General features: G+C 38.2%; 1 protein-coding gene and 1 non-coding gene across 2 annotated transcripts; one reads left to right on the top strand and one right to left on the bottom strand.

Moving 5' to 3' along the window:
• Positions 1–32,730: 32,730 nt before the first annotated feature.
• Positions 32,731–36,413, bottom strand: LOC122315389 (the record flags this gene model as incomplete). The annotated part of the gene is made up of 3 exons (XM_043131265.1): positions 35,987–36,413; positions 35,171–35,368; positions 32,731–33,350 (listed from the first exon to the last, which is right to left on the bottom strand). Coding segments are annotated over exons 1-3 (1,167 nt in total), but the record flags the coding sequence as incomplete, so codon positions are not given.
• A 535-nt stretch (positions 36,414–36,948) lies between these two features.
• On the top strand, positions 36,949–37,056 carry LOC122317632. The gene has a single exon (XR_006244557.1). It is a non-coding gene; the product is annotated as a small nucleolar RNA R71 (small nucleolar RNA).
• Positions 37,057–72,089: the final 35,033 nt, after the last annotated feature.

Here is a 72,089-nt window from a genome sequence, read left to right as displayed (position 1 = left end):
TATACAATTTTTCTTAACCAAAAATAATGACTATAGTCCTTAATAACATGATAAAAAATAAATCTTGGGGGATATAGTTCATCCCAACACTTAATCATGGCTAAAAGCCATAATCTTCATTAATCATCAATTAATCAAGCATAATTCTTCTAGCCTAAATCACAATGGCATGTTTCAAAATTCACCCAAAACATGTATTTTCATTATTATCCCAATCAAAAGGTTTTCTAAATGCTCATTTATCAAGCCTAGATGAAATAAATCAAAACTTCATGCCATAATCACAAATTTAATTAAAACCCATGCATGCTTTGATGATCAATTAAAAATAGAATTAAAACCTATCATGGCATATAATGTCAAAATCAAACCTTCAATGATCATTCTAAGACATTAATAAATCATATTAAAAAATTCTAAGACATGCCATAGCTAAAAGTTTCACTTAAAACAATTTAAACACTTAATCCATCCCTAATGAACCCAGTTTTGAATTAAGCATGCTAACCTTTCTTGAACTTAACCAAAATTCACTTCAACACTTAAAAGCAAGCCTTGACATGCAAACTAAGATCTAAGACTATAAAACTTACAATTTTCGTGGCTTTCTAAAGCTCCCTACACAAGAACTCTAAAAAATTCCCAAAAACACTCAAGAACGTACCTCTCAGATTCACTCTAGATTCTTTGACAAAAGAAGGCTCTTAATGCTCAAGAGGAGCTTAGAGACAATGTCTGGAGAAAATGAGGGAGTAAGGGGCCTTTTATAGGCTTCAAGAGGGGAGGAGGCATTGCCCTTAGTCCATGGTGGTTGTGTGAAGTGGGCAGTGGTGAGAGGATGTGAAGTTTCCATCTTGGTTGCATCACCTTGTGCAGGTGAATAGTGACCCAACTCAAATAATTTTCTTCATTTTCAGGTGCTTCCATGTAAGGACAGGGTGCTACCATGGTGCATCATTAAAAGAAAAATAAATGCAAATGGTTTATGACATCAAGCATAATAGCCATCGGGTTCAATGATGGAATCCTTGGACAATTTTGATCCTTTTCTTTGACTCGCCCTCTTGTCCTCTCTTCATGGCTATTTTATGTAGGTCATGAGTCACTGTTGGGAGGATTCTCTAGGTGGTGGAAGGTGGGAGATTGGCTACCAAGTGAGGATGAAGTGGTAGCTCAAAGGGAAGTGGTGAAGGGAAGGGTGTTGCTGAATGGTGGTGGCTTGATGCCATCAGTTTGGTGTAACTTTTGTGGAAACAAATTTGGTCAAATGGTCATAATGAATTTGAGAGTCTCTTGGGGATTGAATGGTGATGGAGGTGGCATGAGGGTGTGGGTTATTTGAGAGTAGAAAACAAACCAAAATGCAGGGCATTTGGTTTCCATCCAACTAGTGTTTAGGTGCATTTAGTTTTAGGTTTTAGGTTTGGTTTTTTAATCAATTTCATCCAAAGGCTTGGTTTGGATATAAAAGGATGATATGAGGGGTTAAATGAAAATAATTCCCTTGAGAAGAAGGCACAAAAAGTTTGGGTTAGGGGTTGTTTTTGTGTAATGCACATGAAAGTGCACGTGTGAGCCGATTGGTGGATTTTTGGAAATGATGTCATTACCCTTAATGACATGTGTGAAGATTTATCTAGGGTTCTAACATGATCTAAGAATGATGAAATTGAATAATAAAACAAGAAAATTTTAGATTAAAAAAGGCTGAAAAGATTAAGAAGGAAAATTAAGCTCACAACATGGTTTAAAGATCACTAATTATGGGTAAGTTTATGAATGTCCTTAACTCGTGTTAGAAGCATGATTATGGACACTTGGGAGTCTTAAGGGGTGTGGTGTACCAATTGGGCTTGAGGAAACCAATGGTATGCTGTATGTGGGCTTCAAATAAAAGTGTGAAAATACAAGACAAGGCTTTGGGCCTTGTTAGGCCTAGAAGGCCATGAGTGGGAGTTGCATGGTTCATGGGCTTTGGGTGTGAGTTTATGGAAGGCATTGGTTCCAAATATTAAGAGATCATGAGAGGCCTCAAGTGTAACACCTGGGTCCAGTGCGAAGTGCTTTCAAAAAATAAAAAATAAAAAATTTGGATTTTTATGTGCGAAAAGCCCATTTGAGTTTTCAAATATATATTTTTTCAAATAGACTACGGGCCTAAAATATCTCTTTTAGTAAATTAAGATTTCATTTGGCTTTGTTATTTAAGTAAAAAAATCTTTAATGGGCCGAGATAAGTTTTTCTAAACAAGTTGGATTTTTTTTTCTTGAGTTTGAGTCGAGGTCCAAAATTCAAGAGACAGCCCATTAATTTATTTGTTTATTTATTTATTTTCATCACTTTATTTTCATGTGTTTCTCAAGATCACGCACTACCCCATAGACTCCACTTCATGCACACTTCGATCACTTCTGTTTCCCTCTTCATACACGTCTCTATCCCTACGGTTTATTTATGGTTCCCTATAAGGCTTGATTTAAGGCTTCTAAGTTCTGACCCAAAACACTCTAAAGGTTCTAAGGGCCTTAAGTGAAGCACTAATGGGCTTACTTATTAAACCGTTCAATCTTAACCCTCAAGCTTATCCATTAATGACACTAAGTGCCATAATCTAATAGGTAAAACAAGTCTAACAAAAAATAATAAATAAAAAAAATTATAATAATAATTCTTATGCTAAAAAAATAAATATACATATATATATATATATATATAAAGCCCAAAATTATAAACTTATTCTAAGGGCAATTAAAGGTTAACCTAATGGGTAATTAGGTGGGGTGTTACATCCTCTCCCCCTTAAAACAAGATTTCATCCTTGAAATCGAGGTTATAGTAAAAGTAAGACATGCATCAATCAAAAGTTAAGTGTGACTCACCGACTATGCTATGGCTCAGGGCTCAAAGGGGGTATCTCAGCGTCATCTTTCGTCATCTCGTCCTAGGTGTGGTAATAGAACTCATTCTCCTCTAAGTCATAAAAAGTGTTAAATCTCTCCTCATGGAACCTCCACTATCTAATCTCTTCACTCCCAAGCTAGGAATCTCCCTCCTCATGGATACGAATGTGACTCAAAGAGGAGTTGGAAAAATCTAATGTGTTGAGGGGAGCGATGTCAGGATATAGTGGCTCATGCTCAACTTGACGCTACTCGGCTACCTAGCTCGACTCAAGCTAAACTGTGTAGCTGAGAGAGTCAATCTACTACGGTGTAGGCCATCTGGTCCTAGTCTCTCCCATCCACCGGACGGGTTCATAAGGCTAGCGTTCTTCATGTGGTGGGGCTATCCTTATAGGGATGTTACGTCTCCCGTCATGGTCAAGGATGTGAGTCCTATGGTACTCCAACCTTTCTGACGAAGTCCAAAATGTGTCAATCATACGATCTAGATGTCTCCTTTGTTGTTCGGCTCTTGGCCTCCAAAGTCGACTAGGGGTCATCTATGTTCTTTGTGTGACGCCCCCAGATTTCGCTTGGGATCAAACGGACATCTGCAACATCGGGACATACAACACAAGGTTACCTGCCCCCGTTTATGACATATAAGATGCAATATTCCTAATATACATCTAGCATTATGCAATATTCACAACGGACAAATTTTTTTTGAGCAATACTATACACCAAACTTATAATATCCCAAATAGTTAAATCGTAATCCAAGCATACTTAACAAAAATAAACATCCACGATTTCAGTACGAGTCTCAGAAGACTATAATCTCAAAAACAAGGGAGTCCATACTCCATATTTACTTCTCTAACCTAATTTGGATATTTCACACTGTGATTTTGAAAACATTGCATTTAGTACACTCATCGAGGTTCCTATTCACTCCAAAGAAATGCATAATAAACTTAGTACTGAAAAATCCTAAATATTCATATTAACCTAAAGTGAAAATTGTTTACCAAAATTCAACCTTGAAGTGCCCCTAAAAATAAATTCACAGTTTCAAACAGCCGTTTCGTCCGAAATTATGAAAATGGGTTATTGTGCTATAAAATTCTAAATATTCAATTGAGTCTAGTGGCATAAACTATAACATATTCTGACACTTCTAACTACCTTAAACAATTAAAATTGCATTTCTGGTACCATAGTGAGTGATAACACTGACTATGTTGACTGGCTAAAACCTATGCGATTAGTCGATTCGTGAAAAATTATGGAGTTTTCACAAGGTTCCTAAAGTCTATAGAAATTCCACCATTGAATTTCTAGCGGGATGTTAAATCCTCCCCTCCTAAAAAAAAGATTTCGTCCTTGAAATCGATGCAAGTACAAATATAAAACACACTCAAAAGAAGATGTTGCTTACCAAAACTACTGTCCATCATTGGACGTATTGTCACTAGTTGTATACGGTGGAGGTGCATCGATGTCCAACGGCATGGTGTGCTGGGGTAAGTAGTTGAACACGTCATCCTCTGAATCATATACCACGTTGTCGAAAAGACCTAGGTTAGGGCTACACGAATTCTTCATTGCCATTTTCTGGCTCTTGACCCTCTACTTGCAAATGTTCGTGGTGAGTTGATGACATAGATGATCCTGACGGTGCGGGCACAGTGTTGGCAGCTACGGCATGCTCTTTGCTACTCTACTGGACTCAGCTCCATCCCGTGCTGTCCTCACTTTGAAACTATCCCAGTCTAATCACATAGTCGAGTGAAGCAGTGGGTAACGTTCTTCATGAGGTAACGCCTTCCTGTTGTAGTCCACACTAATCTTATCTATAATGATTGTGATGACCCGTTTTTACATGTATTTTCACTGAAGGCGCTTTTTAATTTATTTAATATAATAGTTCTTTTATTTTAAATTATTGTATTTTAAATTGGTTTTAATTTATTTGATGTTGTGTTTAATTTATTTAGTCGTTTTACGGTTTTTAAAATCGTTTAAGTGGATCAGTTTTGGTTTTTGGAGTGAGGACTGGACCTCATTTCTTTTCCCTTATATTTCCTTTTTCTTTTCTCTTTTTCCTTTTTCTTTTTCCTTTTTCCTTCTTTTTCTTTCTTTTTCTTTCTTTTCTTCTTCTTTCTTCTCCTTTCTCTCCCGCGTACACCGAACAACCTCTTTTTCTCTTTCCCGTCGCCGCCCCTTTGACCGCCCAGTTCTCTGCCGTCCGGCCACCGTTTAGTGCACCACCACCACCATTCTATTCCCCTTCCACCAGAGATCATCCCCACCAATTTTCAGAGCCATCGGACCAGCCGTTAGCCACCGCGAGCCGCCGAAAGTCACTGCACCTGCTCTGTTTTTGTCCCTGTTGCTGGTTGCTTTTGCAGCCCAGAACCGCCGCTCGCCGGTGGTGTGGCCTACACCACCCACCCAGTTTTCTTCCCCTCTCACCGGTGAACATCCCCACCAAGTTTCACCTCCATCCGAGCTACCGTTAGCCATCACGAGCTCCTCCAAACCATATGGTTTTTCACCGATTCTGGCGCCGTCGCACCACCTCCGACCACCATCTCTTCACAGCTTCTTCCCCCACCTCTTGCCGACCTAACCCACCCATTTTCGGCGTCGATCCGTTGCCGGATCAGCTCCCACGAGCTCAACTCCGTTCAGCCCCTTTTTGGCCTTCGACCGCCGTTTCCACCACCACCCACGGCCAAAACTCATTTCCCTTAGCTTCATAAATATCTCAATGCCATTCCCTATCAATCCCAAGCCTTGGTTTGTCCCCATTCAAAAGTGGGTATTTTACAACCCACAGCCACAGTGAAATTTCACTGTTACGTTTCTTTTCCTCCGTCGTTTGCAACGCCGTGAGCTTTCTAAAAATACCTTAAGTGCTGTAAGTATTTTCCAAACTCTAATTTTAGATTTAAATATATTTTTCTCCTACAATAATATTTATCTGTTGGTTGGTTGATTCCAGATTGAGTCTGAGGAGTTCGGGGGTCGGATGGATTAAGGACGGAGTTGTTTGGTTGATGTTGTTATTTGTTTTAGATATTTGTGCCTTGATGTTTGCTTTGTATAGTGCACGCATGTTCATGTTTAAAAAGGGAAAATCGGGTTTTTCGTGTAGTTGCATGCATGTACATGTGTTTGAAAAATGAAAGCTGTGCTGGTAAGCGAGAAATGATTTATGGTATATGTGGACGGTTGGACTGACTGGTTTGAGTCAGAGGCACGCGTAGGGATGGTGGTAAGCAGGGACGGTGGTAGAATCCCGCCTGTGATTCCCACCTACGGTGCACGCGTAGGGATGGTGGTGAGCAGGGATGGTGGTAGAGTCCCGCCTGCGATTCCCGCCTACAGATGGACTTGTAGGAATGGTGGTAAGTAGGGACGGTGGTAGAGTCCCGCCTATGATTCCCGCCTACGGTGCATGCGTAGGGATGGTGGTGAGCAGGGATGGTGGTAGAGTCCCGCCTGCGATTCCCGCCTACAGTGCTCTGATGGTTTGGTTAATGGGTCATTTTCTGGAAAAATGGCGAGGTTTTGTATGAGGATATTGCGATCCATTTTCTGGGAAAATGGTGGTTTGGGCCATTATCTGGGATAATGGCGAGGCTTGGTTTTATACGATATGTTTTTGGGCCAAATGGGATTTTGGCGTGAGTGGAAAAAATGTGATTTTATGGGATGAGAGCATTTGCATTCTTTCATGCATATTGTGGAGTTTATTATGTTTTTATCTAGTGGTGTTTGGATTTTACTTACCTGCGGCACCGTTTTTGGTACCGTAGATTTTGGTGCAGAGATCGAGGATGAGGAGGAGGAGGCTGAGCCCGAGGATGCGGCTTCGTCGGGATGCTGATGTTATGTTTTGTATTTGGTTTAAAACTATATTTGTGATTTGTAATATTTATTTATGTATGTTTTGAATAGCTTTGTATTAAACAAGAAAAATTCTGGTACTTAGTTATTAACTTGCTTTTCGCTGCGTATTTTCTCGTGCACATTCGTCGCTTATACACACACTTGGCACACGTCGGTAGGGTGATGACCCGTGATGTCATCATCCGGACGTCTCGATTTCCCCGTGTTCATGCGTGGGGATTTGGGGGCGTCACAATGATCACAAAGGTTATTACCTAAACTTAACAAGTTCTAGACTAACCTTCTAGGATACTAAATCCTTGCTTAAGTGAAATTACTACTTTCCTTACTGCTCAAAGAGTTATTCACCACAGGTATTTATATATATATACCACTAAATTCTACCATTCCTTAACTCTCTCACTCTAAACAAAATTGTACTAAAACCCTTCCACAAAGTAGGTCAAGTCATACTGGCATACTCTCTAAATCTAAAACTTCAAGTATTTGCCCAATTCAATTTGGAAGAATTTAATCCATACACAACTGAATTCACTTTCTCTATTTCCTCAAGGAATCCTATTTGCTTAGGAATAGCTCACTCCTTCATAATCACAACGAATTATTCCTCCTCCTTGGTGGTACCGTGATAAATGATAAGCTATTAATCTAAATTCAAGACTTTCTCTCTTATGATTGGCATAGCTCTTTTATCCATCATGAGCTACCTCTTATTATGACTCTAACAAAAGGATATGTTCATACTATTCACGTAAGTCCTCAAGACCAAGATTTTACTCTCCATATTGGTCTCCAATGTAAGGGTAATCTATGCCTCCACAAACACTGTGCTTCACAAAAAAAGCATTTAATTGCCGCAAGATAAAACTACTATCATAAGTGAATCCTACTAAGGCCAACGCTTTCCTCAAACACTTTATTCTTCCAAATACAAATTCCATTGCATCCTCAAAATCAAAACAAACTCCAAACACACAGAATACAATTCCTCGACTTTTAATACCCTTCCTCATACTACTAAGAGGCATACAATATCTACATTGGTATGAACAATAATACTCATAATGAGAATTGTTACTCTTATCAACTGTGTAACAATTCGGCTTCTAAACTGAGCTCTTGTGCAAAACCACAATCACCAACAACAAGAACTCACTTAAATCCAACAGCGTACAAGTTACAAACCTCAATAACTTGTCATTACCCAAAATAACAATAATGCACTAATACCATCAATTGCAATCCAATCAAACTTAACTAAGTTTAACAATATAGAGGTCCTAGTAAAATACTAGTGATGACGCCAGCTCCTTCAGTTCCTAGGGAGTCAGTGTATGTTTCTCCCTGAGTGACAGCTTACAATCTAATGGGTAAGTGCATTTGCTACTGTTGCTGATGTCTAAAGATGTTAGTTAGCAGGCATACAACTTCAACTAATCCTCCATCCATCGGGGGATTTCGATTTTCCTGATTGATGTCTCTCTCAGGGTTCCAAGGTATCCTACCAAGAGTCATTTGTCACTTCTCGAAATACACGAGTGCACTTATAAAAACCACATACTATCTCTTATACTTCAAGAAATTCAAGCCTAATGAAGACTAAAATCACAAGTCTAGTATATGGTGCATTTCCTAAGGACATGTGGATATACAACCCAAAGATGTATTGCTCTGATACCACCCTGTGACTCCCCTAGATTTCGCTTGGGATTGAATGGACATCTGAAGGTTCGGGACACGCAACACAAGGTTACCTACCCTCGTTTATGACATATAAGATGCAATATTCCTAACATACATCTAGCATTATGCAATATTCGCAGTGGACAAATTTTTTTTTTAGCAATACTATGCACCAAACTTATAATATCCCAAATAGTTAAATCATAATCCAAGCATACTTAACAAAAATAAACATCCATGATTTCAGTACGAGTCTCAAAAGACTATAATCTCAAAAACAAGGGAGGCTAGACTCCATATTTACATTACCAAAATACACAATTGAGGAAGTTTGTCAAGTAACTTGACTAACGAGGCTAGAATACTATCCAAAAACTAATTATGGAAGTTGTAAGCTCCACGTCATGTCTGCGGCGTCTAGTCAACCTTCTTCAGTCTACCAACGTCCGCTCCCTTCTCTGATCCTGACACATCGCCTACCATTCGGGGAGAATGGTAGTTGGGACTACCACGCTGAGATTTGATTACAAATCTTAGAAGTTAACAGGAAACTCACACACAGGTTAATGATGTATGCATGGCAGTAAAAGTATGAATGCATAATTAAAGTCATAAGTAAGCATAGCATAACTTGACATATAGCATGGCATAACTGACATAAACTAAACCGAAATGTAAACTGAACTTCACTTGACATGACATGGGCTAGTAACATAACATGAACGTGAACTTGAAACATAACATGGACTTGAATCATAGCATGAACATGAACATACACAACATAAACATGAACTTGAATTTAACATAAACATAAGCATAACATGACATAAACGTGAACTTGAGACATAATGTAAACATGAACATAACATAACATGAACGTGAACTTGAACTTGAACATAACATGTACGTGAATATAACATGACATGAACATGAACTTGAAACGCAACGTGAACATGAACATAACATAACATGATATGAACATGAACTTGAAACTTAACGTGAACATGAACATAACATGTACGTGAACATAACATAACATAACATGAACTTGATCTGAAACTTAGTCTTATCTCATGGGGTCACCATGATTGCTTATTCTTATCTCACGAGGTCACCATGATTGCTTATTCTTAACTTCTTGACATAAACTTGGACTCTTGTTCAATTGAATAATTAATAACGTGATCGTATGGGTGCTACATGAGTCCCTTTGAGTCGTGTGTCCCTGCCAATTACCGCATCACAACACAGGTATTTACACTAGTGCTACACGAGTCCCTTTGAGTCGTGTGTCCCTGCCGATTACCGCATCACAACACAGGTATTTACACCAGTTATGAGTGTGTTAATATGTACTCCATAGTTATTGTGGCTCCACGTATTCTACGTGTCACAATTACTGTGTCTCACGTAGTGTATGCTCCATAGTTGTTATGGCCCCATGAATTGTTTGTGCCACACTTGCTGTGAACACACGTAAAATAAAATATGGCATCATCGGCATTAGTGCCTGGCACGCTCCGATGACCAGCTAATTAGGCCCCATTCACAACCTATTGACAGTACTTCGTCAACCTAGGGAATTTCACACCTACTTAGACACTCCAGCGTGAACAAAGGAGTTCCACTAGGATATTACCCCATCCTAGCACTTAGGGTCATGATTGACATGAATAACTCAACATAAACGTGATCTGAAACTTGACTTAACATAAACTTGATCTGACTTCTTTACTTAACATGACATACTTGTAATGGTGAATATTGCATGATATGATCTACATATAACATGTGGCATACTTATAACATATAGCAATATGTGATATAATAGATTGTGTAACAGATAAATATTTGTGACAGAATAAATCATGCATAACAAATAAACATGTAATGTCGTGGCATGGCATGGCATATATGATAACATACATACATAAATTGTAGTTTTCTTACCCATCATACATACACTGTAAACTAATAGTAAGTTAAAAGCTAACTTACCTCGATTGTCGCATTTTATGAAAATAAAGCACTAAACACGAGGAACTGTAAGAGGGTATTTTAAAAGTTAGAAATTTAATTACTAACAATTGGAAGTATGAAAACAAGCTAACTTAGAGTAAAATTATCATTTTACCCTCTACATGTGGAAAAATGACCATTTTACCCCTATCTTAAGGATTTCACATCCTAACTCCAAAAATTTTCAAAATTTACATTCTTAATGTAAATTTATCCTAAACTTAAATATCAGGTTAGAAAAATTTAAAACAGATCAAAACTATGGAAAACACACTATGGCCAAAACATCCATAGATCATTTCTCTTGATTTCTGTTGTAGTTCCTTCCAACTTCAAAACTCATGCTTAACCCAAAATTTTGCAACAAGGATCTTCCTATCCTAAGTTTAAAACAATACTTAAAACATCCATTTAGAAAAAGCTAATAATCAACCCCAAATGTTTTGTAAAAAGATCCAAACACTTGAGTCACAAGCTTTGACCCTAAATCAAAGCATCTCCAAGAATTTCAAAAAAAAACAAATCTTACTTCTAACATATTCATAACATTATCCTAAGATCAACCATGCTTTAAATTATCAAAATAAAGTCATCAAAGTCACAAAATAACACTTTGGAGTTTTTGGTTTTACAATTAGTCCAAAAATAGAAACTTTTTCCTCAACTAATTTTGATAAATCTCTTGATCAATGGCTTAAGAAAGTGAGATCTTTGAAATAAAGGATCACATGGTTTTAAAATGTGTCCTAAAGAATATCCAACCATCAAACTTAAAATCACATGGCTAAAACTCAATAAAACATGGATCTAACCCAAAAGCATCAAATCTTAGGCTTAACCGAAATTCTCTTGTATAGAAAAATCATATCTTTGAAAATAATGCGAAATATATTCAAAATAACATCATAACACGAAAATAAGAGACTTAGGATCATCATATAAAAATATCAAAGCCATTAGAGTAAGATCAAACTACAAAATGTTCAAACTTTCTCCAAATAAAAACTGTTTCTCCGAATAATATATATATATGGAAATTAGACTCAAAGAAGAACAACTATTATGAAGGAGTCATCATGTGAAAATACTTACAAATGGTCGAAAAGTTTCACGTAAAAAGACCCAGAAATCTGCCCGAAAGAGCTCTTTTGGGTTTCTCTCTAAGAACGGGGTGAAGAAGTGATGAAAGGGAAGGAAGTGTGTCTTGCATGACTCAAGGATTTTGCAGGGGGAAGATATGAAATTGAATGACCTTGATTGGAGGCGACTGTGTGACATAAAATGGAGAATAATGAGGGGCAATGTGATGACCCGCTTTTGAGTGTATTTTCGCTGAAATAATTGTTTTTATTTTAATTAATATATCAGTTATTTATTTTAATTTATTTGCGTTTTAAAATTGGTTTTTAATTTATTTGATGTTGTGTTTTATTTCTTTAAGTTGTTTTGTGGTTTTTAATCCCTTTTCGGCGGTTTGTTTTGTTTTCCCGGAGTGAGGATTGGACCTCATTTCTTTTTGCATCTTTTTTTTCCTTTTTCTCTTTTTCCTTTTTTCTTTTTCCCTTCTTTTCTTTTTCTTTTCTTTTTCTTTTTTTCTTCTTTTTCTTTTTTCCTTCCTGCTCCCGCGTCCGAACCCCCCCGATCGGCTCTCTCTCTCTCTCCTCCCTCTCCCTCACGCCGATACCTTCTCTCTACCGGCCCACCGCCGTCCGGCCACCACTCGGCTCGCCACCTGTCCCATTTTCTTCCCCTCCCTCCGGCGCACCACCCCTCCAAAGCCCACCCCCAACCGGCCAGCCGTTTGGCAGGAAAAGCTCTCCAAAGCCTCCACAGATTTTGCTCTGATCCGCCGCCGTCGCTCCACCTCCGGCCACCATTTCTTCACCACTTCATCACCGACTCCTTGCCGTCCTAACCCACCCATTTCCGGCCTCCAACGACCACCGGAACAGCTCCTACGAGCTTAGTTTCCGATTTGCACTTTCCGGCCATTTCCGGCAATTCCGCCGCCACCCACGGCCGTTCATCACTTCCAATAGCTTCACAACCATCCCTAGACCATTCCCTATCAGTTTCGTGTCCTAGTTTGTCCCCGTTCAAAAGTGGGTTTTTCAAACCCACGGCCGCAGTGAATTTTCACTGTGACGTTGCTTTTCCGCCGCCGTTTGCAACGCCGCTTGTTTTCTAAAATTACCGTATAGCGCTGTAAGTATTTTCCAAACCCTATTCTCAGATTTTAATATATATCACTCATTCAATTTATTTATTGTTGTTGGTTGTTGATTCCGGACTGAGTCCGAGGAGTTTCGGGGGTCAGATGGATGGAGGACGGAGTTGCCTGTTTAATTGTTTTATGTTGTTGGATTACTTTATTATGCATTGTTATGGCATTGCATGGTGCATGCACGTGTGTTTGTGGAATTGTGTGAAAAGCCTGTGTATTGGCGTGAGTGGTTTTACGGGTGTGTGTGTATCACGACCCCAAGCCGGGATGGGGTATTATCCCGATGGAGCTCCTCTGGTTACTCGGGAGCGGAATAAACTGAGTGATATCCCCTGAGTTGTCGCTAGACGACGGGAGCGGGGGATAGGGGTTGCTTGGCTACGAACGCGCCGGGCGCGGAACCGGGCATCGCCCTACGCACCGACTCCGTGGCCCTTCACTGGTGAGGGCTAGAGGATGCTTGGCTACGCACCCGCGGGGCGCGGAACTGGGCATCGCTTGTTAGGTGTCACACGCGTGGTGGTACTCTGCGGTGTGGCACTGGAGCCAGGGTGTGCGGATGACCCCTAGGGGAGGTCATGGTGCACGCGGTTAAAATTGGATAATGGTTTGAGAGGCCAAATGGGACTTTTGGCGTGTTAGTTAGAAAGGTTGTGTGTTTTTGGGCCAAATGGGTTTTTGGCGTGTGTGGAAAACTTGTGTTTTATGGGCTTTGTGCATTTGGCATGTTTCATGCATCTTGTAGTGTTTGGGTTTTACTTACCTGCGGTACCATTTTTGGTTCCGTAGCTTTTGATGCAGGAGATGAGGATGAGGAGGAGGAGGCTGAGCCCGAGGATGCGGCTCCGCCGGGTTGCTGATGTTATGCTTTTCTTTATGGTTTTAAAACTGTATTTGTGTTTTGTAATATTTTATTATGTATGCTTTAAACAGCTTGTATTATGTTAAGAAAAAAATTCTGGTACTTAGTTATGACTTTCGTTATCCGCTGCGTGTTCTTTCGTGCACATTTGTTGCCTTTGCACACACTTGGCACCCGTCGATAGGATGGTGACCCGGGTTGTCACCATCCGGACGTCTCGATTTCCCCGTGTTCGGGCATGGGGATTTGGGGGCGTCACAGGCAAAGGACAGCCTGCAGAAGCTATGAGGTATGGGGGTTGATGGGGGTGGGTTTCTCCATCTCATCAAGGCACTATTGGGTGTAGCCAAGGGCAGTGAATGGTTTGCCATGTGGGGGAGGAAACTTCTTCAAGAAACCTTGCCAAGGTAGCCAAATTCGTGGGCCTCAACCAAGTTGGCTTCAATTTGGGGTTTAAAGAGGATTTGGTTAGGGTTTGAGATTCTATCAAGCCCAAATCCAATTTTTCTTGGCCTAAAAAAATTTTCAAGGTTTTAAAGGTTGGATAATGATGTCATAACAAGAATTTGAGAAGTTAATAGCATGTGGAAGTGAGTTAATCAAGTGATTAAACACAATACTAGAAATTGGATCAAAAAAGGTTTGAAGGCCAATTTAGGGTTTGGGGAAACCGTTTAGGGTTTCGGTTTCAACCAAGCTTTTGGGGTTTCAATTGGATTCAACCATTTAGGATATCACTAGGGTTGAAACCCTCTTTGATCTGGCTCAATTTGGTTGATCAGATGAAAAAAAGTTTTGCTTAGGTGGCATAATCTCACACCTTGATTTTCTTCACAAATCCATCTAATGATTCCTCCTTGTGCCAAGTGTCTAATACTATTCACTATGTGTGGCTAAGATCTTCCGAAGTAGCCAAATAAAACTTCTCTAACCTAATCTGGACATTCTACACTATGATTTTGAAAACACTGCACTTAGTACGCTCATCGAGGTTTGTATTAACTCCAAAGAAATGCATAATAAACTTAGTACCGAAAAATCCTAAATATTCATACTAACCAAAAGTGAAAATCATTTACCAAAATTCAACCTTGAAGTGCCCTTAAAAATAAATTCACAGTTTTAAACAGCCGTTTCATCCGAAATTATGAAAATGGATTATTGTGCTATAAAATTATAAATATTCAACTGAGTCTAGTGGCATAGACTACAACATATTCTGACACTTCTAACTACCTTAAACAATTAAAATCGCATTTCTAGCACCACGGCGAGTGATAATACTGACTATGTTGATAGGCTAAAACCTATGCGATTAGTCGATTCGTGAAAACTTGTGGAGTTTTCACGAGGTTCCTAAAGTCTATAGAAATTCCACCATTGAATTTATAGCGGACCGTTACACGTTGGGTGATCCTACCTTTTTCGGCCATGGTACAATTGTAAATGACGAGAAAGAATGCAGGTCACACGATGAAATAACAATGGATGCCATGCATGCATGAATATGTGTGAATGCCATGATGTGATGCCAAACAACTCACAAGCCAAACAAATAGGGGTATTTGTTCCTCATATTGTCTTCTTTTTCCCTTGTAGCCTCCCTGATATTGTGATTCCTCCATAAAACCTTAACCAGGTGAATTCTTCGATTCCAAAGTTCCTTATTGTGACGACCAAAATTTTTGCTATGATTTTATTCATTTTATTATGTATTGATAAATTGGGCCAAGGGAGCCCCTCTCTCCCTCTCTCTATTACAAAGCTTTCCCTCTCTCTCTAAACTCTCTCCCTTCTCTCTAAACTACCCCCAAAACTTTCTTTCCCCCTCTTTCCTTCCCCCTCCCTTTCTCTTTTGTTTTTTGCATTTTGTATTTTTTTTTCATTTTCATTTTAGTTTCTTGTTTTAGGAAAATAAGGGAGGAGTGCCGACTGCCGACCTGGTCTTTTCAACCACCGACGGGCAACAGGCGCCCCACTAGGATGTTGGCCAGTTGATAATCTTTAAGACCATTGAATGCAGCACTCCACTTCGTTTGGCGTAGCCTACACGCGCGGGATGAAGTCTCAAATCGCACCAGAGCATGGCTATCACATGTCATCCGGGGGCCACTTGACGACTCAAAACTTGGCTTTTCTGGGACCTCATACTTTGGGATATCGTAGACTAACCATCGACTCTCCTCCAAGAGTGGTTTTGCTTTGCACGCACCATTGCCTCTGTTGTGTTTTGTCCCTCCGTTCTGGGTTGCTTTTGGTTTTGTTCTTTTATTCTTTTAACCGAGTAGTGTGATGAGTTGTTTGATTAGTCACAATTTGGGGCTAGTGCTAGTCGAGAGTGGGAAACAATGTTACAGCCAGTGGACGTACATACAACCTCTACAGTGGAGGTTGTTGTGGTTCGTACGTGAGTTGGGTACTGTGCTATTCCTGAGCTCGTGATGCCGATGTCTACAATGGGTGTGCCATCGGGGCTTATGCTGGTGCTTGTGGTTCTGTTGTTTTTGTTGTTGTTTTGTAGTGTAGTTTTATGTAATTTTATTAGTAATATTGTAGCAATAGTAGGCTTTTAGACTTAGTGTTCATATTAGTATTGTCCTATACTCTGCCTCCTTAGGAGGATGGAGTGGTGTTTCCACTTTGTTTATACAGAGTGCTTCTCTCTCTTCGGAGAGTTTTGGAAGTTAAGACAATATCTGCCACTTTGTTTGCTGAGATGCTCCAGAGCGTAGGTTGGCTTATAGTTTGGATTTTCCTGTATTGGGCCAAGAGATGATATGAAGACCCAGACTTTGCTAAGTCCCCATTTCTTCTTGTCATGGTTATTTTATTTTATTTTAGAAAAGGTTCCCTAAGCATTTTGAATAAGGGGTGAATTAATTATAATTGGATAAAGGCTGTGATGCGAACCCCAATCAACTCGCTTTGAGACCAACCAACAATATTGGAAAAAAAAACTCAAGAAATCCAAAATTAAGTCAATGGGTGGAGAATCTAGATCCGATGAGAACTCATTTCAAGGACCTAGATTATATTAAAATCTAGACCCATTGAAGAAACTGTTTCAATTTGTTTAGGGTGCTATCAAGCCCAAATCCAATTTTTCTCGGCCCAATCAATTTTGTAAGGTTTAAAAGGTTGGATAATGATTTCATAAGAAGAATTTGGTGAATTAATAGCATGTGGAAGTGATTTAATCAAGTGGTTAAACACAATACTAGAAATTGGATCAGAAAGGGTTTGAAGGGCAACTTTAGGGTTTGGGGAAACCGTTTACAGTTTCAGTTTCAACCAAGCTTTTGGGGTTTTAATTGGAGTTCAACCATTTAGGGTTTTACTAGGGTTGAAACCCTCTTTGATCTAGCTCAATTTGATTGATCAGATGAAAGAATAGGATTTTGCTTAGGTGGCTTGATCTCACACCTTAATTTCCTTCACAAATCCATCTAATGATTCTTTGTTGTGCCAAGTGTCTAATACTATTCATCAAATATGGCTATGATCTTGTCAAGTGTGTACATAAAACTTCTCTAACCTAATTTGGACATTCCACACTCTGATTTTAAAAACAATGCACTAGGTGTTACTATTGAGGTTACTATTCACTCTAGTAAGGTGAAAAATAAATTTTGCACTGAAAAATTCTAAATATTCATACGAATCTATCTGTGCAATTTGTTTACCAAAATTCTACCCCAAATTTCTCAAAAGAAGTAAAACGCATTTTCAAACAAGTATATCATCCGAAAACTGAAAATGAGATTATTGCGCCATAAAATCCTAAATAATCAACTGAATCAAATGAACCATAACATATTTTGACACTTCTAACTACCTCAAATAAATAAAATTACACTTCTGGTACCATAATGAGTGATAACACTAACTATATTGACAGACTAAAACCTACGCGATTGGTCGATTCGTGAAAACTTACGAGATTTTCACGAGTTTCTAAAGTCTATAGAAATTCTACTGTTGAATTTCTAGTGAGTTATTACAGGTTATCCATTGTGTTACTTATTTTTGAGTGAGTCATCGCTCTAATGAGACAAGAGTTATTCGCCCTAGGTGAGCAACGGCCTACAAAAAGCCATGCCAAGTATGAGAGCTTTCTATAACTACTGGAAAATGCTCAGAACTCAGAAGAGTGGCAGCATCATACACTGAAGCTTACACTCTACCAAAGGGTGACATCCAGAGTGGGTCTACTGAAGGGATTACAACTTAGGAAACATATTATCTTGAACCCAAATGTATGACCTGACACCACATGGGAGATCCTCACTCAAGGATTGACTGAGGAGTTGGTAGATCATAGGGAAGTGTGGACCATGCCCTAGCTATCTATCTTTGTGATCATGCAATATAATAGTCGAGGCTAAATGACTCCTATTCAAGCATACCTAGAGTAAAAAATGTGTTAGAAGGATGTTTGAAGGTCCAATCCTATATAAGCAATTTGGACATTGGGATAAAATCTCACTTTTAAGATCTTACACACTTGCAACCTCATGTAGTTGAAAGCTACCAAGGGAACAGGAAGGGAGCTGACTCACTCAAAAATGAGTAGCACTAATGCTATCCCAAGTGCAGGAGGATGTCATGTAATAATTAGGAATAAATTCCTAGATCGTCTCCTCAGGGAAAAGTTGCTTAAAATTAAACTTGTTGAAAAACTTCACAAAGAGAAAATAATATGATGGTATATGCAATGGATGAAAAAGGGTACTAGTCATGGACTAGATTCATGTCTTTTGAATTTTTTGTTTGTTGGATTGGAATGTAAAAGACTAATAAATTAAACTCAGAAATTAATAAAACTAAATTAAGCATTAAACTAAATTAGAAAGTAATTGACAAAACATGAACGGAAAATTTAAAATGCCCAAAACCAAAATTCTAGAATTCATCTTTGTAATTAAATTACGAATTCTCAAAATAACATATAACAGTTGTAATCACTATTAAATGAAAACTTAAAGAAGTAAGAAAAATAAATAACACGAAATAAGTAAACAGAAACTTAAAAGTATTCTATAAACTTTAAACTGAAGTTAAATAAAATAGGGAACAAAAAATCTAAACGAAAACGTCCTTTTACGATTCGATTGAAATTCGAAATGAAAAGGAACAATTTCTTACGTATAAAAACTCTAGAACAATTCCTCTGCTCTTCACGTATGATATTCAGAAAAATCAAAAACAAAAACAAAAGCTTAAAATCAAATCTTTCTTGCAATAAATTAAGGTAACACAATTAATTTAGAACTTCTAAAACAATTCCTTTTATTGTATGAAACAAACTAGTAATGAAACAAACTAGAAATGAAACAAACTAGAGATGAAACAAACTAGTAACTTAATGGAAATTAAGGTATTACACTAAATGAAATACAATTCTAGAACAAATATTAATGCACTAAAAAAAAAATGCTAAAACAACAAAGCTTTGAAACTTAAAAGGAGAAACAAAATTTCTTAAAACAAAAAGGAGCTAATTCTTTCAAGTAAATAGCAGAAAATTGTGTGTTGACAAGTGTTTTTCTAAGATTGAGTTGTCCTCAATTGTACTCAATTGTACTCTAAAATGTTCTCTACAAAGCTTCGGTTGTGCACCTCATTTTATAGCCAAACATCTTGGCTACTTCATCTCTCATTTAATTGGTTTTGCATTCACACCCAACAACCAAGTCTTCAATCTTGCTTTCATACTCATTTTCGGCCACTTGCATTCCTCTTTCTTTATTTTGTGTCTTGCATTGCATTCTTCTTTCTTTCGCCGTGTCTTCCATTGTTTTCCTCTTCAATTATTTTATTCAATTGGTTTAGTAATTCAAACCAAACAACCAAGTCCAACATGCTTGCCTAACTCTTACCTAACTCTTGCCTAACTCTTTGTTCGGTTTCTTCATTTTGTTTCTCCAATTTGTTTCTTCAATTTCAGCACATGTTCATTTATTCACCTACTGCTTTGACCGGTCCAAATTCCCTCACAATTCATTCCAGCACATGTATCCATTCCGTCCATCAATATATATATGTCAAGTAGGCGCCAAACTCCCCCAAATGCAATTTACTCCAGCCGATTTCTTCAAGAGTCAAGCATGGCATCTCTCCTTTCTTTTCTTCATCCAGCAATATATATATATATATATATATATAAATAGCTGCCCAAGTTGCAAACTCATTCCTCCAATCAATTTCAGCCGAAATCCTCAATTCATCACATATTCTTCACCCTTCAACAAAACCGGCTTCTCTTCAATTTGTCACATGTTTTCTTTTCTTTCTTCCTTCATTTTGATTTTCTAATTCAATGGAAAGGAAGCAGCCTTTTATGAGTTTTTTAATGTTTAATTTGATGGAGAGTAGCAGCCTTCTTCTTCATATAGTTTCGGTGGACACAAAAACTTCTTGTTGGATTTGATTAAACTTGGTCTCTTGAAGCTCTAAGCCTATATTCATCACCATATATGCTTGGATCCATGATATCTTCATTAAATCACCTTTGTTTGTTGTAGAACAAAGGCCTGGAATAGGCATTGCATGAACAAATGGAAATGAAAAGTAGAGAATCAATAGAAGAGAAAGACATAACCAAACATGCAAGATAAACAAAATATACATATATTTGAAGTATGTGAACTCATAACTCATGCACAAAGAGTAAAAATATGTGTCCAATGAACTGTGATCACGAAAATGAAGACATGTGAAGCCATTCCAATATCGACCTAGTTCAGTTTATTTTGTTTCTCAATTCTAGAGGAACAAATCAGAATGCACAGTAATCAATAGTTGGTAGAATTTAAGCAGAAATTCATGCTTTTAATCAATTAAAATCACAACTTTGATTTATTCATTTTAACCATTTTTCTATTTAAAACCAATAATAATGTCATGATGAATTTAAAATACATTGGTTTTAAATAGTTAAAATGTGCAATATTTCAGCTCAATCACACCCCCCAACTAGCATTTTGCTAATCCTTGAGCAAAATAGTGAAAATTAATTGAGATGAATATTGTATAAAGCTCGAAATTCAAACAAAAACAATCAAACATAATTCTGAATTCTCACAAAAAAATTGATTCATGACTACTCAACACCATGAGTTGTATCCACAAGGAAAGTCTCAGTAATTGTTCACATAGAATTGGGGCAAATGTTTCAGAACTCAGATATGTGTGTGTGGCTAAACCTCTGTATGTTCCTCACTAATAAACATGATTTATCATAGGATTTTTCAACCTTAAGATTAATCATTATTCATTCTAACTACCTCAAAGCCTAAGGGACTAGCAGTTTTCGCGCCAACTCTGTTTAAAGGTTGATCATTCAACCCCCAAAGTTTTGGGTAACTGTTTCTAGCCCTTTATTTAGGAAAACTTACACGATTTTTTTCGTTTTCTTTTCTTTTCGTTTTCTTTTCTTTTCTTTTTCTTTTCTTTTCTTTTTTTTTGTTTTTTTTTTTTATATAAGGCTCGGTAGTCCTGCAGTTTACTTCTCCTGTTTTAAACCAATAAACATTAATGAGGAACACTACAAGTGTAAGCATGTGCAAAATGTTCTTTCAAAACTTGCCCTTCATTCTATATAAATCATACTAATTCTCATTTTTTTAAATATCGCATCCCGGTGTTTCAAGTCACTCCTCAACAAGATATGAGGCATCATAAGTCATGTTCTATGCTTAAGGTTAAAAATAAATCTTCACAAAATAATTCCGCTCAACTATTCCACCAAGATACACAAATCTAACAAACATGCCAGAAGTGTGTGTTAATCGTTTATGTTTCAATGCACCTCACAAATTTTATTTTATTTATTTATTTTTTTTATTTTTTTATTTTTATTTTTTTTTCGTTTAACACATTTTTAACAGAAAACCCTCCCCCCAACTAAATGTGACATTGTCCTCAATGTTCAGCAATTGAATATTCGATGATGTATGTTATACAGACATGAATTGGAGCAAGATAAACACTGTAGAACATATATTGAGACGAAAATGATTAAACAGAGAGGAAAAATTCGCCTGAGATATTCGAGCGTACACAAGGAGTAGATTTCTGTCAAAGTTAAGAATACAAAAAGCAAAAGAAAGAAAAACAAAACAAACAATGCAAAACAAGCAAGAAAGTAAAATTTTTTTATTTTTATTTATTTATTTATTTATTTATTTTTATTTTTTTACTTTTACATAAACTTGAGGTTTTTAGCCTCATGTTTGAGACGCTCATGCTCTTCATACAACATCAGGTCATCCTTAGCCATGGGAACTGGCAAGCGGAATGAAGAATCTAAAAGAGACTTCAACTGTTTATTCTTCTGCCTTTCGATTCCTTCCCTTATGTGAGACTCTTGAACAATTCGTTGAAGTACAACAATTTGTTCTTTAAGCCTTTCAACCTCATGGTTTTTGGCTTGTACCCGCTGGGAAAAAGCAACAATGGAGGATGAGTAGCGAGTCCCAAGACTCACCAGGTCGTAGATAGCATCTGAGTCTGACTTATTAGCCATACTAGTATTCTCTTGTTGCAACATGGCACCAATGGTAGCTGCAGAAAGGATAGGAGGTTGAGATGCAGAATGCCTCATGGATTGATCTAGAGAAATGCTAGAGGAATGAACCATTGACAAAAGAATAGAAGGCTTAAAAACGAGAATGTTGAAAGAATGCAGATGAGTTTATAGAGATGAGAAGAAAACTTGATGCGGATTTGATGAAGTTCAGGACTGATTTTATAGAGATAGCACAAAGAACCAGACGAGCTATCATCCAAGTCAAAGAGTAATGTGATTTCGGTGAAATGACATTTCTTAGAAACTCGGAGCCTTCAATCTCGTTTTTCAACAACATCAAGCGATTTTTTTCAAATCTCCAGCCACTCTTGTCAGGTCACAGACGGATCCAACTATTTTTTTTTAACTTTAAAATCTCCAGCCACACTTGTCAGATTAGGACGGATCCAATCATTTTTTCAACTATCTACAGTGTCTACTAACGCACCGTTTTCTTCAGTCCACACCCCCCCAACTAGTGAGAGACATAGTCCTCAATAAATCGAACGAAAGAAAACAAAGTGCACAGAACTAAGCAAGCAAAACAAACAATCAACATGAAATATAAAATCAAAGCAAACGAACAAATAAAAACAAAGCAAGTAAAGAAAACTGTAAAGAAGAAAAAACAACTTAAAACACTTCCCTGGGATTTACAATGTACGGCCCACTCCATCGGGATGTGCAAAATTTTTGAAACTGTTTTCTTTGCTCGGAGAGAAACCGACGTTTATTTTGGGTGGACCATTCAGAAGGTATTCGCTCAGTCTCTTGAAATGGTAAAGAAGAATCTGCAAAACAATCAAAAAATTCAAAGTCATCTCCATTGATATGATCAATTTTTTCATTAAGTAAAAATTCAGGTGTCTGAAAAATAGAATCATTATCAGAGAAAAGAGAATTTGAGCAAATAAACTTTGTTGGTGTCAAACTCTCCACAGCATTCAAATCACTTGTGTCATCCAAATGTGTTGGCATCTTGCAAGCGTTGAAAACGTTCAACTCAAGTGCCATGTTCCCAAAGGTAAGTTTCACAACTCCACTTCTGCAATTGATCAAAGCATTTGATATAGCTAGAAATGGTCTTCCTAGGATGACAGGAGCTTGGTAAATAGTGGAGACCGACTGCTGTATGTTAAGAACCACAAAATCTACTGGGTAGTAGAATTTGTTCACCTGGACCAACACGTCCTCTACAATACCCCTCGGTACCTTAACTGATCTGTCAGCCAGCTGTAGCATGATGAAGGTCTTTTTCAGCTCACCCAATCCCTGAGGATAGGGTACCACAGGTTGGTATCCCTTACTAGTTTCAGCATCTGCACTCACAGGCTTCTTCTGTTCTGGTCTCGCTACCTCTGGTTCTTTTTCAGCTTCATCCGTTTCTGCTGCATCTTTAGGCGTAGGAGCAATTACATCTGTGTCTATAGTCATCTCAGGTTGGGAAACTTCCTTCCCACTTCTCAAAGTAAGAACAGCTTTTGCTGTCTCAACAACGTCTCCTGAGACATTATGCACTTGATGTTGTTGTTGTCTGTATACTTGAGGATTAGGCTGAGGCTATGTAGGAAATTTCCCTTTCTCTAGGGTGCTCAAGGTTGTGCTCATCTTATTAACAGTGCCATGCAACTCATTTATGGCCTGAGCATTTTGATTATTTGTGGTGGCCTGAATGAATTGCTGAAGTGTAATGGCCATCTGTGCCATACTGTCATCTAGAGTCTTCTTGGCAGATGATGAAAGTTGAGGACTTTGTGCAGCTACATGAGGCTGAAATCCAGGAGGAGCTACATAAGGATAGCTCTGAGGATTTTGATATGGCGGATACTGGTGCTGAGGAGCACCTTGATTAAATGGCTGCTGCTGAGGTGGTGGGGACCACCAGGCTGATCATTTCTCCATGAGAAATTTGGGTGATTTCTCCACCCCAGATTATATGTGTTGGAGAAAGGCTGATTCTGTGCTCGATTGACCCAGTTAGTTGATTGTATTGACTCAGACCCACCTTCTTGAAATACTGGCATAACATGATACATCAATCTAATATGGTAGAGATGAGTGGTTGATGTAAATGAGATGAGTCACCAGAGATAATATGGTAAAGAAAAATAAAATAAAATAACAAGTTTAAATTTAAGTTAAACAACTTATCCCCGGCAACGGCGCCAAAAACTTGACTCACTCAAAAATGAGTAGCACTAATGCTATCCCAAGTGCAGGAGGATGTCGTGTAATAATTAGGAATAAATTCCTAGATCGTCTCCTCAGGGAAAAGTTGCTTAAAATTAAACTTGTTGAAAAACTTCACAAAGAGAAAATAATATGATGGTATATGCAATGGATGAAAAAGGGTACTAGTCATGGACTAGATTCATGTCTTTTGAATTTTTTGTTTGTTGGATTGGAATGTAAAAGACTAATAAATTAAACTCAGAAATTAATAAAACTAAATTAAGCATTAAACTAAATTAGAAAGTAATTGACAAAACATGAACGGAAAATTTAAAATGCCCAAAACCAAAATTCTAGAATTCATCTTTGTAATTAAATTACGAATTCTCAAAATAACATATAACAGTTGTAATCACTATTAAATGAAAACTTAAAGAAGTAAGAAAAATAAATAACACGAAATAAGTAAACAGAAACTTAAAAGTATTCTATAAACTTTAAACTGAAGTTAAATAAAATAGGGAACAAAAAATCTAAACGAAAACGTCCTTTTATGATTCGATTGAAATTCGAAACGAAAAGGAACAATTTCTTATGTATAAAAACTCTAGAACAATTCCACTGCTCTTCACGTATGATATTCAGAAAAATCAAAAACAAAAACAAAAGCTTAAAATCAAATCTTTCTTGCAATAAATTAAGGTAACACAATTAATTTAGAACTTCTAAAACAATTCCTTTTATTGTATGAAACAAACTAGTAATGAAACAAACTAGAAATGAAACAAGCTAGAGATGAAACAAACTAGTAACTTAATGGAAATTAAGGTATTACACTAAATGAAATACAATTCTAGAACAAATATTAATGCACTAAAAAAAAATGCTAAAACAACAAAGCTTTGAAACTTAAAAGGAGAAACAAAATTTCTTAAAACAAAAAGGAGCTAATTCTTTCAAGTAAATAGCAGAAAATTGTGTGTTGACAAGTGTTTTTCTAAGATTGAGTTGTCCTCAATTTTACTCAATTGTACTCTAAAATGTTCTCTACAAAGCTTCGGTTGTGCACCTCATTTTATAGCCAAACATCTTGGCTACTTCATCTCTCATTTAATTGGTTTTGCATTCACACCCAACAACCAAGTCTTCAATCTTGCTTTCATACTCATTTTCGGCCACTTGCATTCCTCTTTCTTTATTTTGTGTCTTGCATTGCATTCTTCTTTCTTTTGCCGTGTCTTCCATTGTTTTCCTCTTCAATTATTTTATTCAATTGGTTTAGTAATTCAAACCAAACAACCAAGTCCAACATGCTTGCCTAACTCTTGCCTAACTCTTACCTAACTCTTGCCTAACTCTTTGTTCGGTTTCTTCATTTTGTTTCTCCAATTTGTTTCTTCAATTTCAGCACATGTTCCTTCATTCACCTACTGCTTTGACCGGTCCAAATTCCCTCACAATTCATTCCAGCACATGTATCCATTCCGTCCATCAATATATATATGTCAAGTAGGCGCCAAACTCCCCCAAATGCAATTTACTCCAGCCGATTTCTTCAAGAGTCAAGCATGGCATCTCTCCTTTCTTTTCTTCATCCAGCAATATATATATATATATAAATAGCTGCCCCAAGTTGCAAACTCATTCCTCCAATCAATTTCAGCCGAAATCCTCAATTCATCACATGTTCTTCACCCTTCAACAAAACCGGCTTCTCTTCAATTTGTCACATGTTTTCTTTTCTTTCTTCCTTCATTTTGATTTTCTAATTCAATGGAAAGGAAGCAGCCTTTTATGACTTTTTTAATGTTTAATTTGATGGAGAGTAGCAGCCTTCTTCTTCATATAGTTTCGGTGGACACAAAAACTTCTTGTTGGATTTGATTAAACTTGGTCTCTTGAAGCTCTAAGCCTATATTCATCACCATATATGCTTGGATCCATGATATCTTCATTAAATCACCTTTTTTTGTTGTAGAACAAAGGCTTGGAATAGGCATTGCATGAACAAATGGAAATGAAAAGTAGAGAATCAATAGAAGAGAAAGACATAACCAAACATGCAAGATAAACAAAATATACATATATTTGAAGTATGTGAACTCATAACTCATGCACAAAGAGCAAAAATATGTGTCCAATGAACTGTGATCATGAAAATGAAGACATGTGAAGCCATTCCAATATCGACCTAGTTCAGTTTATTTTGTTTCTCAATTCTAGAGGAACAGATCAGAATGCACAATAATCAATAGTTGGTAGAATTTAAGCAGAAATTCATGCTTTTAATCAATTAAAATCACAACTTTGATTTATTCATTATAACCATTTTTCTATTTAAAACCAATAATAATGTCATGATGAATTTAAAATACATTGGTTTTAAATAGTTAAAATATGCAATATTTCAGCTCAATCAGGAGCAACGCGACTAAGTAGCAACCCGACTTTGTAAGGTAGGTTAGCTTTTAAGAGAGGATTGGGGAATGTGGGATGAATGTTTTTTGTAAGAGGAATTGACATTTTAGTAATATTTCTCCCCTTTTGACATAAATAAATCTGTTTTGGAGCATTATGTTTTTATCATGTTCATTTCCTATTTTCCATAGCTTTGAATATGCTTGACTGTTTTCTTGTTGATTCATGATTTTCAAAGTGTGTGAATCTATATCTCCATGTGAATATTACTTATCGTGCATCAATCTTCATGGGGCGGGACGGAGTTCCTCATGCTCGTTCCTTTGTGAGGTTGCCATGAGCTTCAAAGGGGTAGACGGATTCCTTGTGAATGATTGGGTGTGGCGATATCATGTTGGCCTCACGTGATATTCAAGATGTAGAATGGCTCGGCATATCAAGTGTTGGTGACTTCGGGTTGCTTGGCAGAGTAGACGTTTCCTAGTGTAACATGTTATCTTTGTGTGAGAGACGACCTGCATTGGGGTACACGCAAGTTGGCTTGCATGAGGCTGATCGGATAGAAGGGATTTCCCCTTTGTTGAGCAGGTAAGCAACTCAATCCCAGTTTGCCCTTTAGGTGTCAAACTTTCTATGTGATGAACCATTGTGTAGTGGCAGTTACCCATTGTGTATTGACCCAGTGATGGATGATTCCTTGCCTAAGCAATATTCATGCCTTAAAATACTTTGCACTAAGGGTAACTCCTTAGAGGGTCATTCATCGCCATACTTATGTGTGTGTGTGTGTGTGTTAACTAAAAAGGTGATTCCTTGCCAAGGTATGCATGCATGTGCCCCCTCACTATTTACATGAACTGTTCATTGTATATTCAAGAGCATTATCTCTTATTCTCATTTTTTTCATGGCTACCTAACCAATATATAGAGTTTGATGAAGAGTTAGGACCAGAAGTGATTCCCAAGGAGGAAGAGCCAACCCCTCAATATTTTCTCAATTTTATTTAATTGAGAAAAATTCTGTTTTATTGGCATAAATGGATTTTCGGGTGCGTGTGTATCACGACCCCAACCCGAGATGGGGTATTATCTCGGTGGAGCTCCTTTGTTCACTCGGGAGCGCAATATACTGAGTGATGTGCCCTGAGTTGTCTCTGGGCGACAATGGGAGCGGGCGGGATGGTAACACTCTACGTACCGACTCCGTGGCCCTTCGCTGGCAAGGGCTAGAGGATGCTTGGCTACAAACGCGCGGGGCGCGAAATTGGGCATCGCTCGTTTAGGTGTTACATGCTGGTCGTTACCTGTGGTGTGGCACAGGAGCCAAGGTGTGCGGATGACCCCTAGGGGAGGTCATGGTGCATACGGGTTAATTGGATAATGGATATGAGTTGGATATGAGCCAAATGAGACTTTTGGCGTGAATTGGAAAGTAATATGTTTTTGGGCCAAATGGGATTTTTGGCGTGCATGGAAAAATATGGTTTTACAGGTTATGTGCATTGGCATTCCATCATGCATATTGTTTGAGTTTTAATATGCTTTTATCTAGTAGCGTTCTGATTTTACTTACCTGCGGCACCATTTTTTGGTACCGTAGATTTTGATGCAGAGATCGAGGAGGAGGAGGAGGCTGAGCCCGAGGATGCGGCTCCTGACTCGTGGTCGAATGTGCTTCCAAGTGTAGAAGTGTCAAGTTGTATTAAGGATAAGTCCAGAATCGTATTCCACAGGGACAATGGGTTATCAAAGCGTATAGGAGATTTGTGAGTAACAAATGAATCAAGTATGAGTGATGAAAATAAAATTCAAATGCAATGAAAAAAGATAATCGAAGTTAAAATAAGAGTTTCTTAAGAAAACCAAATTAACGAACACTTGGGTTGGGTATGAGACTCTCTTTATTTCGGATTCTAGATAATTTTCTCGATTAACAATCCAGTCAAGGCATTGATAAACGGAAGATAAAAAGTTATGCTCAAGCTTTGCAATACTTTTTTTCTAAGGGATTCTCTACTTTACTAGCCGAATATACATTAACAATCAATCGAGAGAAGCCTTGATAATTTTCAAGCTTTTGTTGTGCCTTACGTCAACAACAAAACAAGAGCAAGAGCCACAATCTACTTTCAATTCAAATCCGACTAGTAATATAGAGTAATCATCATTTATCGACAAAATATTGCACTATACTAGAATCCAAAACAAATCAAGCTTCATTCCACATCCCAAGTTTCAAAAATTAGCTACACATGATAATTCTAACAACAAAGATTAGTCTAAGTAAAGCCATAACAAAAACTGAGAAGAAATAAAAATAAATAAATAAAACCACAAGCTCCACGCCGACTTAACTAAGAACTTAGGAAAGAAAACTGGGCAACTAAAACAAATAATAAAACTGAAAATCAGTCATCTGAAATCACAACTGAAAAACACTACAATGTAAAGCAAAAAAAATGAAACCAGCGCTGCAAGGCCACCGTCTCCCATGTGTCTCTAAAGGAACGAAAATGTGAAAAAAAAAGAAAACAGCCAAAAGAACAACGAAACCCGAGAGGAAGAGAGGGCCTTCCGTCTGTCTGAAATCTTAAACTAAAGACTAGTAAAATAATAAAAATGAGAGAGTTTTGAAATGAAAAAAAAGAAACTAAAACAGAAAATTCCCAAAAAAAAGAAACGAAAAAGTAAGTAAATTAAATGTTGAGGGGAACGGAAAGAAAGAAGACTGGTGCTGAATGAAATAAAGAAAAAAAAAAGCAAATGCTAAACGAAAAGAAAAGTAAAAGCCGCCTGGTTCTCAACGAAAAGAAACGACTAAGCAAAACTGAACTCTCCAAAAGCTGAAAATGAAAAGTAAAGTCAATGAAAACTTAATGCACTCTAACGTGAACGACAGAAGAAAGAATAACTAGAAAAATAATAATCCAGCCGCCTCAATCGTAACATGAAAGAAAAGAGAAAAAAAAGGTGTCTCTGTCTCCGAATGAAAAGTAAGTTAAATGCTGAACGAAAAATAAGAACTCAAAAACTATGCTACTCCGGCTGTGGCAGAATGAAAAACCAAAAGAAACATTAAGAAAATTAATTGCAGCCTAGCGTTTGAAATAGAAAACAAAAATGAATAAAATAAAACCAACCCCAGCTACTGAACTAGCTTAAACGAAAAAGAAAGAAAAAAGGTCTGCTCTCCTGTAGCCGAGTCCCCCTTAGCATTTCAGCCTTCTTTCGTTTTATAGCTGTGTGTCTTGTGAGCTGCTCATGTGATGTCGTGGTGACCTTCCATGTGCAGAAGCAAGAAAGCTGAAATGAACAGCTTGCCTTCCATGATCCCATGTGATCTCCTGCTGCTCCAGCTTCTAAAACAAAAGAAAGAAGGTAATAAACTCTCTGCTGCTGCACGTGTGGCTGCTGTCTGCTGTGTTGCTGAATGTGTGAGTGGCTGCCATCCATGTGATGCTATTGATCTCCTGTTGCACGTCCAGCTACTCGAAAAAGAGAGAACAAATCTGCTGCTGCATGTGCATGTTCTGTCAAAGCACGTCCGAGTGTCTGCTGCATGTGTGAGTTGCCGAACAAAAAAGGAGGAATAATCTCTGCTGCTCCAACTGTTGTCTTCAACGTGAGTTTCTTTCTGCATGTGTATTGCATGTGTGAGTTGGTTGCTGTCCTGCATGTGTCCACTGCATGGTGTCCGACTGAGTGTTCTGCTGCTTGGTGTAGTAGCTGCTGTGAGTATTAGTGCTGTCCGAGTGCTTTGTTGCTTTTAGCATGTGTGAGTTTCCAGCGTGTGTGAGTTTCCAGCGTGTGTGAGCTGGTGTTCTCCTGCTGTAGCAGCTGCATGTGTGAATGGATGTTTTTTTTTTTGCTGCTGTGTCCAACGTGATGATGCATGTGTGCTCCTGCTGTTGGCTGTCCGAGTGAAGTGCAATTGATCTCTATTAGATGAGATTCTATAAAACCATAATTAACTTCTTAATTTTCTCATAGCAAATATGAGACTTTGATGTGTAAAAATATTGGCATCAATTAATTTGACATTCAATATTAGAATTTGATGCATAATTAAGTGTTCAATCCTTATTTGATAAAATAAATCACTTATTTAAACAACTTAATTATGCAATTCTAACCCTTTATCACACCCCCCAACTAGCTTTTTGCTAGACTCTAGCAAATAAAGTGAATGAATTCATGCAAAGGTGAGATTTCCAACTACAATTTCAAAAGAAGTTCGAGAATCACATACCATGAAATAGACTTGTTGAGTTTAAGAACACTGGAGATAGATTAATCTGAATTTTGTATCAACTAAGAGATTTATATACAATTTAGATAATCAACCAAGGGAATTACATGTAACAAAGCTTGCTTTCTTTCAAGTGCATGGAAATGGGGTTAGAATTCCAAGATCGACTACCAAGAGACATTAACAGTTTCAATCACAACAACCAATCTAAGAAATCCACATGGTCTTACTCTAATTCAAAACCATTGTAGTGGCGGCTTTCACGCTATTACACTTTGAAAGGCGCCTACTTCTTCTTCTTTTTTTTTTTTTTTTGTAAGGGCCTCGATAATAGGCAGCCTTTTCCACTACACAAATGTAATTTTTATTTTTATTTTTATTTTTTTATGTTTTTAGATTTCCTAGTGGGGGAATCAGACCTATGAATGTGTGCCTATCCACACTTTCACAAATCAGCCCTTACCACTAGTCTACCTAAAGGATTATTATCATTATTTTTTTTGGATCCCTGGCTTGTCCCTTTTCTCATTTAATTCATTTCAAATTTCTTCCTAAGCCATTAGGATATGGTTCATTAGAGTCTCAAACAATTGAAGTGTAAATCAACCAACAATGACTCAATGTAGTCTTTCTAGGCCTTCCGGATATGTGTTGTGTGTGTTTTAGCAAAACTTTTAACATCTTTCCTTTGGTTTAACAACTAAATAAAATGGATAAATCCCTCTTTTGACATATACTCTTATCTGCACTACCTTCCACATGTTCCATGACCTCAACAAATCTCTTTTTTTTATTTTTTATTTTTTATTTTTTTATTTTTTAAAAAAAAAGTGGACTAAAATATGTCTAAGGTATGCAAATAGAGAAATAAATTCTCTTCCACCCCCCAACTAGATTGTAGCATTGTCCTCAATGATGCAAGAGAAACGAAAGAATTTACACAAAAAGAGCAGTTAAGGGGCAAAACAACTAAAAGAAGAACCGAAAATTCAAAGAAAAACTGAAGGAAAGAGGAAAAGAAAGTACCTGGATAGCTTTGAAAGGAATGCAGCAAAAATAAAAACTGAAGAACAAAAGAAAACAGTGAAAAGAGATGGATAGATCAAGAACCATCAATTAGGATCAATCAAATGTAGAGTAGATCCCTCAGGTGCAAAGTTAGAAATAAAAGGCTTGAGCCTTTGACCATTAACCTTAAAAATGTTACCATTGAGAGGATTCATTATCTCTATAGCACCATGAGGAAAAACAGTTTGTACCACATAAGGCCCACTCCATCGAGACCTTAACTTACCAGGGAACAAGTGTAACCGAGAGTTGTACAATAACACTTTTTGATTAGGCTCAAAAGTCTTACGTTGGATGTGTTTGTCATGGAAGTTCTTCATTCTTTCTTTGGACAACTTAGAGTTGTTGTAGGCATCCTTCCTCAACTCATCCAACTCAGACAACTGCAATTTTCTCACACAACCAGCTTTATCAATGTTAAAATTGCATTGCTTAATGGCCCAATACGCTCTATGTTCCAACTCTACAGGCAAATGGCAAGCCTTACCATACACTAGTCTATATGGAGACATGCCCAAAATGGTTTTAAAGGCTGTTCTATAAGCCCACAAGGCATCAGACAATCTCAAAGACCAATCCTTCCTGTTTGGGTTAACTGTTTTTTCAAGAATGTTTTTAATCTCCCTATTTGCTAGTTCAGCTTGTCCATTGGTTTGAGGATGATAGGGAGTAGAGATTTTATGATGGATACCATACTTCTTCATTAAGGCCGAGAAATGCTTGTTACAAAAGTGGGTGCCATTATCACTGATTATGGCTTTTGGCATGCCAAACCTTGCAAAAATGTTTTCTTTAAAAAATTTTAAAACAACTTGATGATCATTAGATTTGCAAGGGACTGCCTCAACCCACTTAGAAACATAGTCAACAGCAAGCAAAATGTATAAATAGCCATAAGAAGAAGGAAATGGTCCCATAAAATCTATCCCCCAACAATCAAAAATTTCAATCACTAGTATGGCTTGCATAGGCATCATATTTCTCCTAGTGATTCCTCCTAATTTCTGACAAGGTTCACAAGTTTTACAAAAACTAAAAGCATCCTTGAACATGGTTGGCCAATAAAATCCGCTTTGAAGAATTTTGGCCACTGTTTTGTGGGCTGAAAAATGCCCACCACAAGCTTCCGTATGGAAAAAATTTAAGACACCAGAAATTTCATCATTGGGCACACACTTCCTAATGATTTGATCTGAACAATACTTAAAAAGGTAAGGATCATCATAGAAGAACGATCTCACCTCATGCATGAATTTCCGTGTATCTTGAGCACTCCAATGAGGTGGTGTTTGTCCTGTCACCAAGAAATTTACTATATCAGCAAACCAAGGCAAATTTTCAACTAACATAAGATGTTCATCAGGAAAAGAATCAAGAACAGGTGTCGGTTGTTCAGTTTCAGCAATTGTGAGCCTAGACAGATGGTCGGCTACCACATTCTCTACTCCTTTCTTGTCCTTGATGATAATATTGAACTCCTGGAGTAAAAGTATACATCTAATCAACCTTGGTTTTGCATCTTTCTTTGTCAATAAATACTTGAGAGCTTCATGGTCAGTAAAGATGACTATAGGAGAACCAAGAATATATGCACGAAACTTCTCTAAAGCAAATACCACAGCAAGTAGTTCTTTTTCAGTAGTAGAATAATTTTTTTGAGCAAAATTCAAAGTTTTACTTGCATAGTAAATGACATAAGGAAGTTTGTTCCTACGCTATCCAAGAACAGCTCCTACAGCAAAATCACTTGCATCACACATGATTTCAAAAGAAAGTGACCAATCAGGAGGTTGAAGAATAGGAGCAGTGGTTAGCAAAGTTTTAAGCCGACAAAAAGCTTCTTGACACTCGGGTGTCCAATCAAATTTACATCATTCATCAATAGCTTACATAGAGGCTTAGAAATAGAGCTAAAGTCTTTGATAAATCTCCTATAAAAACCCGCATGCCCAAGAAATGATCTAATGTCTTTTATTGACTTAGGTATAGGAAGTTTAGAAATCAACTCTATTTTTGCTCTATCTACTTCAAGTCCTCTAGATGAAACAATATGTCCCAAAACAATGCCCTGTTGTACCATGAAATGGCACTTCTCCCAATTTAGTAGCAATTGCTTCTCTTCACACCTGGATACAACAGCTTGTAAATTGGTTAAACATCTCTCAAATGAATCACCAAATACAGAAAAATCATCCATAAACACTTCTAGAGTGTTTTCAATCATGTCACTAAAGATGCTAAGCATGCATCTTTGAAAAGTTGCTGGTGCATTGCATAAACCAAAAGGCATTCTCCTAAAAGCAAAAGTACCAAAAGGACAAGTAAAGGTGGTCTTTTCTTGATCCTCTGGTGCTATTTCTAATTGATAGTAACCGGAGAATCCATCTAAGAAACAATAAAAGGCATGTCCAGCAACTTTTTCTAACACTTGATCAAGAAAAGGCAAAGGAAAATGATCTTTCCTAGTGGCGGCATTCAACTTCCTATAATCTATACACATGCACCAACCAGTAGGAATCCTCATAGGAATCGATTCATTTTGTTCATTTTTAACAATGGTAAGCCCAGATTTTTTTGGAACTACATGAATGGGACTTACCCACTTGCTATCCGAGATGGGGTAAATGATACCCACATCAAGCAATTTCAACACCTCACCTTTAACCACTTCCTTCATTGTGGGATTCAACCTTCTTTGCATTTCCCTCGAAGGCTTTGCATCATCTTCTAAATAAATCCTATGGGTACACTCCAAGGGACTTATACCTTTTATATCAGCCATTGTCCATCCAATAGACTTTTTATGCTTCTTAAGGACCTCTACCAATTTATCTTCTTGTTCACTAGTTAAGTGAGAAGAAATTACCACAGGGAAGGTGCTTTGTGGTCCTAAGAAAGCATACTTCAACTCCAATGGAAGAGGTTTGAAGTCCAAAGTTGGGGATTGCTCCTCCGAAGGCTTGAGGGTTGATGTCAATGGTGGAAGTTGCTCAAATTTTGGCCTCCATGGTGGTGTAACTTGCTGACCTATTGAGGAAACAAAAGATGAGTCATTAACATTATCAAATATTTTCAAATCTTCTTCAAATTCTTCTAAAGAATCAATAAGTTGAAAGTAATGTGTAGAATTTTCATCAATGAAATTTTCCAGCAAATTCACTTCATGAACTTCTTCAACTTCTTGCGGTTGCCTGCAAAGATTAAAAATATTTAGCTCCAAGGTCATATTTCCAAAACTCAACTTTAAAACTCCACTTCTACAATTTATGAGTGCATTAGAAGTAGCCAAGAAGGGTCTTCCTAAGATAACAGGTGCTTGGAAAGTAAAATGATTAGTCAATTGCATGTCGAGTATGACAAAGTCTACTAGATAGTAGAATTTGTCTACTTGTACCAAAACATCTTCCACAACACCCCTAGGAATCTTAATAGACCTATCAGCCAACTGCAATGTGATAGAAGTAGATTTCAACTCACCCAATCCAAGCTGAACATAAACATTATAAGGCAATAAGTTCACACTTGAACCTAAGTCTAATAATGCTTGGCCTATTTTTGAGCTCCCTATCATGCAAGCTATGGTAGGGGATCTTGGGTCCTTGTATTTGGGAGGAGTGTTGGTTTGGATAATAGCACTAACCTGCTCAGTAAGAAAAGCTTTCTTTTGCACATTCAATTTTCTTTTTACGGTACATAAATCCTTTAAAAATTTAGCATAGGTAGGAATCTGTTGAATAGCATCTAACAATGGTATATTAATCCTAACTTGCTTAAAAATTTCAAGAATTCCCGCATGATGCTTATCTTTGTGCAAAGGGGCTAACCTTTGAGGAAAAGGTGCAAGTGTAGTGCTTGGGACACTTTCAGATTTCAAAGGATCATGTGCCTCATTTTCAGAAGGAGGTTTAGAAGTGTTACCATTCTTTTCTACCTCTTGAGCTGGAATGCCAATCACCTTACCACTTCTCAAGGTTGTAATAGCCTTGACTTGCTTGACATTTGAATCTCCTGCCACATTTTGAAATTGGTGGTTTTGGCCTTGGGGATTAGGCTGAGATTGTGCAGGGAATTTCCCTTTCTCTTGAGCACTCATGGTTGTAGTCAACCTTGTGACTGACCCTCGAATCTCAGCAATGGCTTGTGAATTTTGACTATTGATAGCAGCTTGGCTTTGCATGAATTGCTGAAAATTGGTAGACAGCTGCTGGAAATTGTTGGATAATTGCTGGAAATTGTCTTCAAGATTCTTTTTCTGGGCTGGCACCATGTGGTTGGCATACTGAGATGGTCCTGGACCTCCTGGGGTAGTGTAGGGTACAATTTGTGAAGGACCAGCTATGTTGGGTGCAGGTAAAGCAGCTTGTTCACCCCTCCAACTGAAATTAGGGTGATTTCTCCATCCCGAATTGTAAGTGTTGGAGTAAGGACCTGAAAAAGATTTAGCAACCATATTAACAACATTAGATTGATCCAAGAGAACTTCTTTGAAGGCAGGAATGGTCGGGCAATCATTAGTTGAATGCCCTTGGCCCTCACAAATATTACAGCTCAAGGTAATTTGAGGTACAGCCTGTACTTCATTCACTTTCTTCATTTCTATGGTTTCTAATTTCTTAGAAATCATAGCCAACCTAGCATTCAAATCATCTACTTCTCTCAGATTATATTTCCCACCCCCTGAAATTGTCCTTGAACTTTCCGACCTATTATGAACATCAGATGTATCCCATGATTGTGCATTTTCAGCTAGATAATCAAAATATTCAAAAGCTTCTTCAGGTTCTTTGTTAAAAAACGCTCCATTACACATGGTCTCCATAAATTGTCTCATTTTTGGTTGCAACCCCTCATAAAAAAAACTAATGAGCCTCCAATTCTCATATCCATGATGAGGACATGCATTTAAAAGGTCTTTGAATCGTTCCCAACAATGATAAAACGTTTCCACATCCTTTTGGGCAAAATTCATGATCTGTCTTTTCAAGGCATTGGTTCTATGCATGGGAAAAAAATTCTTTAAAAACTTAGTTTGCATTTCTTGCCAAGTCCCAATGGATCTTGGTCTTAAAGAATTCAACCATGTCTTAGCCTTGTCTTTTAAGGAAAATGGAAACAGTTTCAATCTTATGACTTCATCAGTGCATGTTCTATCCATGAATGTGGAACACACTTCTTCAAACTCTTTGATATGCAAATAAGGGTTTTCAGATTCCATACCATGAAAGTATGGTAGCAGTGGAATCATCCCGGGTTTGAAATTAAAAGCATTTGCATTAATAGGCAAAATGATGCAAGAAGGTGTGCTAGTCCTAACAGGCTGAAGATATTCTCTAAGAGTCCTATTTGGATTCTCCACTTCCCTATCATGATGCTCATTTTCAGCCATGATGCTATCAGTGTCTGATGATGATTCTACAGAAGATGATGCAGAGCTAAAAGATGTCAATGATTCAATCCTAAACAGTCGAGATGTATGGTCTCTAGTCCAACTAGTCATACAATCAAGAGCAGATAATCAAAGACCATGAAAAATAAACAGAGAGAAGGGAAAAAAAATTAGATGTCACCCAAGCTTTGAAAAGGTTCACAGCTCCACAACGTCCTCTTAGCGGTAGAGGAATGCTCTAATAAGCACCAGTTGTCCCCGGCAACGGCACCAAAAACTTGACTCGTGGTCGAATGTGCTTCCAAGTGTAGAAGTGTCAAGTTGTATTAAGGATAAGTCCAGAATCGTATTCCACAGGGACAATGGGTTATCAAAGCGTATAGGAGATTTGTGAGTAACAAATGAATCAAGTATGAGTGATGAAAATAAAATTCAAATGCAATGAAAAAAGATAATCGAAGTTAAAATAAGAGTTTCTTAAGAAAAACAAATTAGCAAACACTTGGGTTGGGTATGAGACTTTCTTTATTTCGGATTCTAGATAATTTTCTCGATTAACAATCCAGTCAAGGCATTGATAAACGGAAGATAAAAAGTTATGCTCAAGCTTTGCAATATTTTTTTTCTAAGGGATTCTCTACTTTACTAGCCGAATATACATTAACAATCAATCGAGAGAAGCCTTGATAATTTTCAAGCTTTTGTTGTGCCTTACGTCAACAACAAAACAAGAACAAGAGCCACAATCTACTTTCAATTCAAATCCGACTAGTAATATAGAGTAATCATCATTATTGACAAAATATTGCACTATACTGGAATCCAAAACAAATCAAGCTTCATTCCACATCCCAAGTTTCAAAAATTAGCTACACATGATAATTCTAACAACAAAGATTAGTCTAAGTAAAGCCATAACAAAAACTGAGAAGAAATAAAAATAAATAAATAAAACCACAAGCTCCACGCCGACTCAACTAAGAACTTAGGAAAGAAAATTGGGCAACTAAAAAAAATAATAAAATTGAAAATGAGTCCTCTGAAATAACAACTGAAAAACACTACAACGTAAAGCAAAAAAAATGAAACCACCGCCGCAAGGCCACCGTCTCCCCTGCGTCTCTAAAGGAACGAAAATGTGAAAAAAAAAAGAAAACAACCAAAAGAACAATGAAACCCGAGAGGAAGATTCTGTCTGTCTGAAATCTTAAACTAAAGACTAGTAAAATAATAAAAATGAGAGAGTTCTGAAATGAAAAAAAAAGAAACTAAAACAGAAAATTCCCAAAAACAAGAAACGAAAAAGTAAGTAAATTAAATGTTGAACGGAACGGAAAGAAAGAAGACTGGTGCTGAACGAAATAAAGAAAAAAAAAAGCAAATGCTAAACGAAAAGAAAAGTAAAAGCCGCCTGGTTCTCAACGAAAAGAAACGACTAAGCAAAACTGAACTCTCCAAAAGCTGAAAATGAAAAGTAAAGTCAATGAAAACTTAATGCACTCTAACATGAACGACAGAAGAAAGAACAACAAGAAAAATAATAATCCAGCCACCTCAATCGTAACATGAAAGAAAAGAGAAAAAAAAGGTGTCTCTGTCTCCGAATGAAAAGTAAGTTAAATGCTGAACGAAAAATAAGAACTCAAAAACTATGCTACTCCAGCTGTGGAAGAATGAAAAACCAAAAGAAACATCAAGAAAATTAACTGCAGCCTAGCGTCTGAAACAGAAAATGAAAATGAATAAAATAAAATCAACCCCAGCTACTGAACTAGCTTAAACGAAAAAGAAAGAAAAAAGGTCTGCTCTCCTGTAGCCGAGTCCCCCTTAGCATTTCAGCCTTCTTTCGTTTTATAGCCGTGTGTCTTGTGAGCTGCTCATGTGATGCCGTGGTGACCTTCCATGTGCAGAAGCAAGAAAGCTGAAATGAACAGCTTGCCTTCCATGATCCCATGTGATCTCCTGCTGCTCCAGCTTCTAAAACAAAAGAAAGAAGGTAATAAACTCTCTGCTGCTGCACGTGTGGCTGCTGTCTGCTGTGTTGCTGAATGTGTGAGTGGCTGCCGTCCATGTTATGCTATTGATCTCCTGCTGCACATCCAGCTACTCGAAAAAGAGAGAACAAATCTGCTGCTGCATGTGCATGTTCTGTCAAAGCACGTCCGAGTGTCTGCTGCATGTGTGAGTTGCCAAACGAAAAAGGAGGAATAATCTCTGCTGCTCCAACTGCTGTCTTCAACGTGAGTTTCTTTCTGCATGTGTATTGCATGTGTGAGTTGGTTGCTGTCCTGCATGTGTCCACTGCATGGTGTCCGAATGAGTGTTCTGCTGCTTTTATGGTGTGAGTTTCCTTGCATGGTCCGAATGTGTTCTGCTGCTTGGTGTAGTAGCTGCTGTGAGTATTAGTGTTGTCTGAGTTCTTTGCTGCTTTTAGCATGTGTGAGTTTCCAGCGTGTGTGAGTTTCCAGTGTGTGTGAGCTGGTGTTCTCCTGCTGTAGCAACTGCATGTGTGAATGGGTGTTTTTTTTTTGTTGCTGCTGTGTCCAACGTGATGATGCATGTGTGCTCCTGCTGTTGGCTGTCCGAGTGAAGTGCAATTGATCTCTATTAGATGAGATTCTATAAGACCATAATTAACTTCTCAATTTTCTCATAGCAAATATGAGACTTTGATGTGCAAAAATATTGGCATCAATTAATTTGACATTCAATATTAGAATTTGATGCATAATTAAGTGTTCAATCATTATTTGATAAAATAAATCACTTATTTAAACAACTTAATTATGCAATTCTAACCCTTTATCAGCTCCGCCGGAGTTCTGAGTTGGGGTTATGCTTTATAGTTGGCTTTGAAAACTATATTTGTATCTGTAATATTTTATTATGTGTGATTTGAACAGCTTTGTATTAAACTAAGAAAAATTCTGGTACTTAGTTATATGACTTTGCTATCCACTGCGTGTTTCTTTTTGTACACTTGTTGCATGCACACACACACTTGGCACTCATCGTTAGGGTGGTGACCCGGGTTGTCATCACCCGAATGTCTCGATTTTCCCGTGTTCGTACGTGGGGATTTGGGGGCGTCACAGGTGGTATCAGAGTTGTTTGGCTCTAGGTAAAACCACATGTCCCATAGGTAGTACCAAAATGTTTTTAAAGTTGTGTTTTAAAATTTATTTTAAGTAAAGTTGCTATTTGACATGTTTTATCTTTTTTATTTGTTTGAGCTTGTTTGCTTGTTTTTATTTGTTTAGTTATGTTATTGCATGCTGGTTTCTTTTTGTTTCTTATTATGTGGTTTGGTTTTGGTTTTTGGTTTTTGGTTTTACGTTGTTGATTTTTTTTGTTTTCTTAAAGGGGGTCAAAGGTTATGGTGGCAGGAAGATGGTGAGGCCAAGAAAATCTACTCAAAAGCCTCAGGATGATACACTGAGGGATGATGCTATAGCCCAAGCGATAAGGCAAATGACGGAATTCATGCAACAAAATTTTAGGCCACAACAAGGAGGGCGTTGGCCACAACAAGGAGGTCCTTGGCCACAACAAGAAGGGCCTTGGCAACAAGGAGGGTCTTGGCTACTACCAGGAGGGCCTAATGGAGGGGAGCAAGCTGGATGTACCTATGAGTGCTTTCTGGCGCATAGAACTCCGCCCTTCACTGGAGAAGAGGATCCACTTCAAGCTGGAAAGTGGGTCAGAAATTTAGAGAGTATCTTTGAAGTTTGTGGTTGCACTGATGCACAACAAGTACTCTATGCTAGCTATCTGTTGCAAGGCACCGCTTCTGAGTGGTGCGATACCAAGAGAGTGATGCTAGAGTCAGAATTGGGATCCTTTGCCGCTGTGACCTGGCAGCGATTTAAGAATGAATTTAATGATCGCTTCTTTCCCGCTTCTGTAAGGCGGCAAGAAGCAAGAGAGTTCTCAAGCTTGGTCCAAGCGAGCATGACCGTAGAACAATACGCCCGAAGATTTATAGAACTTGGGTAATTTGCTCCCCACCTCATCGCCTCGGAGGACATGCAGGCCTAGCGTTTCCAAGAGGGTCTACGTCCTGATATACGCCGAATGGTGGTCAGCCAAAAGATATCCACTTTTCAGGATTTAGTGGATGTGGCCACTCTTGTGGAGCAAGAGAATAATTTGAGTATGGGCTCCCCTCCAGGACATAAGAGGCGGAGTTTTTCTGGTGAAAGAAGTAGTTCGGGTTCGCCTCAGAAATTTGTTCAGCGGACCGGGACTCGACCACAAGCGTCCTTAGGTGTACATATGGGAGGACTGGTACCAATTTGTGGAATTTGTAACAGAGCTCATGAGGGCGAGTGTCGGCTAAATGGTGGACCCCATTGTTACCGATGCGGCCAAGTGGGACATTTCGCTCGTGAGTGCCCCGTTAGAGTTCAAGGAAGCCGTGGAGGTAGACGCGGTGGAAGAACAAATCAAAGGCAAGCAGTGCAAGCCCGGGTTTATGTTGTCACACCCAGAGATGTTGATGAGGAGGCGCCAGCAACCCATGATACTGGAGTAATTATAGATATGGATCTAATTTAATTTAATGTTGGATTTGATTTTTGGTGTGCTTTGGTTTCTTTGTGTATTTGGATTTCATGGGTTAATGTGTTTGGTTCAGGGAGAGTCCGTTTATATGAGTTTTATGGTTGAACTTTGTTTGATTTGGGTGCTTCACAGTTGTTTGTATCTTCCACTTTTGCTCGAATGTGTAATTTGGTTACGGAACCTTTGCCGAAGTCCTTGGTAGTGGCTCTACCAAATGGTGAAGTGGTATGGTGTTCCAAGGTTGCTTTGGGTTGCCCATTAAATTTTGATGGAAGGTTTTTGGATGCTGATTTGGTTGTGTTTAAGCTGTTGGGTTCAAGGAGCAGCTGTGTTCTCGAAGATCGATCTGAGGTCAGGATACTACCAGTTGAGGATAAGGGACAAGGATGTGCCCAAAACTGCTTTCAGGTCGAGATATGGGCATTATGAATTTAAGGTGATGCTGTTTGGGTTAGCCAATGCCCCTGCTGCTTTCATGGATTTAATGAATCGGGTATTTAGGCCTTATTTAGATTCCTTTGTGGTAGTATTCATTGATGATATTCTGATTTATTCCCAAGATGTTGAAGAGCATGTTTATCATCTTCATCTAGTTCTTGGGAAATTGAGAGAACACCAGTTCTATGCCAAGCTCAGCAAGTGTGAATTCTGGTTGGAGGAAGTCAGATTTCTTGGGCATGTGATTTCCCGAGACAGAGTGGCTGTTGATCCCAGTAAGGTGGAAGCCATTTTGTCATGGCAGCGTCCGACGACAGTGCGTGAAATCCGGAGTTTCTTGGCACTTGCCGGATATTACTGAAGATTTGCTCGCCTATTCGGTCCTCTCACAACTTTGACTTGGAAGAATGCAAAATTTGTTTGGTCAGACAAGTGTGAGAGAAGCTTCCAGGAATTGAAGAACAGGATGACGACTGCACCAATGTTAGCGCTTCCAGAACCGTACAAGTCATTCGTAGTCTTCAGCGATGTGTCTAAATTTGGATTGGGTTGTGTCCTTATGCAGGAGGGACGGGTTGTTACTTATGCATCCCATCAGCTAAAGGACCATGAGAAGAATTATCCGACGCACGATTTGGAATTGGCTGCAATTGTATTTGCTCTTAAGATCTGGCGGCACTTTTTGTATAGGGAAGCTTGCGAAGTATACATCGATCACAAGAGCTTGAAGCACTTGTTTTCCCAGAAGAATCTAAACATGAGGCAGAGGCGATGGCTAGAGTTAATCAGTGACTACCAGTGCGAGATCAAGTACCATCCGGTGAAGGCAAATATAGTTGCGGATGCTTTGAGTCGAAAATTACACTTGGAAGATGAAGCTGAGTCGACAGAAGTGAATTCTTTGCTTTGAGGGATGAGAAGACTCCTTATTGAAAGTTCTCAGCAAGAGGAGATATTATCTTCAATTCTTAATATTCGAGTGGATGATTTTGAAGAATTGAAGACTCTTCAAAGGAAGGATCCGAAGCTGTTGGATATCAGAAAAAGAGTCAGGAAATCTCGAGGGCCGTTGCATTACAGTATGGATAAAAATGGAATCCTTCGGTTCCAAAATCGTAGGGTGGTCCCTAAAGATTCAGAATTCAAGGAGCAGATCATGGCAGAAGCTCATGCGGCCCCTTATTCAGTTCATCCCGGCAGTACGAAGATGTACCAGGACTTGAAGAAAAACTATTGGTGGGATGGAATGAAGAAGGATATTGTCTTGTATATCAAGAAATGCTACACATGCTGTCAAGTTAAGGCCGAGCATCAAAGACCCGCGGGTATGCTCCAACCCCTCCCTATTCCTGAGTGGAAGTGGGATGACATCACGATGGATTTTGTAGTGGGCTTGCCGAGGACTCCTGGTGGGAAGAATTCTATTTGGGTGATTGTTGATCGATTAATGAAGAGTACTCATTTCTTGCCTGTCAATAACACTGATTCCTTGGGTAAGTTAACACGCTTGTACGTGAAAGAGATAGTGCGGCTACATGGCATACCGAAAAGTATTGTGTCGGTTGACCGGCTCCACCGCCACCCACGGTCAAACCTCACTTCCTTTAGCTTCATAAACATCTCAAGGCCATTCCCTATCAATTTTGTATCTTGGTTTGACCCCGTTCGAAAGTGGGTAATTTATTACCCACGGCCACAGTGTAAATTACACTGTTACGTTGCTTTTTCTCCGCCGTTTGCAACGCCGCGAGCTTTTGAAAAATACCGTATAGCGTTGTAAGTATTTTTCAAACTCTACTTTTAGATTTAAATATATTTTTCTCTTACAATAAATATTTGCTATTTGTTGGTTGATTCCGGATTGAGTCCAAGGAGTTCGAGGGTGGGATGGATTGAGGACGGAGTTGCTTGGATTGTTGATTTGTGATTGGTTGGTTGTTTTGTGCATTGAGGTTGCATTTACATGGTGCATGCACGTGCATTTTATTTAATTGAGAAAAATCCTGTTTTATTGGTGTAAATGAATTTTCGGGCGCGTGTGTATCACGACCCCAAGCCGAGATGGGGTATTGTCTCGGTGGAGCTCCTCTATTCACTTGGGAGCATAATATACTGAGTGATGTCCCCTGAGTTGTCGCTGGGCGACAATGGGAGCGGGCGGGATGGTAACGCTCTGCATACCAACTCCGTGGCCCTTCGCTGGCGAGGGCTAGAGAATGCTTGGCTACGAACGCGCGGGGTGCGGAACTAGGCATCGCTCGTTTAGGTGTCACACGCGTGGTCATTACCTGTGGTGTGGCACATGAGCCAGGGTGTGTGGATGACCCCTAGGGGAGGTCATGGTGCATACGGGTTAATTGGATAATGGATATGAGTTGAATATGAGCCAAATGAGACTTTTGGCGTGAGTTGGAAAGTAATATGTTTTTGGGCCAAATGAGATTTTTGGCGTGCGTGGAAAAATATGGTTTTATGGGTTATGTGCATTGGCATTTCATCATGCATATTGTTTGAGTTTTAATATGCTTTTATCCAGTAGCGTTTGGATTTTACTTACCTGCAGCACCATTTTTTGGTACCGTAGATTTTAATGCAGAGATTGAGGAGGAGGAGGAGGCTGAGCCCGAGGATGCGGCTCCGCCGGAGTTCTGAGTTGGGGTTATGCTTTATAGTTGGCTTTGAAAACTATATTTGTATCTGTAATATTTTATTATGTATGATTTGAACAGCTTTGTATTAAACTAAGAAAAATTCTGGAACTTAGTTATATGACTTTGCTATCCGCTGTGTGTTTCTTTTTGTACACTTGTTGCATGCACACATACTTGGCACTCGTTGTTAGGGTGGTGACTCGGGTTGTCATCACCCGGACATCTCGATTTTCCCGTGTCCGTACGTGGGAATTTGGGGGCATCACAGATACCTAGAAAATCAAACTAATTCCATTATGAGTATTTTAAATCACTTACCCTAGCAATCAAAATGATTACACCAGGAATACCTAGTAATATTCTGACAATCAGAATGATTACATGACGAGTATTTTAAAGGAAATACCCTAACAATTAGAATGATTACGCTAGGAGCATCTGCATAACTGAACTTGAACTAAATTCTGACAATCAAAATAATTTCACCAAAAGTACCTTGCATGAAGTACGAATGGAGATGCTCAAACAATCATAGTGATTACATCGCTAGTATCCTAGACATAACTAACTTGACATGACTTGAAAGTTTGTTCCCGAGATACATAAACTATATTTGAGATGAAATGTGACTGGAAGTCTTGACGTAACACAACATGAGTTACTTGAGATAGAAATATTTCATAGTATGACATAACATATAACAAACAACATTTTGTATATAACATAACATGTAACAAACAACATACTTAACATAAGATACTTACAACAATGAATATTACATGATATGACATACATCTAACATATGGCATACTTATAACAATACGTGACAGAATAGATTGTGTAACAAATAAATATTTGTGATAGAATAAATAATGCAAAACAGATAAACATGTAATGATATGGCATGACATATATGGTAACATACATATATAAACTGTATTTCCGTTACACATCACACATTGTAATCCCCGTCCTTGTGGTGGGTCCTTTAGAAAATGATTTTAAGAAAATAAATGGAATTATGGTTCATTTTTCAAATTTCTTTTCCTTCCATGCCTGGATACAAAAAACTCCATGTTTATAAATACAACATATTTCTTAATTTAAAAGGTTACAGTGAAAAACATTGAATTATAATTAAAGTCTTTCGTACAAAATATCATGCCTAGGCTTCCGTGCTCTTCCGTTTGAACTGTGTACATCCTGACGCGTCATACTCATCTTGTACCTGGGAGAGCACATGTAAAAACTAAAATGAGTCGACGACTCGTAAGCATTACTTCATACAGTTAAAATATAATCAAATAGGTTTTCAATGATGCATTCATCACTCCATAGATATCATACATAGACATTCATTTCATTTTAAAACATTGCAAGGTGGGGTTTTTCTTTAAAAAGGGTCTCCTCATAAAACAGTTCCCTATGCCTAGCTGCCTTCATTTCTTAAAGGGTCTCTTAACATGCATCCATTCTTTCTTATCGTTTTCATTGGCCATTGCGCATAGTTATGCCCCGTTTGTGAGGGTTAGCGGTCTTTTGGACCTAATTTCGCCCATGGCCACGGGTTAGGAATCCATTCTATTAGGGTGCTGCACTGGGTGCACTACCAATACTACTTACCCAGCATTGCAATCTGCCCAGTCCAGTCATTTGGTACCTTTACCCATTCATTTATGTGGTTTTTACGTGTTTTCATACATTAAACGTTTAGTTCTTTCATTCATTTCAATTCTTTCAATCCATTCATTCTTAAAAGTCATCTAAAAAGCATGGGCTTAAACATCATCTTTCATGGCATCATTTAAAACATCAGTTCATGCATCCTTTAAAGCATCAGTTCATAGGGGCATTTTGAAACACTTTCTTCACGTCATTTAAAGCATAAGACATAAGAATAGGCCTTAGCCTCGCATTTCATTTCGTGAAAATACATACAATACTTAACATGTATACCATCCACATGCATACACTTAATATTTTGGGTGCAAAAAAAGGGGCTGCCAAGGGGGGCTGTTACATACTTATACTTGAAAACTTATACATAGCATTTCATTTTCATTTTTGTTTACTTAGAAAACTCTAGAAGAGTATGAACATAATATTTACCTGGACTCCATGCCATACTCATTTCATACAGTCCATTCGTGTGCGTGCCAAATGGCAACCTACATTCTGTGACGCCCCCAAATCCCCATGCACGGATACGGGAAAATCGAGATGTTCGGGTGATGACATCACGGATCACCACCCTATCGACGAGTGCCAAGTGTGTGTATAAGCAACAAATGTGCACGAAGAAACACGCAGCGGATAACGAAAGTTATAACTAAGTACCAGAATTTTTTCTTGTTTAATACAAAGCTGTTCAAAACTTATATATAAAAATATTACAAGATACAAATATTATTAAAAGCAACAACAAGATATTAACTTCAACTCAAACCTCCGGCGGAGCCGCATCCTCGGGCTTAGCCTCATCCTCCTCGATCCCTGCACCAAAATCTACAATACCAAAAATGGTGCCGCAAGTAAGTAAGATCCAAACACCACTAGATAAAAATATAGTAAACTCCACAATATGCATGAAAGAAAATAAATGCTCACATCTCATAAAATCACATTTTTCCACGTACGCCAAAATTCCATTTGGCCCCAAAACATATCCTTTAAACATAAGCTCGCCATTATCCCCGATAATGGCCCAAAAACCAGACTGTCAGAGCACTGTAGGCGGGAATCACAGGCGGGACTCTACCACCATCCCTGCTCACCACCATCCCTACACGAGCACCGTAGGCGGAAATCACAGGCGGGACTCTACCACCATCCCTGCTCACCACCTTCCCTACGCGAGCCTCTGACTCCAACCAGTCAGTCCAACCGTTCACATATACCATAAATCATTTCTCGCTTACAAGCCTAACTTTCGTTTTTCAAACACATGTACATGCATGCAACTACACGAAAAACCCGATTTTCTCTTTTTAAACATGAACATGCGTGCACTATACAAAGCAAACATCAAGGCACAAATATCTCAAACAAATAACAACATCAACCAAACAACTCCGTCCTCAATCCATCCGACCCCTTAACTCCTCGGACTCAGTCCGGAATCAACCAACCAGCAGTCAAATAATTATTGTAGGAGTAAAATATATTTAAATCTAAAAGTAGAGTTTGAAAAATACTTACAGCGCTATATGGTATTTTTTGAAAGCTCGCGGAGTTGCAAATAGCGGAAGAAAAGCAACATAACTGTGTAATTTACACTGTTGCCGTGGGTAATAAATTATCCACTTTCGAACGGGGACAAACTAAGACCTGAAATTGATAGGGAATGGTCTTGAGAAATTTATGAAGATAAAGGAAACGAGTTTTGGCCGTGGGTGGTGGTGAAAACGACGGAGGAAGCGGAAAAAACTCAAATCGGAGTTGAGCTCATGGGAGCTGCTCTGGCAACGGATCGAGGCCGGAAATGGGTGGTTTAGGTCGGCAAGAGGTGGGGGAAGAAGCTGTAAAGAGATGGTGGCTGGAGGTGGTGCGACGGCGCCGGAATCGATGAAAAACCGTGTAGCTTGGAGGAGCTCATGGTGGCTAACGGTGACTCAGATGGAGGTGAAATTTGGTGGGGATGTTCGCCGGTGAGAAGGGAAGAAAACTGGGTGGGTGGTGTGGGCCACGCTGCCAGCAAGCGGCAGTTCTGGGCTGTGAAAGCAACTGGCGACAGGGGGAAAAACAGAGCCGGTGTCGTGATTTCCAGGGGCTCGTGGTAGCTAACGGCTGGTCTGATGGCTCTGAAAATTGGTGGGGATGATCTCTGGTGGGAGGAGAAGAGAATGGTGGTGGTGGTGCACTACACGGTGGCCGGACGACGGAGAACTGGGCTGGTAAACAGGTGGCGATGGGAAGGAGAAAAAGAAGGAGTAGCGTGCTGGGAGAGAGGAACTGGGGAAAAAGAAAAAGAAAAAGAAAGAAAAGAAAGAAAAGAAGGAAAAGAAAAAGGAAAAGGGAAAAAGAAAAAGAGAAAAGAGAAGAAATGAGGTCCAATTCTCACTCAGGAAACCAAAAATAGATCCGCTGAAAACGATATTAAAAACCGTAAAATGACTAAATAAATTAAACACAACATCAAATAAATTAAAATACAATAATTTAAAATAAATAAACTAATATATTAATTAAATTAAAAACAACCATTCAGTAAAAATACACGAAAAAGCGGGTCATCACACATTCATACACATAACCTCATGTCATTCTCTATTTAATGCATAGGAAACTATACTAGAAATAGAACTACACTTCACTTGGACACTCGCTGTCCATCCCTGGGTTCTTACATACTATTTACTATGCCAAAACCTTCAGGGTTCATTTACTGTCACTACCTCCGTGTTTCACCTTAGGGTTAAGACATTAAAACCTTTATCCTACTCTTCTATTAACCCCATTCCGATGCATGACTCAGATTAACCAAGCCACACATCCCGATTCTAGACAATGTACCCATTACTAACTTCATGCTTCCTAGCCCATACTCAATCCTCTTTCCCAACCATACATGCCACATGACTTTAACCCAACTCTAAGGCTTAAACATTATGCAACCATACTTAGGACAAATTACCCATTATATATGGTAAATCTGCTCGTTACACTTGTCTTACCAAATGTACATGTACCTTACCCTTTTTCACCTAAGATCAACTTATAGTCCAATGAACGTCCGCTTGTATAAACAAGCTTCATATTCCGATACCAACTTCTACTCAACCCGGTCAGTAGGATCTTCCTATTTCCTGGCCCCTTTACAAGTTCATCCTAACACTTGACACAATGGGGCTTCATTCACCTCAACATCTCCATCACGTCACATAGCTATAGACAAATCCTGAGTTACGTCATGACACCTGTCGTGCTTCTGCTGTGGTACTCTTATATTACCCCATCACTTCATACATACTTTAAGCCATAAGTCAACTACAAGGCAACACCAGTCAGCTCAGACTATAGGTCACATTACAGTTATTTTGGGACAACACTACATGGTTCACAACACAATCTACGCTCCTCTACTACACGACAATCCTTTTCTTCGTGATACGCCATACGGTGCATCTTTACACAACCTGGAGTACGCACCATGTGTACTCCCTTCGCTACATCACGTACAACCATGACACACATCACATGGTGTGTCGTTGCACAACATGGAGCACACGCCATGTGTACTCTCTTCACACTAAGCCACACGTCACTACAGTGCATGCCACACGGTGCATCGCCGCACTACATGGAGTACACTCCACATATATTCCCTTCACAACACTACACCACATTATAACTACGTCATACACCTCACACCCACACTTCACATCATTGTCTACAACACTACACAATTATGCCCAACACTTCACTACACAACCATACTTCACTTTACAACTACACAATGAACTCCACAATACTAATAGCACAGACTAGAACCTATCAACTAACATTTAATAAAAATATTGAGGGATAGAGGATATATACCATTGATGGAATAACCCGTATGTTGCTCACTGCTCGTCATGATCAAAGGCGTCGAAAGAGTCATACGTGGCAGTTAAACCACGTACAGTGGCTGTTTGGGCTACTAGAGTTGGCTACGTGTGTGAATCTGAGGGAGGAAAGGTTTGGTCATGGTCCTAGAGTGGTGACCTCAAGGCGGTGCCTAGGTGGCACATGGAGAGGCACGGTGGTCCGTGGAGGTGTTTTGGTCCGTGTATTTCAAAGCATGGAAATGGAGAGGGAGAGCTAAGGGAGCTTGGCTCGGCGTGGAGGAGCTTGAGGGAGGTGTGATGGAGCTGTGGTGGCGAGGTGGTGGTTGGACAGTGGTCCTACGGTGGATCTAGGCTGTGCAAGGTGAGGAAACACCCGTGAGAGAGTGGGGGAGAGTGAGAGAAATGAGGACTTCGGCTGGGCATGGAAATGGATAAGGGAGGTCATGGGTGGCTGAGGATCACAATGGTAGTGGTATGGTGGCGTGGGTAGTTGTACATGGCAGCTCATGGAGGAGAACCCTTACGGGTTCTATACGCATGTGTGTGTTTGTGGTGCAGTGGAGAGAAAGGGTTGCAGAGAAAGGAGGCTATGGAGAGGAAGCCCATAAAGTGGTGGTGCAGGTGGAAGTGCTTGAAGACCACGTTGGCCGTGTATGGCTGTGCTAGGAGGAAGAATGGGCTTTGAAAACCATTTTAGCTAAGCTGCTGTGGGAGGAGAAGGAGAGCTCTGTGGAGTTCAAGGGTGGGAGGAGGGACTCGCCGGCGGGGAGGGAAGCTGCCGGTGGTGAAGGTAAGGTTGGGTGGCATGTGGTGATGCTGGCTAGAGGAGATGAGAAGCACTGTGAGGGGGGAGATGGTTGTACGTCGAGCTGGAGAGAGAGAGAGGAGAGAGAAGGGAAAGGAAAAAGTGGAGGGAAAAAGCTAGGGGCTTTGGGTATTTAATCCAGGCCTTTCGTAAATACTAATTTAACGGTAAATTTAAATACTGATTTGAAAATGCGTAAGTATTTATTTAATTTAAAACAATAAGAGGAATTAAAATAGAATATATTTTATAAACTAAAGTTCATAAAATAATATTCTTTCACCATTAATTAAAATGATGAACTCTTGTTAATTATTTGAAGAGGATAAAACCATTTAAATAAACTTAGAGTTTTCAACATATTTTAAATATCGTAATATTTTTAAATGATCAAATTCATTTAAATTAAATAATTTTTCACATTTATAATATTTTTGAAGCTCTTCAAAAAATATTATAATTGTGATATTTTAAAAACAAGCTTAGTCCGATAACACTGAAAATATCATATATAAATATTTCCAAGACATTTAAAATATTTGTGAGCCTTAAAATACTGAGCTTGCTTTGAAATCTGCTCGCTTGGTACCTTTAAAAACATGTCATTGAGACTCGACACATAAAACAAGGCTCATAAATATGAAAGAAAGATGGAGCGGGTTGTTACGCATATATAGTAAACTGATAATAAGTTAAGAACTAACTTATCTCGATTGTTGCATTCTACGAGAATAAAGTGCGAAACACGAGTAACTAAAAATAGTGATTCTAAAAGTTAGAAATTTGATTACTAACAATTAGAAGCATGAAAACAAGCTAACTTAAGGTAAAATTACCATTTTACCCTCTACATGTGGAAAAATGACCATTTTACCCCTAAAGGGTTTCACATCCTAACTCCAAAAATTTTCAAAATTTAAATTCCTCATGAAATTTATTCTTAAACTCAAATATCAACTCAGAAAAATTTAAAACAAATCACAACTATGAAAAAGTCACTATGGCCAAAACATCCATAGGTCATTTATCTTGATTTTTGTTGCAATTCCTTCCAATTTCAAAACTCATGCTTAAACCAAAATTTCACAACAAAGATCTTCCTATCCTAAGTTTAAAACCATACTTACAACATCCATTTAGAAAAAGTTAATCATTAATACCAAACGTTTTGTAAAAAGATCAAACTTTTTAACAAATAGCAAACCCTTGAATCACAAGTTTTGACCCTGAATCAAAACATGTCCAAGAATTCCAAAAATCAAATCTTACTTCTAACATATTCATAACATCATCCCAAGATTAACCATCCTTTAAATCATCAAAGAAAAGTCACCAAAAAGAACAAAATAACAATTAGAGTTTTTGGTGTTACAGTTCAAAAATAGAAACTTTTTCTCATCTAACTTTGATCAATCTCTTGATCCATGGCTTAAAAAGATGAGATCATCAAAATAAAGCAACACATGTTTTAAAAAAATGTGTCCTAAAGAAGAACCAACCATCAAACTTAAAAATCACATGGCTAAAAATCAATAAAACATAAATTTAACCCAAAAACATCAAATTTTAGGCCTAACCGAAATCCTCTTGCATAGAAAAATCATATCTTTGAAAATAATACTAAATAAATATTTTCAAACTAATATCCTAACATGAAAATAAGAGACTTAGGATCTTCATATAAAAATATCAAAGCCTTTAGAGTAAGATCAAACCACGAAATATACAAATTTTCTCCAAAGAAAAACTGTTTTTCCACTTCTAGTTTTTAAATTTCTAGATATAAGAAAATCTATCATCAAAAGCTTTAGTCATTCAAAAAAACCTCAACGAACACTCATAAACACATGCTAAAAATTCTCCATAAAATTTTAGGACCAAGATATGTCCATTAGCTTGGTTAAAAATTTCAAAAATAACATACTCTCCAATTTCACGTCTAGAATGACCTTTCCATGGTAAAAAATACTTTTGACTGACCAAATTATCATGAAATGAGACAAATAATATATCTACAGAAACTATACACAAATATAACAATTTTCATGAAGGATTCAGCATGTGAAAATACTTATAAAGGTCGAAACTCTCCACCCAAAAAGACCCAGAAATTTACCCAATAGAGCTCTTTTGGGTTTCTCTCTAAGAATGGAGTGAAGAAGTGATGAAAGGAAAGAAATGTGTCTTGCACAAATTTATACTCCTGGAGGGGGAAGATCTGGGCTTCAATGATTCTTGATTGGAGGTGGCTATGTCAAATAAAGTGGAGAATAGTGAGGGGCAAAAGATTGCCTGCAGAAGCTGTGTGGTAAGGAAGTTGATGAGGTGTATTTCTCCTTCACATCAAGGCACTATTGGGTTGAGCCAAGGGTGGTAGATGATCTGCCATGTGAGAGGGGGGGGGGGGGAGGGAAGTTATTCAAGAAGCTTTGCCAATGCGGCAAAATTCGCGGGCCTCAACCAAGTGGGCATCAACTTGGGGTTTAAATGGGGTTTGGTTAGGGTTTGGGATGCTATCAAGCCTAAATCCAAATTTTCTTTGCCCAATCAATTTTTCAAGGTTTTGAAAGGTTGGATAATGATGTCATAACAAGAATTTGGTAAATTAATAGCATGTGGAAATGATTTAATCAAGTGATTAAACACAATACTAGAAATTGGATCAAAAAGGGTTTGAAGCCCATCTTTAGGGTTTGGGGAAATTGTTTAAGGTTTCAGTTTCAACTAAGCTTTTGGGGTTTCAATTAGATTCCAACCATTTAGGGTTTGACTAGGGTTGGAACCCTCTTTGATCTAGCTCAATTTGGTTGATCAGATGAAAGAATAGGATTTTGCTTAGGTGGCTAATTTCACACATTGATTCCTTCACAAATCCATCCAATAGTTCCTCTTTGTGTCAAGAGTATATTGTTGTTGTTGAATTTTCTCAATAGTGATAATAATTTATGTATTTTAAAAGTGGTGAATGATTTTTTCAAAGGGTTACATTCAGTTTAATTTTGGTTTATAAATCTACACCTTTCATTTTTGAATTTTGGGAATTAAGTTCCCAATTGAGTTATTCAATGAATTAAGAATAATTAAAATATTGGATTCATGCAAGGAATTCTCGACACTTTACTGTATGTCAAATTTTTATACTTTTTCTGATAGTTACTTTGTTTCACTTTAATTGACGTTTAAAATTTATCTTTGTTCTCCATTAATCGTTTAATATTTTTCTTTAATTTCTTAGGTCCTCTTGCTATTCTTTTAATTTGTCTCTTTGTAGAATCGACACCCCAAAATTATGCTACAACTACCGCATTATTCTTTGGGAGTAATCAAATTTTGGCACCTTGCTGGGAAGACGATAGAAGAATTGTTAGATAGTTTTTCTTTTGAGCAATTTGTAAAGGCGGTAACTTCGTTCCCTCTTTTAGCTTGCTGCATCTTTATTTTCTTTTCCTTTTCTTTTTATAGTTTTTTTTGTTGTTGCATTTTTCTCTACCTTGCATGCGTAGGTATAGAGATGCCTTGGGTTGGTTTGCTTGTAGACCTGTGTCAGAGTTTGAGTCTGATTTTTCTAATCATTTGTTTGATAATTCTTCTAATTCTGAGGTAATGAGTGAACATGGAGATCATCATACATCATGTTTTTAGCTAATACTCGCCAATTGGATTTTAAAGCAGGGATGATATAATTACTCCCTACTTTTCATGGCTTGGAAATTGAAAATCCATATGTGCACATTAGGGAGTTTGAGGTAGTAGTGGTGACTTTTCATAGTCAAAATGACTAATGACGTTGTGAGACTTAAGTTCTTTCTTTTCTCTTTGAAGGATAAAGCTAAGAGTTGGCTATACTCACTAAGACCACGATCTATTGGGTCATGAAATGAGATGACTCAAATCTTCTTTAATAAATACTTTCCCCAACATAAGAGCAATGCTTTAAAAAGGTAAATCTCTACCTTTGCACACAAGGACAGTGAGAGATTTAAGAAGTTGTTGAGTATGTGTCCTCACCATGGGTATGAGAATTGGCTCTTAGGGAGCTATTTTTATGAGGAACTTATACCTAGAGAGCACCAATTTGTGGAGATGATGCACAATGGCGAGTTCTTACAGAAAGATCCTGATGAGTCCATAGAATGTCTCAATGAGCTTGCTGAAAAAGCTCACACTTGGACTGGACCTAGTGCTACTAAGAGCACAAATAGGTCACGACCTATAAGAAATCCAAATGGTGGTGGAATCCAAATGAGCTTGCTGACATAGGGTGGTGACCCGTGTTGTCATCATCCCGACGTCTCGATTTTCACGTGTCCGTACGTGGGATTTGGGGGCGTCATAGGTGGTATCAGAGCAGTTTGGCTTTGGGTAAAACCACGTGTCCCGTAGGTGTAGTACCAGAATGTTTTTAATGTTGTGATTTGAAATTTATTTTAATTAAAGTTTTCTATTTGATTTGTTTTATTTGATTTGAATTTATTTGAGCTAGTTTGCTTGTATTTATTTATTTAGTTATGTTATTGCATGCTAGTATATTTTATTTTCTTGTTATGTGGTTTTGGTTTTGGTTTTGGTTTTATGTTGTTGGTTTTATTCATTTTTTTTAAGGGGGTCAAAGGTTGTGTTGTGGCAGGAAAATGGTAAGGCCAAGAAAGTCTACTCAAGAGCTTCGGGACGATACGCCGAGAGATGATGCCATAGCCCAATCGCTAAGGCAAATGACTAAGTTCATGCAGCAAAATTTTAGGCCACAACAAGGAGGGCTTGGCCACAGCAAGGAGGGCCTAGTGGAGTGGTGCAAGCTGGATGCACCTATGAGCACTTTCTAGCACATAGAACTCCACCCTTCACGGGAGAAGAGGACCGTGGAACAGTACGCCCGAAGATTTATAGAGCTTGGGCTATTTGCTCCCCACCTCATCACCACGGAGGAGATGCAGGCCCAGCGTTTCCAGGAGGGTCTGCATCCTGATATACGTAGAATGGTAGTTTGCCACTGGATTTTCACTTTTCAAGATTTAGTGGACTTGACCACTCTTGCAGAGCGAGAGATTAATTTGAGTATGGGCTCCTCTCTAGGACAAAAGAGGCGGAGTTTTACTGGCGAAGGAAGTAGCTATGGTTCTCCTCAGAAATTTTTTCAGCGGACCGGGACATGACCACAAGCGGCCTCAGGTGTACGTATGGGAGGATGGTGCCAGTTTGCAGAAGTTGTAATAGAGCCCATGTGGGTGAGTGCCCTTCGGGTGGGGCTCGGTGTTATAATTGTGGCCAGCAGGGACACTTTGCTCGTGAGTGTCCTAGGCCAGTTCAAAGAAGCCGTGGAGGTAGATGTGGTGGAAGAACAAATCAGAGGCAAACAATGCAAGCTCGGGTTTATGCTGTTACACCCAAGGATGTTGATGATGAGGCACCAGCGACCCATGATGCTGGAGTGATTACAGGTATGGATCTAATTTAATTTTGGATTTGATTTTTGGTGTGATTTGGTTTCTTCTTTGTATTTGGATTTCATTGGTTAATGTGATTGGTTCAGGAAGAGTCCGTTTATATGAATTTTATGCTTGTACTTTGTTTGATTCGGGTGCATCTCAGTCGTTTGTATCTTCTACTTTCGCTCGGATATGTAATTTGGTTACGGGACCTTTGCCAAAGTCATTGGCAGTGGCTCTACCAAATGGTGAAGTGGTGTGGTGTTCCGAAATTGCTTTGGGTTGTCCTTTGAATTTTGGTGGAAGGTTTTTGGATGCAAATTTGGTTGTATTTAAGCTGTTGGGATTTGATATTATCCTTGGGATGGATTGGCTATATCGTTATTCTGCAAGTATTAATTGTAGAAGTCGAGTAATTAGCTTTCAACTCCTAGATGGTGATTATTTGGAATTTGCGAGGAGTAAACTAAAAGAAAAGCCGGTAGTTATATCGGACAGCATGTTTACCATCTTTGTCTAGTTCTTGGGAAATTAAGAGAACACCAGTTGTATGCCAAACTCAGCGAATGTGAATTTTGGTTGGAGGAAGTTAGATTTCTTAGGCATGTGATTTCCCGAGACGGGGTGGTTGTTGATCCTAGCAAGGTGGAAGCTATTTTGTCATGGCAGTGTCCGACGACCATGCATGAGATTCGGAGTTTCTTGGGGCTTGCTGGATATTATCGAAGATTTGTGGAGGGATTTTCTCACTTATCCGGGCCTCTCACTGCTTTGACTAGAATGCAGAATTTATCTGGTCAAACAAGTGTGAGAGAAGTTTCCAAGAATTGAAGAATAGATTGACAACTGCACCAGTGTTGGCACTTCCAGAACCGCACAAGCCATTTGTAGTTTTTAGTGATGCATCTAAATTTGGATTGGGATGTGTCCTTATGCAGGAGGGACGGGTTGTTGCTTATGCATCTCGTCAGCTAAAGGATTATAAGAAGAATTATCCAATGCATGATTTAGAATTGGCTGCGATTGTGTTTGCTCTTAAGATCTGGCGGCACTATTTGTATGGGGAAGTTTGTGAAGTATACACCGATCATAAGAGTTTGAAGCACTTGTTTTCTCAGAAGAATCTAAACATGAGGTAGAGGCGATGGCTAGAGTTAATCAGTGATTACCAGTGCGAGATCAAGTATCATCCAAGGAAGGCAAATATAGCTGCAGATGCTTTGAGTCGAAAGACGCACTTGGAAGATGAAGCCGAATCATCAGGATTGGATTCTTTACTTTGCAGGATGAGAAGACTTCTTATTGAAAGTTCACAGCAAGAGAAAATATTATCTTCAATTCTTGATATTCGAGTAGCTGATTTTGAGGAATTGAAGACTCTTCAAAGGAACGATCCGAAGCTTTTGGATATCAGAAAAAGAGTCAGAAAATCTAGAGGGCTATTGCATTATAGTATGGATAAAGATAGAATTCTTCGGTTTTGAGATCGTAGAGTGGTCCCCAAAGATTTAGAATTCAAGGAGCGAATTATGGCAAAAGCTCATGCAGCCCTTTATTCAGTTCATCCTGGCAGTACGAAGATGTACCGAGACTTGAAGAAAAATTATTGGCGGGAAGGGATGAAGAAGGATATTGCCTTGTTTATTGAGAGATGTCACACCTGCCGTCAAGTCAAGGCCGAGCATCAAAGACCCGCTGGTATACTCCAACCCCTCCCTATTCCTGAGTGGAAGTGGGATGACATCATGATGGATTTTGTAGTGGGCTTACCGAGGACTCCTAGTGGAAAGAACTCGGTTTGGGTGATTGTTGACCGGTTAACTAAGAGTGCTCATTTCTTGCCTGTTAATAACACCGATTCCTTGGGTAAGTTGACTCGCTTGTACGTAAAGGAGATATTGCAGTTGCTCGGTATACCAAAGAGTATTGTGTCGGATTGGGACCCAAGGTTTACATCTCAGTTTTCGAAAAGTTTGTAGGCAGTATTGGGTACTAAGTTGAAGTTTAGTACTGCATATCACCCTCAGACGGAAGGCCAATCAGAGAGCACTATTTAGACCCTTAAAGATATGTTGCGAGCATGTGTTATGGAATTTCAAAGGAGTTGGAAAAATCACTTGCCGCTCTTAGAATTTGCTTATAATAATAGCTTCCATGCGTCCATCCAGATGGCTCTTTATGAAGCTCTTTATGGGAGGAAGTGCAGATCGCCATTGTGTTGAAATGAAGTTGGGGAGAATAAAATAATTGGGCCCGAAATAATTCAAGAGATGCAAAGTCAAGTTCAGATTATAAGAGATAAAATGGTAGCAGCTCAGAGTCGTCAGAAAAGCTACGCAGATACAGGGAGGAGAAAGTTATCTTTTGAAGAAGTGATTGGGTTTATCTCAAAGTCTCTCCCATGAAAGGAGTTAAGCGTTTTGGTAAAAGAGGAAACTGGATCCGAGATATGCCGGCCCTTTTCAGATTTTGGAGAAGGTAGGGTCCGTAGCTTATAGAATTGCTTTGCCAGAATATTTTGGAGAAATTCACGATGTCTTTCATGTATCATTCTTGAAGAAGAGTTTTAGACAACAAGAGCCACGCTTTGTCAACCCAGAGCATATTCAGTTGCAACCGGACCTTACTTATGAGGTTGCTCCTTCACAGATTATGGATTGGAAAGAGCAACAGTTGAAATCCAAGAAGATACCTCTGGTAAAGGTGGCATGGGGAGATCCGTTAGCTCAAGATTTCTCTTGGGAGAGAGTAGCAGACATGAGAGAGTAGGACCCCTATTTGTTTGAGTAAATGACGGTACGTTTCTTAATCTTGATCTCAGTAGAATCATGTGGCTTGCTTCAAGTTAGTGTTTGATCTTGCAAATTTCGAGGACGAAATTTATTTTTAAGGGGGCAGGATGTGATACCCTATTTTTATGTGTATTTTCACTGAATGAGTATTTTAATTTAATTAATATATTAGTTCTTTTATTTTAAATTATTGTATTTTAATTGGTTTTATTTTAGTTTGATATGGTGTTTAATTTATTTTTAGTCGTTTTATAGTTTTTAAAATTATTTTCGTCGGATCAGTTTTTAGACTCCGGATGTGAGGATTGGACTTTATTTCTTTTCTCTTTTTCTTTTTCCCTTTTCTTTTTTTTTCTCTCTCTTTTCCTTCTTTTCTTCTTTCCTTTTTTCTTTCTTCTTCCTTTTCCTCTTCTCCCCCGTGCGCTACGTCCTCTCTCTCTCTCCTCACTAACGCCGTCCAACTTCGGCCGCCCAGCACCGCTGCTCGCCGGCGACGTGGCCGACACCACCCACCTAGAAACTTCCCCCTCCGGCTGGTGCACCTCCCCACCAAATTTCACCTCCATCCGAGCTGTCGTTTGCCTCCGAGAGCCCATCTAAGCCGCACGATTTTTGTGCATTTCTGCCACCATCGCTCCACCTCCGGCCACCATCTCTTCACCACTTCATCACCTACCTCTTTTCGTCCTAACCCACCCATTTCCAGCCCCGATCCGTTACCAGAGCAGCTCCCACGAGCTCAACTCCGATTTGCCCTTTTTTCACTTCGACCGCCATTTCCATCGCCACCCATGGCCAAAACTCACTTCCATTAGCTTCATAAACATCTCTAGGCCATTCCCTATCAATTTCAAGTCTTGGTTTGTCCCCGTTCGAAAGTGAGTATTTTACAACCCACGGCCATAGTGTATTTTACACTGTTACGTTGCTTTTTCTCCGTTGTTTGCAACGTCGTGATCTTTCAAAAAATATCTTATAGTGCTGTAAGTATTTTCCAAACTCTACTTTAGATTTAAATATATTATTATTTTTACAATAAATTCATTGACTAGTTGGTTATTCCGGACTGAGTCTGAGGAGTCGGGGGTCGGATGGATGGAGGACGGAGTTGTTTGGTTTTGTCGATATTGTGATTGGTTGGATGATTTGTATCTTGAGGTGTGCATTGCATGATGCATTCATGTGCATTTATTTAATTGAGAAAAAATGATGTTATTTGTGTAAATGGATTTTAGGGTACGTGTGTATCATGACCCCAAGTCGGGATGGGGTATTATCTTGGTGGAGCTCCTCTAGTCACTCGGGAGTGGATAATACTGAGTGACATCCCATGGGTTGTCGCTGGGTGACGACCGGATCGCACGATATGGTAACACTGTCGTGTCGACTCCGTGGTTCCTAGGCTGGTGGGGACTAGAGGATGGCCTGGTCTAGGTACGCGCTAGGCGCGAGAACTGGGCATCACTCATTTAGGTGTCACACGCGTAGTCATTACCTAAGGTGTGGCATAGGAGCCAGAGTATGCGGATGATCCCTAGAGGAGATCATGGTGCATGTGATTGAGCTGAATTATTGCATTCTTAATGCTTTTAGAACCAATATATCTTAATTCTTTCATTACTTTATCATTGGCTTTATATGAAAAAATGAATAAATCAAAGTCGTGATTTTAATTGATTAAAAACATGAATTTCTGCTTGAATTCTACCAACTATTGATTACTGTGCATTCTGGTCCATAGAGAGAAACACTTCATGCAACCCGTAAATGGAAGTGGTTGGAGTTATTCTTCTATTTGTGATATTCCATTGTTATCTTTCTTGCTTTCCATTATCATTTGCGTTTGTACCATTGTTCTTCTTGTTCTTCATGTTCATAAAGTTTCTTGAGCTACCTTTCCATCTTTTGGGTTCAATCCATGAACCTCAAAAGATAGAAGCACTTCTTGCCATCCATGAATGGAAGTTGTTCAAGCTAACCTTTCATTTGTGTTATTCTGTTGTTGAGTGTTTTCTTTCTTTAATCTCCATCTCCATTTTTCGTGCATGCCATGGTTCATTATATTCATGCCTTGTTCATACTTTGTCTTGAGTTTTACCACCTTTCAAACACTCCCAAACCCATATAACACTCATACACAGCCACACCAATCACCCCACATCATGCTCACCAAAACCGTGACTCACCATTGCTCTCCAACAAGCCACCAAACTTTCAAAACCGTAGCCCCCACTTGCCATCCAACCCATCTTTCATTTCCCTCAAACCTAGCCGCCACCTAAAAGTGGTCATTCGCCTTTCCATTAGCTAAGTTGCCCTTAGTCATTTCGGGAAACTCTAGCTACCATCTCACCAACGGATCCCTTAATCCATAAATCCTAGCCATCCATCCCATTTCCCCATCAACCTAGGATGACAACCCTAAACCGCCACCCCCAAAAGGATGCCTAGACAACTTGCTTTTCCAAAAGGCCAAAAAGCAAGCTGTCCACCCCCAATTTCGGAAAACCTAGCACCACTACACAACTTGCTTTTCCAAAAAGGGCGAAAAGCAAGCTGTCCCATTTCTTTATTCCCATCCACTCGGCAACCCCTCACCAAGAACTAGCCCTAGTCATCTTGCCTTTTCACTAGTCTAGAAGCCTTTGATAATTCGGGACATCCCACCTACTCACCTATGCATCATTACACTCAAACCCCACTTGCCGGCTAACAAAGCTCCCATTTCCACAAACCCTAGTCCACTTACCTAAAAGAGAACCCTAGACACCTTCCTTTAACTTTAGCTAAAGCTACCCCTCTCAAGTAAGGAAATCCTAATCACCCCAACTCTCACCCATGGACCCTAAGCCATCCAACTCTAGCCGACACCTATGAGTGGTAATCAACCAAATTGCCTTTCCACTAGTCAAGTCACCCCTCATCATTCGGGAAACCCTACCTTCCAACTACCCACATGAAGCCTTAAGCTCTTAACCCTAGACACCCAACACCCCACCGATTACTCATGCCACCTCACACTTAGTCTCATAACCCTAGATGCCCCTCAAACCTCACGGATCCCTTTCTCCACTCAAATAAATCCACCGATTCCCTTCCAACCCATGGAAAAGTACCTCTTTTATCTTCCAAGTGGCTGCATATATTTAATCCATTCACATGGCAACAACCTCACATGTGCAAGGTTGGAAGCTAAGAAATCGGCATAATTAAAGGGAAGTTGTTGGCTGAAACATGATCCCATTAAAGTGAAGAGAACCGGTGCATTTGAGCTGAATAAACATGTGAAAAGCTGGAAAGTGGTCCGGTTGTTAAATGAAGAAAAAGATGGTCCATTTGAGCTGCATAATCACGTGGGAGAGGCTAGAAATCAATGAGCTGAAAGTCATTGAAGGCTGCGGCCTCTCCACCGAATTTGACATTGAAGAAGTAGGCTGCCTCTCCACCAAATTCGACATGGAAGTCATTAAAGGCTGCTTCCTTTCCACTGAGTTGGACAATATTGGAGAAGGAAGACAGCTGGATGGTTGAGACACACGGCTATAAAAAGACCTTAGAGAACAAAAAGAAAAAAAGAGGGGGCTGAAATGCTTTGGTGCATGTTCGGCAGTTTTTTTAAGGCTGAAATACTTTGGTGTTTTGGAGTTTTTTTTTTTTTTATTAAGTGTGCTAAGAATTGTTCTAGAATTTTATTGCATTAAGTGTAATACCTTAATTTCTTGCAAGTGTGCTAGTTGGTTTCATGCAACAAAAGAATTGTTTTAGAAGTTTTAATTAAGTGTGCTAGTTGGTTTCATGGTTTCATGCAACAAAAGAATTATTTTAGAAGTTTTCATTAAGTGTGCTAGTTGGTTTCATGCAACAAAAGAATTGTTTTAGAAGTTTTCATTAAGTGTGCTAGTTTAATTTCTAAAACATCATACGTGGGGAGCAGAGGAGTTGTTCTAAAGTTTTCATTAAAGGTTTGGAGATTAATTTTCAAGAGTGATACGTGAAAAGTTGGTTCTTTTTGCTTTGTATTTCAATTGAATGGTGAAGGGGAGTTTTCGTCTAGACTTTTCATTCTCTATTTTTATTTAACTTCAGTTTAAAGTTTATGGAATAATTTTGAGATTTTTTTGGCTTAGATGTTTGGACAATTTATTTGTTATTCATTTAATTCATGTTATTTATTTTTATGATTTCGTTAAGCTTTCATTTTAATAGTGATTACAATTACGGTGGTTTAATTTGAGAATTTGTGATTTGAATACAATGATGAACCCTAGAACATTGATGTTGGGGCTTTTCAATTTTCAGTGCATGTTTTGTCAATTACTTCCTAATTTAGTTTAATTCTTAATTTAGTTTTATTAATTTCTGAGTTTAATCTATTAGTCCTTTACATTCCAATCCGACAATCAAAATCTAAAAATATGAATCTAGTCCATGACTAGTACCCTTTTCCATCCATTGCACATATCATAATTTTATTTTCTCTTTGTGAAGTTTTTCACATTTTTCAACGAGTTTGATTTTTAAGTAACTTTCCCTGAGGAGACGATTTAGAAATTTATTCCTAATTATTACACGACATCCTCCTGCACTTGGGATAGCTTTAGTGCTACTCATTTTGTTTGAGTGAGTCAGCATGCAATAAATTGGATTGGGTTTTTGGATATTGGATACGGGCCTTTTTCTGGGAAAAATGGCGAGGTTATGTTTGAGGCTTTGTGATCTATTTTCTGAGAAAATAGTGGTTTCTTGATTTGGGCCATTATCTGGGATAATGGCAAGGACTAGTTTTAAAGGTGATGTTTTGGGCCAAAATGGGTTTTTTGGCGTGCATGGGAAAAATGTGATTTTACAGAATTTGTGCATTTGGCATTCTTTCATGCATATTATTTGAGTTTAATATGTTTTTATCTTGTGGCGTTTGGATCTTTACTTACCTGCGGCACCATTTTGGTACCGTAGATTTTGATGCAGAGGTCGAGGAGGCTGGAGGAGGAGGCTGAGCCCGAGGAGGCGGCTCCACCGGAGTATTGATTTGGAGTTTCATGCCTTGTAGTTTGGTGTTGAAACGATATTTGTGGCTTATAATATTTTATTATGTATGTTTTGAACGGGTTTGTATTAAACATAGAAAAATTCGGGTACTTAATTATAAGACTTTTGTTATCCGCTGCGTGTTTTTATTTGCACACTTGTTGCATGTTCACACACTTAGCACTTGGCGATACGGTGGTGACCCGTGTTGTCATCATCTCGACGTCTTGATTTCCACGTGTCCGTACGCAGGATTTGGGGACGTCACAGGAAGTTTGAAAACCAGCCACATTGCACAACCCCCTAGATCATATCCTGCACCATATCATGCACCTTCATCTTCTAGGAGTCTATTAGAAGACACTTTGCATGCTTTTATTAAGGCACAAGATAAGACTAACCAAAAGTTTGAATTTTTGATTACTCAAGTTTTTGATGAAAAGAAGGAGATAAAGAGCCAAGTATCCAAATTGATGAGCTCCTTGAGTGTGAATGAGCGAGGTAAGTTCCCTTCTCAAACTCAGTCCGCACCCCATGGTCAACACATGGCACAAGAGAATTTGAAGGATGTGAATGCCATTGTGACACAAATTAGTAAGTCATTACACATCCCAACAACAAACAAATCAGAGAATGTGAAAAGGAATCAAGATAGTAGTGATGCCGAGCTACCCAATGAACCTGGGGTGACAAAGAGTCCTGTTAAGGTACCATTCCCTCAAGCTTTGAAATCAAGCAAGCAAGCTAACTCTAGATCCTCACAATGAAATCTTAAAGAATCTAAGATAGGTAAAAATCAATCTTCCTCTTTTGCATGTGATTAAACAAGTTCCTACTTATGCAAAAGTTCTTAAGGATTTGTGTACAGATAAGAGGAAGCACCATGTGAAGAAGATAACATTCCTGACAGAGCAAGTTAGTGCTCTAATTGAGCAGTGGATTCCTCCCAAGTACAAGGATCCTAGTTGTCCAACCATTGCATGCAGCATTGGAAATATTAAGTTTGGGCAAGCTTTCCTAGATTTAGGAGCTAGCGTGAATATAATTCCATATTCTATTTATTTGCAGTTGGGGTTGGGAGAAATCAAACCAACCACTGTGGTATTACAATTGGATGACCATTCAGTCAAAGTACCCTGGGGTGTGATAGAAGATGTTCTAATTCAAAATTGACAAATTTTATTATCCTGTTGATTTCTTAATCCTTGACACTAGCTCTGTTGTTGATACTACTTCTAAACTTCCTTTGATTTTAGGTAAGCCTTTCCTTGCCACTGCTAATGCTCTTATGAATTGCAGGAATGGGCTCATGAAACTGTCTTTTGGAAACATGTCTCTTAAGGTGAATATCTTCCATATTGCAAAACAACCAGAAGATGTTGACGAGAGCCACCAGACATATATGATTGACTCACTCATGGATAAAGGAGTTTCTATAGCTCATGATTTTGATCCCCTTGAATATTTTCTTGTTAATTCTGAGTTTGATTCTATCAGTGATCCATCTGATGTAGTTGATATTTGTGCTATTTTTTATACAACTTTGGATTATAGCACTCGAGCATGGCAACTGAAGTTTGAGGAGTAACATAAGAAAGGTGAAAGAAAAATTCCTTCAAGTATGGAAGCAACCAAAGTTGAATTGAAGTCTCTACCTAAGGGTTTAAAGTATGCTTCCCTTGGTCTAGGTGATACTTTTCCTATTATTATCTCATCCAAATTGTCTGAGTCTCAAGGTGAGAAATTAATTTGGACCCTAAGTGAACATAAGACAGCCTTAGGTTGGAGCATTGCTTATATAAAAGGTGTTAGTCCTCTAGTTTGTTCTCATAAAATTAATTTGGAGGAATGAACTAGCCCTAGTAGAGAACCCCAGCGTAGGCTTAATCCCACTATAAAAGAAGTGGTGAAGAATGAAGTGTTGAAACTATTAGATGGAGGAATCATATATCCTATTGCTAATAGTAAATGGGTAAGTCCTACACAGGTTGTTCCTAAAAAGTCAGGTGTTACTGTGGTAAAGAATGATCTGAGAGAGTTAGTCCCTACAAAACTTGTGACTAGGTGGTGGATGTGCCTTGATTACAGAAAATTGAATGCTACCACCCAGAAAGACCATTTTTCTCTCCCTTTTATTGATCAAATTCTTGAGCATGTAGCTGGTCATCATTTCTATTGTTTCTTGGATGGTTATTCTAGTTATTATCAAATTGAAATTGTATTAAAAGACCAGGATAAAACCAATTTCACTTGTCCTTTTGGTACTTATGATTTTTGTAGAATAGCATTTGGATTGCGTAATGCACCTACTTCTTTTCAACATTACATGATGAATATTTTTAGTGACATGGTTGAAAATTGCATGGAAGTTTTTATGGATGACTTGACTATTTTTAGATCTTCTTTTGATGCATGCGTATTGAATTTAGAGAGAGTGTTGACTCGTTGTGAGGAGAAGGAATTGGTTTTGAATTGGAAAAAATGCCCCTTTATGGTACCTTTAGGTATTGTCTTAGGGCATATTATTTCTTCTATGGGGATAGAGTTTGATCAATCTAAGATTGAATTAATCTCTAAGTTGCCTACACCTAGGACGGTAAAGGATGTGAGATCCTTTCTTGGTCATGTGGGCTTTTATAGAAGGTTCATATAGAATTTTTCAACCATATCTAGACCATTATGTGACCTCATAGCTAGAAATGCCCTATTTGAGTGGACACAAGCTTGTCAAGAGGCTTTTAAAATGCTAATTGGCAAGCTTAACTCAACATCCATAATGCAACCACCTGATTGGACTTTACCTTTTGAGATCATGTGTGATGCTAGTGATTTTGCTGTATTTGCTGCTCTTGGACAGCGAAGGGAGAGTAGCCTTTTGTCATTTACTATGCTAGTGGAACTCTCAATAGTACTCAGATGAATTAATCCACCACATGATTGGTTCTCCTATTATTATTTTCATAGATCATGCAGCTCTTAAGTACCTTCTTACAAAGAAGGATGCTAAGGCGTGATTAATATGGTGGATTTTAGCTTTGTAGGAATTTGACATCACCATCAAAGACAAGAAAGGAGTGGAGAACATAGTGGCTAACCATTTCTCAAGGCTCATATTTGAGAACACATTTGACCACCTGACAATCGGGGATGATTTTCTCGATGAACATTTACTTTATATTACTTCTCTACCATGGTTTGCTCATATTGTGAATTCTTTGGCTGCAGGTGCGATACTGTTTGATTGGAGCGCTTAGGACAAGAGGAAGTTCACGATTTAGGTACATAATTTCTATTGGGATGACCATTTTCTTTTCAAATATTGCCCTGACCAAATTTCAAGACGTCGCATCCCTAATGAAGAGATTGCTAGCATCTTGAAATTTTGTCACTCCCAAACTTGTGGGGGCTACTTTTCAATGAAGAAAACCACTGTAAAAATTCTACAATGTGGATTTTATTGGCCCACCTTGTTTTAGGATGCAAACATCTATTGTCACTCATGTGAAAAGTGTCAAAAGTTAGGAGTTATGTCCCATCGTCATATGATGCCCTTAAGCCCAATTTTAGAGACTGAAATTTTTTTATTGTTGGCGCATTGATTTTATGGGAACATTTTCTCCTCCTTATGGATATTAATATATTATTGTGGCAATAGATTATGTGTCAAAATGGATAGAGACAGCAGCTTGTAGGAGCAATGATAATAGGATGGTAATTAAATTTTTTAAAGAGAATGTGTTATCTCGATATAGTACACCACATGCTATCATTAGTGACCGGGGTACACATTTTTGTAACTGTTCTTTTGAGACTTTGATGAAAAAATATGGGGTGGTACATAAGATCTCTACTACCAACAACCCCCTTACAAGTGGACAGGTAGAACTTGCAAACAAGGAAATTAAACAAATTTTAGAATAAAGGGTCAACCCGGATCGCAAAGATTGGTCTTTGAGACTAGTTGATGCGCTTTGGGCCAACCTTACAGTTTTAAAAACTCCCTTAAGCATGTCACCTTATAGACTTGTTTTTGGAAAGGCTTTCCACTTACTTGTGGAGCTCAAGCATCAAACTTATTGGGCTATCAAGTATTTCAATTTTAACATGGGAGAAGCAAGTAAGTTTAGAAAATTTCAGTTGACTAAGTTAGAGGAGTTGAAAAATGATGCTTATGAGAACTCTAGAACCTATAAGGCTAAAATGAAAGCGTTTCATGATAAAAATATTTTGAAAAAAACGTTTAAGCCTAATGATCAAGTGTTCTTATATGATTTTAGACTCCATAAGCACCTAGGAAAACTTCGGTCTAGGCCTTTTGTAGTGAATAATATTTTTGCAAATGAGGCAGTAGAAATAGGGGATCCTAAGAATGGTTGGATTTTTAAAATAAATGGTCAACGCCTTAAAGTATTAATTGATAGGCAAGTTTCGGAAGTGGAAGACATTCCACTTATGGATCCGATCTATCAACCTTGACCACACCACGCATATATGTTTTTCTTTATTTGTTTTGTTTTGTTTTGTTTTTGTTTTCTCTTATTTTCTTTTTGTTTGCTATTGTTTTCTTTGTTTTTGTTTGTAGGTTAATTTTATTTTGTCATTTCAGGTTACCATCTTTGGTACTTAGCGGGCTACCCATATCATTCATCAAGTGTATTCTACCAATTTTAACTACTCCCCATTCAATTTTGATTCTTAAACATTGAGGACAATGTTTCATTTAAGTTGAGGGGTGGTTGTGCAAATTCAATATTTAAAATGATTGTTGGAACTCTGTAGCATATTTTCATGTGTCAATTTAAAAAAAAAAAAATTTGTATCACACGTGTATCTTTTTCACATGTTTACTTATTCTCATTCATAGCCATCTTCATGAATTCACCAAACCCATCATAATTAGTTTTTGTTGAAGTATCCATAGAACCCTTAATGCACTGATCTAAGCCTTGTGGTAAGATGGTGGTTTGACACATGTAGCTAAAGAACTCTTTTGCTTAAGTATATTCTTGTGAGTTTTGAAGAGGATTGAGAACTTACAAATGCAGTAAATTGTGATAAGCGCTCATTGATCTGTTGAATTAGGCACTTCTTTTGAGAATTTACATGGTTTGTGGTAAGTTGGTGGATATACTTGGGATATGACGTAGGTCAACTTAGGATTAACGTTTGAGCCTTTCAAGCAAACACTTTCCATCATAGACCCCTAGTAGCCAACTTTGAGCCAATAAACACATATAGTTTTTTCTTTTCATATGCCCACATCATCCATGCCTCTCCACTTTGGAGTATAGCTTATACACTGATTTTTCTACCCTTTTTACTTCCAAGTGTATACTAGGTGTGGAATTTGCATTTTCTTTCTTTTGTGTTGGGTTCTCAAAAAACAAAAAAAAAAAAAGTCAAGGTTGAGTAGAAATCGCAAGAATACCAAAGTAGCATGTCTTTGTTCATCAAATTGTTGAAAGAAAAAAGAGAAGAGGAAGAAGAAGGAATAGAATTATTATTCAATGATCTGAAAAGTTGGAGAGTACATCAAGTGATAACTGTGGTTTACTGAGATATTTAATAAGATTCCCTTTGTATGTACTTGAAAGTTTTTTAATCATTTTTATTTTTATTTTCATATAATCCCGAACCCAAGCAACGTTATAACCTTTCGTGTTGACCGTTCTAATCCTAAGTAAGCTTTTGGAAAGAGAGGTGGAAGTCTCATTTGTTAGTGTTCCATCATAAGATCAATGTTTGCTTGTTGCTTGTACATAATTGCCTAGTTCCCCATGAGAGTGTGTGTACACGAATTGTCAACTCCATAGAGAGAATCCTCATACGAAATACTTTTATACCAATGAGTTATAGAGTTGAACTTTTCGCTTGAGATGTTCTTGATGTTGGATGTGTTAGAGTTTCTAGTTAGATGGATATAGTTTGGAACACACATACTCTGTGGATTGCTATAGGTGGATTGCTTGTGATAGGGTTATTGAATTCCTAAGATTGCTTTGACATGTGAATCTGGAAAGTGTAACTAGCTTGGTGGCTTTTGTGTGATTTTCTTTGGTCTCTTTCATTGTTTTGCCTTGAAAATTGCTAGAAACTAGCAAGGAGTAAGTTGGGGGGTGTGACGAGTGTGCAAAAGTGTACTCTAAATACTCTATTATTGGATTAAAATATTAAAATGTGAATAAAAATAATGATACATAATTTATATTATTGAATTTAATATCTATTCACACTGAGATATATTTGAGCATGATTTTATAATATTTTAAATTTCAAATATTGCATTATTGATTGGGGAGAGATTATTTGCAATTGGGCTTTACACTTAACATTTTTGAAACTTTACTATTCTATTTTTTACATTTGGGTTTATTTTGATGGTAGCCGCATGCAGTAAAATGCATGGAAACATATATATAAATATATATATATATAGGCCAAGAAATGAAAAGCATAAAAAGAAAAAAAGAGAAAAAGAAAGCTACATTTGTACACGGACCAAGATGAATTGGTCTTTTAGTTTGGAAAGTAATGCACACAGCACACATTTAGGCTGAGAGAGTTCTACGCATGCGCGCCCATTTATTTTGTTTTGGGTTTATTTGGACAGACTAGGACACAAGGGGGAGAACTTCTTTCATTTGGAACACAAGCCGCACGAAAAAAGGGGAAGGAGTTGATGTGGGCCCACACAATTGAAGACTTGGTTACTTCATGCATGATAGAGCATCTCACAAAAGGAAGAAAAAAATAAATAAATAAAGGAAGGGGGGGGGGGGGGGGGGGAGAGCGCTGTTGTTGGAGCACGGATTGAAGAACGAGAGAGGACATAAACTTCTATGGCCGCCGTTTGCATTATGCAGCTCTTGAGATTTTTATTATCTATTATATTTATGAGTAAGTGAATTCTCAAGTATGGTTAAAAATGAACTTGTATATTAGATAATATTTTTAATTTATGTATTTGGATTTCAATTACTAAAACTTTGTTGTTTCATTCTCAATTCATTATTGATATTTTCTTCTTCTAATAATCATAGAATTTATTTTGTTTATAGATTCAACCATGTTTTTTCTATCGAATGGATTAGTTTTTTGATTATGTTTGAATCAATTACTTATCTATGTTGATTTAGTTTTATTTGCTGTAATATCGCTCACTGAGTATATTGTCGTTGTTGGATTTTTTCAATATGGATAATCATTTACATATTTTAAAAGTGGTGAATGATTTTTTCAAAGGGTTACATTTGGTTAAATTTTGGTTTATAAATTTATACCTTCCAATTGAGAATTTTGAGAATTAAGTTCCAAATTGAGTTATTCAATGAATTAAAAATAGTTAAAATACCGAATTTGTACAATAGAATCCTGATGCTTTAC

This window comes from Carya illinoinensis, chromosome 7 (genome assembly GCF_018687715.1).
Source record: "Carya illinoinensis cultivar Pawnee chromosome 7, C.illinoinensisPawnee_v1, whole genome shotgun sequence".
Taxonomy (NCBI): Eukaryota; Viridiplantae; Streptophyta; class Magnoliopsida; order Fagales; family Juglandaceae; genus Carya; species Carya illinoinensis.
Note: the sequence above shows the minus strand (reverse complement) of the source record. Positions and strands in the feature narration are given on the sequence as shown.